At 31.1% G+C, this 72,089-nt stretch overlaps 2 protein-coding genes and 1 long non-coding RNA gene across 3 annotated transcripts in view; 2 read left to right on the top strand and 1 right to left on the bottom strand.

The window, feature by feature from the left end:
• LOC105338246 (lysyl oxidase homolog 2-like) overlaps positions 1–19,488 on the bottom strand; it is a 27,314-nt gene extending 7,826 nt beyond the window's left edge. The window contains exon 1 of the mRNA XM_066071438.1: positions 19,150–19,488. Within this exon, the coding sequence (XP_065927510.1) occupies positions 19,150–19,443 (294 nt within the window). The 5' untranslated portion in view covers positions 19,444–19,488. The remainder of the gene's footprint in view (positions 1–19,149) is intronic.
• Positions 19,489–36,710: 17,222 nt separating this feature from the next.
• Positions 36,711–40,711, top strand: LOC136271665 (uncharacterized). The gene is made up of 4 exons (XR_010709603.1): positions 36,711–36,849; positions 37,043–37,216; positions 38,821–38,962; positions 39,908–40,711. It is a non-coding gene; the product is annotated as an uncharacterized lncRNA (long non-coding RNA).
• A 16,049-nt stretch (positions 40,712–56,760) lies between these two features.
• LOC105328256 (uncharacterized) lies at positions 56,761–69,416 on the top strand. The gene is made up of 5 exons (XM_034477371.2): positions 56,761–57,157; positions 57,638–57,734; positions 61,119–61,274; positions 62,049–62,190; positions 68,951–69,416. The coding sequence occupies exons 1-5, from the start codon at positions 56,864–56,866 to the stop codon at positions 69,120–69,122; spliced, it is 861 nt and encodes a 286-aa protein (XP_034333262.2). The 5' UTR covers positions 56,761–56,863; the 3' UTR covers positions 69,123–69,416.
• The last annotated feature ends 2,673 nt before the right edge of the window (positions 69,417–72,089 follow it).

Raw genomic sequence — 72,089 nt, 5'->3', positions numbered from 1 at the left:
TGGTTAGACACGTGATGCTCAAGACTAATGCATCGAACATCGATGCGCTTTTATTGCAGGTGTATCAAACATTGACTATAAATAAATGGCTAAATCAATATTTTAAGCAACTATATCAAATATAAAAAATTGAAGCAGTGTTTCTTGCAAAAATCTTAAAATTTTTCGAATTAACGTAAACAACGAGCATTCTTATCTAAAGCTAGATTTGCTTAAGGGCATTGTGCTATTACGTACAATATTTTCTACAGCATGACATCAACATTTTCTATCTTATAGCTGTACCAAATCGTGACCATGCCCCTTTAACTCTTTGAAGAAAGGGGGAATGGGCAATTTTATTGAAATGACAGACTTATAAATGGCGTTTATACACTGATAAACAAACTTGGTTTGACAAAATATAAAGATACAATACTAGTATGATATTTTTGGAAAATTAATGCAACATGTATTAATGCATATGATGTTTTGGAAGGCAATATGTGGGTGTGTTTTTCAATTAATGAATTTAAATAATTTATTTTGATTTAAGTATATGTCCTTATTTTGGATAAATGAACATGGAAGATTTTACAACTTTGTACAAAAATAAGATGGCTGGTATGGGAATGATAGTGATCAAATCTAATTGATAGCTATTGCGGAAACGTGTAATTTTTTCATCGCATTGAAATGGTTGGACACGTGAAGCTCAAGACTAATGCATCGAACATCGATGCGCTTTTGCAGGTGTATCAAACATTGACTATAAATAAATGGCTAAATCAATATTTTAAGTAACTTTATCAAATATAAAAAATTGAAGCAGTGTTTTTTGCAAAAATCTTAAAAAAACTTCGAATTAACGTAAACAACGAGCATTCTTTTCTAAAGCTATATTTGCTTAAGGACATTGTGCTATTACGTAAAATATTTTCTACAGCATGAAATCAACATTTTCTATCCTATGGCTGTATATCAAATAAAAGTACACATATACAACAAGAAATATAGTTTTTAAGTAACAAAGAAGTCGTTCCAAATTTTTCTCTAAACTACAAACATTTCTATAAAATTGAACATTTTACGCGTTTTTTTTTCCAAATAACATTCTTTCACTTCGCAATTGTCAACTTGTACTGTGGTTTCCTTCCTAGTCTTTTAGCACAATTAAATATATTTCATTGTTAAGGAGATCAACGAATTAACGTGTTCATCGAAGAAATAAAATGTGATGAATTTATAGAGCAATTATCCTTATATATTTTAGTTTACCTCTGTTTAGCTCACATTTGTTCTCCAAATGGCGATTTTTGTGTGATGTAATATTCTTGTGTGGAATTTTTATTGAAATTGGTGAATAACTTTCAATGCAAAAAGGAAGAACCGGTTAACCCCCCCCCCCCCCCCCCCCTAAAAAAAAAACCCCCAAAAAACCCCCATATCATTTCTAAATGTATATTGTGCAAGGATAACACAAAAATACATTGACAAATATTTTCCTAACAGTGCATTGCAGGTACGTCCAAGTGCTGCATTTGGGAATGGAAGCGGGCCAATATTAATGGAGGACATGTTGATATTATATACGTTTGCAATTTCTTTCGTACAGCATTTAAAACATTTAAAAAAACATTAAAAAAAAAGATTTCAGCGCCTTTTAAAGATATAAAAGATACACATATATTACATAAAATTCAGTATTTACCAAGAGGCAAATATATTATTTCTATCCATTTTCTCGTATATCTTTTACTGTACTATCGTCATCTCAATGATGTAGTGACATCACTAGTCGTTAAGTACCTTTTATGGATTCCGCTGTTAAGCAGATCAACGAAATCATTTCTTTATCAAAGTAAAAACAATCACGAATTTGTATTGCTTATATCATTAACAGCTTGCATTTGTCCTCTAAAGCTCGTTTCAACTGTCTTTTCCGTGTGATGTAATATGCTTCGGTAAATGAAATGCTTAAATTTTGTTGATTAAGTAGTGCTGTAATCAATGTTTAAAGATATCTTTAGAAATTAATAACTCATAGTCGATAGTCAGAGGTTTAATAATGTTCATACTGAATTCCCGTGTCATTTTTATTGTAATTTGTGAATAACCCTTACTACAAAAAGAAATGACCAGGTAAAAAGCAAGTATTACATCTAAGTGTTCATTGCACATGTATAACACGAACATAATATATATGATACATATTCCCATTTCAGTGCACTGCAGGTATGTCCACGTGCTGCATTTGGAGCAGGTACCGGGCAAATATTGATGGATAAAGTGACAACGTGTATTAATAAACCTATAATAAATATTTATATTAACGGTAAGTTATTCTGTAATGTTGATGTTTACATATCCGTATCGGATGTAACTTTATTGTAAAAATAATGCTGCAGTCAGGCCATAAGCGCGTACTATAATCATTGTGAAATAAAAATAATGAGTATAAAACATTCCCACAGATTTGAATGTAAGGAAACATATTTGCTAATGTAAATATTGATAATTGTTAAGGGTGATGTGCGACAATCTTTTACATTTGAGAAGAAAAATGTCAACATTTCTTAAACTAGTTTGTTTCTATCCAAAACTTGCTATACCTTTTGTAAAATGATACAAGAGTATCATTTGAAAATTAAGATGTTGTTTCGTATGCAAATAACGCATACAAGGGCAGAACAGTGCATTTTCAAAACACTTTTAACTGCGCAGCTACAGACTAAAATTTAGGATTTAAAAAATATGAAAGGAAGTCATTAGCGTCCACTCTACAACCATTTGTTGAGAAAAAGGCCAAAGGTTGCTTATTTAAGTTGAGATTTTGTCTCGAATGAGGGTATCCTTTTCTTAAAATGAGTCTCAAAAACCATCTCACGAGATATTTTTGTCTGTGTCTATGAATTTTTAAGGTACATAAGTGTTATATTTTTATTGAAAAATAAATGTTTATATTTTCTTTAAAAGAATTATTTTTTGGACCCCTTTCCTACTTCTAAAGAATTTAGATTATTTCATACTTATAGAACTAAAACTATATAATTAGAACTGGTATAGAGATGTCTGTCACAGTCAATATTGTTTTAAATTCTTATCGATGAAAAGATAACGTCAATGTGCCTCCGTAGACATGGGAGTTCTAAGTATAGCCTGGAATTTTCTTGTTCTAAAAATAAATACCATGTACTAACTGATGAAAATATGGTGCCCTATTTTAAGGCAAAGTTTCTACATTAATGTACAAAATTCAATCTTTTTCCAAACAAATGGTTAGAGAGGACACCAATGAACCCCCTTATATTTTTTTCAGATTTATAAATCTTCAAATAAGTCATTAGCTGCGGAGTTCGACAGCTGTTTTCAGTGATTAAAAAGGCATTGGCCTTTTCTTGTATGCATAATTTGCATACAAAACAACATGTAGAATATTATATTCAGTGATTTTATAACTTTTGGCAACAGTTTTGGTCAGTTTTGGGCAGAAACAAGTCAGTTTAAGAAATGTTTACATTCTTATTCTCAAATATAAAAGATGGTCGCTCATCCTCCTTATCGAATAATTGAGTGCTTATTTTTCAGAATACATCACTTTCTACGAGGCTTATAGTTTACGCACAGGGGTCAAGCCCGTTTTAACATTAATTTCAATGTAACCATAAATAAGGAAAGGGTCGAACTCTAACCCAGATAAAAAAACTACCAGCTCGCTTCAAAAGCCTAATAAATGAATTATTTCTATAACACTTGCCATATGCATGCATTTTTCAGAAAAGTAATGTCTAAGAAACACTCATTAAGTGTATGACGATAACGTTCTCTATGTTGAAACAATCGTAATTTCATTGAATAAATCAACCAAAGAACATCAAAGCGACCAATTTCCTCTTAAAAGACAATGAGTGCGCCGACTATTATTATCAATCATGAAACCATATTCATTACAATCAGAAAAGTAAAGATTTTCAGTGAGTAACTTTGCTTATAGGGCAGTAAAGCGATTGTTTGTTATAGATAGTTCATACAAGTTCCACTGCTGAATAAAAACTTTTTAAATCTAATTATATAGAACAACTTGCATATCTGACTCTTTTTTAGAAAACGTGTGTAGACAAGAGATTTGCAACAATTACTCCATCTGCATAACTTTTCAGGGAATAGAAAAGGTTGCAAAGAAACATGTATCAAAATAGCAACAATTTACGCGGGTGAGTTTATAAAACAATTTGTTGACGAAGTATTAAATAATTTAAGTTAAAAACATGTTTTGTGTTTTTTATAATTTCGACAGTACGGCGTACCGACCAAAGACAATCTAACACAAAAGCAGACCCACAATGGTGACCCTGGGTCTGCTATGTGTCTTCTCGGGGTCTAGTCGGGGTCTGCCTTTTAAACATTTTCCTCTGGTTTGGTCTGTTCAGGATCTGTTCGGGGTCCGCTATGGATTTATCCAGCCCTTGGGGCCATCTTAACCCACTGAATTCAAGTGTGAAACTGATCCATTTGTTTTTCTTACGGCCTGAGAGTCCGTCCCGTGTACATTCAAAATACATGTGTAGAGACATTTGGTTATTTTTCAGTAGTGATATGGGTCTGCTTTTTAAATCGGTGTCTTCTTTAATTGTCCGCTACAGGTTAGCTCGCCATGGCAGACCTGAAATAGACCTCTATCCTGATTTGGATCTGCGTTCTGTTAAATTGGGTCAGGTCGGTACAGTATGTACAAGGCTAATTTTCCTCCAAAAAATACTTAGATTACAATCATCAATCCACAAATTCATTGTTAATTAGAAAAATATTTCACAAAATGTTCACTTAACTTTTTGAAAATTCTTTGACCTATGATACCACATATCTTTAAATCAATGTACCACACGTTGTTACTAAAGGTAAACATATTTTTTTTTCTCGATCATATTGTTATTTTTTTTTGTTCATTTTAAAAAATTGATTGTTATTTAACGTGTTTTAAGAAATGTAACGAACAAATGCAATCAGTTTGACAGTTAGTAAAATAAATATATTGGAAAAAAAAGAAAGAAATATTCGATAATAATAAATGAAGTGAATTATCCCACCCTCGCAAAGAAAATTGTACATGAATTGATTAATTAAATGGTTTTTTAAGGATTTTTAAAGGATTGCTTTTAATTGCTGCTTCCGCGCAAGTATATAAACTAGAGCGACACTAGTCACACTTATAAGATATTTTTAAATTGATGAATGCCTGTCCTGAATGAATATTTTGTTTTCAGTTAATGGTTTGTCCTGAATGAATATTTTGTTTTCAGTTAATGGTTTAGGTTGGAAATACTGCATCTCAGATACGTGTAAAAATTTCAACTTGGATCTTGGAAGTATTTCTATTCCAGATAGTGTTTAATACATGTTTACTTTTTAATGAATCAAACACTTTAAATATATAAGTAACATACATTTTTAGAATTTACTTTATCCTACGTCTGGCGTTGCCACAAAAGCGAAAAAAATCAAAACATTTTTATGAAAAAAGAAAGAAAAAAAATAATGTAAAAGAAAATGGGATCAATCTGCTTATTTATATTGACATATACGTATTAGTTAAATCCTTCTCCAAAACATGAAGCTGCAAGAAGCCGGTGCTTATCATCGGTTTCCGTGTTCCTATGCGGATGACAGTCTTCATTGAAATATTGTACGGAATGTTTTAGCTTTTAAAAATTTAATCTAAAAATACATTTATGAATATATGATTATTTGTTTGCAATAATTTTCACTTATAAATGGTCCTCGAGTATTTTTTAAAAGACACTGGAAAAGGTACAATGTCATCTATGATTAGTATGATATTTTAGCTTGATAGAAAGACGTGATAGAAAGAAGAAAACAATTAAACCGTGTCAAATTTGGTATAGATAATAAAATATTTTGATCCAGTACCTGTATCGGCATGGTCTTGCTTACTGAATTACTTTTCGTTGTAACCATGATACATTTTGGCAGGTTTAAAGTGATCATAAGTGAAGATTAACATTTTGTGTTATTATATTTTTGTTAACATCAATTCAAAATGTAAGATTGCAAAATGTTATAAATATCCATCGGGGAATGCATTTTTATTTCCCGGAAATCTAAAACACAAACATTTACAATAATATAATTTCAAAACGATATTGAAAGATCTATGATTGTCGTAAATATTTCCCGATACGCCATGGTTGATTTGATTATGTTAAATGTTATTACAATTGGTTATGAAAACTGGATGAGCCTTTGTTATCTATATATCCAACTGAATGAAACTGAAAGGTTGGACAATGTTAAGGATGACTAAATAGCACAGCTTCTTTCAACTGCAAGCACAAATTGCCTGTAAACATGCACGTAGACATAAAAGATCAATATCAAAATGTTCTAGTCCGTGGAAATTAACCAAAATAAATTGCAAACAATGTAGGATGAGGATTTCAACGAAAGAAGTCATTTGAAATATTCATTTCATAATGAACTTTTTCGTGTTAATGTGTACATCAATCATAACCAATTTCAAATTATTTTTCTTTATGAAATAATAATTTGGTAATGAACCGGCCTCCCATATGAATATAACATAATGTACCATTCCGTGAAAGTCAATTAAAATGGTTTAGGGATTGTGACAAAACAGGTCTCTGACTTTTAAGTTACACACAATATGTTTTTTCTGTATAAAATATTGATATCGTAATGTACTATTCCGTGTAGATCAATCAAAATTAATGAAAAGACTTCTCTGAATTTTGATTAAAACACAAAATGTTTTTCTTTATAAAATATTCATTTCATAAAATAGATGCCATTTGATGTTGATTAATCTATATAAATGCATGGAATTGAAATGAAAGAATTATCTAAACTATAAGCGAAACAAATAAGTGTTCTCTATATAAAATTTAAATTTATTACTCCGTGTAGATCAATCGAAATAAAACACAAATGATACGGATGACTGCAATGAAGAAAAAAATATCGGAATTTTAAACAAAAAAGCAATCTTTTCTGTTTATCAAATGACAGCAATTTAGAATAAGAATAAGAATATTTCCGGACGTTGTTCATTTTACATGTCTTCTTTTGATTTTGTGATTCCCTCCTTACAAATGATATCAATTTAAAAGCAGTGTTGACTGTTGCATTATACTTGAACGTTTCAAATCGAACAAAGTCAAATTTGATAAAGTCCAGTTAAACTTTATATGTACAAAATTCCACTGGCAACGAATGAATAAATATTGCTAAGGAGATATATGATTATAACCCCTGAAATGGTACCGATAACGACACCTTTCTTTTCATATACTTGAAATATTTCAATGTCATACATTGTTATATATAAGATTTCGAAAACTTGATGCCATAATGAAGCATTCCATATTCAAAGAAAGTCTTTCAACTTCAAGCTCATCGCTAGGCCTAGACGTTAAGATTTGCTCATTGCATATGGGAAAAATGATAGGAGTTAACATAGCACCCTTTTTCGTTCTTCGATTGTTTAAGAGATAATTCTAGTACTATGTATTTAGTATAATGATACGAACTTTATAGTCTGCAGAGTTTATTTTGGTGTGGTTCAAAACTTCATGAACTAAAATTATGTGGTTTTACTGAACCATTGTTGCAGAAATACATTCCCAACCACTATTGAAATAATTTATTTCAATAGTGGTTTTATTTCAATAGTGGTTGCAACAATTATACTTTATATACAACGAAAACACAAACAGTTGAAACTTTCACAGAAATATGAGGCCTAAACGAAGGCCACATTACTAAGAGGACTACACAGGACCTCATCTCTCACATGGCTTCACAAAGATTTAAATATGAAGTGAGAATACTTCTATTATTATTTTATATGTAAGATAATTCAACTTTTGAAACTTCCGATGTAAATGAATTTAGTAAAATAATAATGTTGTTGTTGATTTACAAGTGTGTACAAAAACTTATTAATGGTGGATCCGTTTTTATCTATTAAAGAGGTGTTGAATTTTATGCGTATGATATACGGGAAAAAGCCGAAAAAAAATTCTGTTACAAAAGACTCGCATTATTATGCACGAGAAAGGAATTACTTTGAATATACAAATCTCGGTCTATACAATGCATGCTGCATAGCGACAACATTTAAGCCATGAAGCCTACTACTTGTCCACTTGAATCTGGACTGCGCACCACAAGGGTGGTTTTTGCCAATTAGTTTTCTAGCAAGTTGTAATGAATGTTGAGCTTTAGACGAAGGTAAAATAAAACTCTCTCCAACATTCGTATAGAATGTTTGAGTACATGCAATTTAAAAAAGGAACCATATGTTTTTTTTTTAATAATATTCTTAACTTTCTAAAATTGGTTCCAGATACCGCATGTACGACGTACATTGCATTGTAAATAAGCCAGTTATTAAAATTGTTTATTTTTTACCACCACAATATTTCTGAAGTCGTATCTGGTAAATTCAGAAGCCAATTATGAATCATGACTTGAAAATCTGCATTGTTTATAGATCGCACAAATGACAGTTTATAGATATTTTCATTGACATTTTGTTTAGTTTTGAAGATTAAATTTTTTATCAATATATCCTCATATTATTCTTGACATGTTTCGTCATTGAAATGAATTGAATAATAATATCAACACCGATATCATCTTAAAAGATAAATAAGAATATATATTTACATTTTCCAGGGTCCTTGCCTGTGATAACACTACGTATCGATTTTGTACTATATAACTCATAAAGCCAAATTGAGGCGCCAGCGGGGTTTGCTGATCTATTTTAAATAATTGATCGTACGATGGTTTAAAATTATATAAATATAAGTAATAAGGAATCATTCTTTGAATATAATGAGGCGATAATTTCGGTCGGGGCGTGATCAAATCTATCATAAAGCCCTTTGGGCTTTATTGGATTTGACCACGCCCTGACCAAAATTATCACCTCATGATACTCAAAGAATGATTCCTTATTCCTTATTAAATATCAATTATCACGTTTAAACTCGGCTCAACCTCTCCCTACCGAAGTTGGCTGGGGGGGGGGGGAAGGGGGGGGGTCTATAAAATTAGAAAAAAATAGGGAAACGGCTTGGTGCAGGATGATGTAACCGTGAAAACGGAAATACGTGAACATTCCATCTCATATAAGTTTTAAAAATACATGTAATATTTCTTTAAATTTGTGTTCTAGTTTTGATAATCGTCTCTACATTTTGTTGCCGTTTTTTTATTTGATGTATTTTTTTGATACATATGATGAAGACACACGGGGAAAAAATAATTGCCATTTGGGCTAAGTAGATGCATATTTTCCCCTCGGAACCCATGAAATAAAACAAGATTCTTTGAAGAAATAAAAAAATTACGAAGATAATGTCATAAAAACATACATATATGTACTTTTATGCAGACAGCTTGATATAGAACAGATTAAAATAAGAATAGGCTTCTTCAAAAAATACAAATAAAAAAAATCAGAAAAGGCTCAGCTGATCCGGTGTAGTATAGTAATTTCTACCTATGTCATCTTTACCCCTATGAAAACAAGCTGTACAGTAACCCCCCCCCCCCCCGCGCTTCCGAAAATCTGGTTACATAGCAACTTTTAGTAATAATATGACAGTTTTCACCTCGTTTCATAACCAGTTTTCTTCGTGAGAAATGTTTTATATGTAGATTATAGATATATTTTCTCATATTTTCGAAGATGTGAATATTTATTTCTATCAATACATTTTATCGCAAATATGTGTGCATCTAGTATATCTGACGCAATAGCTTGTAGATTTCAGCTTTGTTTGCATGGCTAACATTAAAAATATTGGCGTTATTAATCAATATTACATTTACATGCTTGAACTACTGGAACCCCCATCATATGTAATATAAGTCCACTTTTAACACTGTTTAACCCTATCAATTAATTGTAAAATGTAAAATATCGCGAATCGTTACACGTACTGTCATCACAAGAAGAAACTAGACAATTATTCATTTTAAAGGAATGATCGGCAATAATGATATATTGATAGCTAGAAGCAATCACCATGATTAGTTTGATGTAAAATAATTAAAAAAGTACCGATTTTTACAAAATATAGAATATTTTGAATTTGTACGCCATCATTTCATCATTATAAACCGTCAACAAATTTAATTTTGAAATAAATTTGGGGAAAGTCGTTCGTAAACTCCTTGTTTAGTTTTATATTTTTAACGTAATTATTAAATTTTAATGTATGTTCTTATACTGTTACATTCTTCTTCAGAATAATGAGTAGGAATCTTCAAATAGCATTAACACGTATACAAAGAAAGAGTTGTTTTAAAATAATTTAATGCGAATGAAAAACATTGAATGCCATCATAACTTGCTATAGAGGTCGCATTATAACGTAACCTTGTTTATAAATCAAGCCATCTTCCTAGCTACTATTATGCAACATCAATAGATCGAGGTCAGTTCATGGAGCATCTTCTTATGATTGAGGTCAGTTCATCGTGGTCAACTGAATTACTGAATGAATCTTTTGATCGAAATTCTTACGCGTGAGACAAAATGTGCATTCTTGAATTAATAGGTCGAACTGTATTTTATGTATGTTTGCATCTCTTAAGGTAAATGAATTGAAATTAACCAACTAAACCATACCTAAGTTTTTATAAGAACTACATATGCAAGCGAAATGTGTGTGCACGTGGAAGCATTTGCCGGATGCCTCATATGGACACAACAGTGATCGGCCGAAGCCGATCACAAAAACATGGAGATTTCGTGCCCCGGGTTTCAGCAAATGCCAATTTTTGTCTTTGATATAGTGATTTAAATTCTTGCTTTTATTTGGAAAACCATCCCCGAAGTCTTAAAAAAAATGCATGCACATACAATCGTGCAGTTTCTTGTTATTAATTTTTTAAAAATACTTTTATTCTAATAACATATTGTCATTTTGTAAATTTTGAAATCAAAATTGATGTTTTGTTTTGTTTTGAACATATTCTATTGATTAAACAAAAGGATCAGAAACACGTTCTAACAACTTACAAGTTCCTCTCCTTAAATATAACAATAGTGGTCATGCATATGCATATAGAACAAAAGAAAATATAATATAGATATACACAAAGAAATATTATTTAAATCTCAAGGATTCGTCTATAAACTTTTGTACAGAAGCAAAAATGCTTTTGTTGATATGTAAAGGTAGGTTGTTGTTGCCATATAAAAGTAAATTAGTATCAATATTGACTAAATCTAACATAAACAATTGATCAAATATGTTGTTTCTCGCTCTAGAGTATTTTTTACAAGAAAAAAAGAAATGATACACATCTTCTGTTTGACCACAAAATTGATATGAAAGCCAAAAGCTGCTGTACCATTATTTTTAAAATCATATAAAGTTGATATTGTTTATATGGAGGGATATTCTAAATTTGTGAATATAGTATTTTCGTTCTGAAAAGATTGGATGAACATGTTGTTCTTTAACCACTTTATTGCTATTAAAGCTCTAATGCCCATAAGTACGTCAACATGTTTGATAATTAGTTCTTACAATAGATTTTTCTTGTTTTGTTTAAAGAAGATGGGTGGGTAAGTCCTGTTAATTGGCTTTATAAGAACGAAAAGGGATCTGAAAAATTAAAATATTAACAAATCTGAAATTTTTCGTTTAAAATCATTGCAAATAATGGAAGTGATGTGTTAACCGTAAATACCTTCGAAATATTTATTATCTGTATGATGCGAGGTAACTCTAATTAGATATTAGTCGATGGTTTGACTACTTTCGCAACCCTATGCACACATTGGCTCCCATCAAATATTATAAAAAGAAAGACAGCCCCCCCATCCACCCCCAACCCCCCAAAAAACAACCAAAAAAAACCCCCAACTCCCCCCCCCCAAAAAAAAACCAACAAAAAAAAACACCAAACAAACATACAAAACAAAACAAAAAGCAAACAAATATAATGTAATCTACAAGTTCCGGCAGAATGAAGAAGTACCGATATGGCATTTTCTTTTCTCTGTTTTTTTTTCCTTCTAAAATCATTTATTCATACAATATCAATAATAAAAAAATCAAAGAAATTCCACGAGTAGCATAATTTTCAATTAATTAAAACATGCTGCATTTCTGATTAATCAACGGAAAATTCTCACAGTTATGAATTGAATTAAAAGAATATTTGACATCTACAAAACTCAATTAAGGAGGCCGGGTGGTAAAAAAAAATACCCATTAGATCTATGTTAGATATTTTGATATGACAATGTTTTTTTTTTTAGCTATAAACTATAATGTTAAGAAAAATTCCATATTAAATTTGAATAATTTTCCGTATCTTTATGCATAGCTCTTCTCCATCGGAAGAACAATTTCAAAATGACCGCGACCATCAAGCACTTTAAATTGATACCATGAAATCACTAACTATATTATATCTTTTACATATTTTGTTTGTCTAAAATTAAACATAGCATGCTTGCTCTCTGAAACCATTTGGTGTCAACCAAGTAATCGTCACGCGAGCATCCAATATGGCGACGACCCAACAAGGCATAACATTAAAAATAAATCTTGTTTAAACTATTAGATATACCTTGTGAATTGCATGTCTCTTTGTTAAATTGTGTCAAGTATGTGCTGCTTTCCTTCCACATTCGCATCAAAATGATCAATTATTCGATGTATTTCACGCTATCCTACATGTATTTCCTTCTCATAAATAAAAAAAACCAGTGTTAGAAATTTTTAGAGAGTTTTATATTATTCTTCCAATATCTAGTAGTCTGGCCAGGGCGTACGTAAAAACCTGGCCTGGCCTCAAAGTTGGCCTGGCCTCACTTTTGGCCTCAAATCAGTCTGGCAGCAAAAATTGGCTTTCCTTCAAAATTAGCATATACCAAAATTTTTGGCCTCGATTTTATTTTTAGATTTTCTTTACATATTTGAGGATTTTATTGATTTTTAATTGATTTATTTAAAACACACATTAAACATCCCACTTGGTGGCTTAAGTGTCTTCTAGTGATAATCTATTGAAAATTTAAGTTACAATTGAAGATAAAGTACTAGCAATATATACTTAAAATTCTGATCCAGTCTGTTTGAAATCCTATAGAACCTTGGAAAGTGAATTTGCCTTGTCATTGTATAGCCATGGCGTGTTTTGACAGTTTGTTATTGTCATTCTTTATTCAATCGCTCAAACTGCTATCAGGATTGGACTTTATTAATGTAACTCTTTGTATTTTATTGACTTCTTTGAGAAAATGATAATTCTATTCTAATTTTATTCTAATCAACATCAAAGGTAACAGCATGTATCGCTTTGTTCAAATTCTGATAATGACAAGTCCCTACAGGAGAAAAATTGTTTCCTTGGTATACAAACAAAACATGCATGAAACCCTATTCTAATCAAAAGGTGATGCATGATGACCATTGCTGAATCAAATTATATCGGAGGATGCAATGTTGCAGTCATTCTCAAATGACATTAATTGAATTAAACGAGTAAAATGTAAAACAGCAGAGAGAGAGAGAGAGAGAGAGAGAGAGAGAGAGAGAGAGAGAGAGAGAGAGAGAGAGAGAGAGAGAGCTACAGTTTAACAGGATATATGTACGTATTCAATCATTTTACTTTACCTTAATAAGAAAAAACCAAACAACAATGGTTGCTTTGTTACGCTGATGTTTATTTTTAATTTTATCAATTGCATTGTTAAAATATGGCATAATCTAAAACCTGGCCTGGCCCCATTGGCCTGGCCTGGCCGGGTCAATGGGTCAAGCAAGGCCAGGTTTAAGAGTATGCCTTAAAATATTTCAACATCGCACATGTTGAATAATTAATGTAAAACACGAACTTTAAAAAAAAAAACAAACGAAAAATATGCAACAGTATATTGTATTTGTTTTTGTCGAAACGATGCATCGATGCCGTTAGTAAGTTTGTCAATGAATCGATGTTTTTCTGTAGTAAAAAAAAATCTCATCTCCCCTTATGAATATTTCATAGTTTTTCGTAAAATTTAATATGGGTTCTCAAAATTCTTAACTCAATTTGTCAAAAATTGTTACTTTTGTAGCAAAACTTGAGATGAGTAATGATTTAATTGGAGGAATGACACTTTGTATTGTTGCTTACATGTTTATTTCAACAAAGTTATCTGCATGGTTTTAATATTAAAAAAAAAACGGTCGATTTTAAATCCTCAATTGCAAATTCCCTCAGCATTACTTATTTCAACCAAAAATGGAAAAAAATACAAGTTCCATGTAAAACCAGTACAATGTTTGATATAAATGTTACATATAGCATTTTCGCAAATAACATAAAACACCAATGTTTCGCAGAAAAAAAAATGATATTAGTAATAATTGCAACGCAACGTGGACCCCTTCTAATGAAAGAAAAGAGAAACTCATTCAATGTTTGCAAATAACTCCGACATCTTCGGAATGGACACAGTTATGTGACGTTAAATAGCCACAGTGCAATATTGTTGCCTCATTCGATACACAACTTACGTTATCCATTAAAATATATAAATCAAACTGCTCTCAAGATTGAACTTTATCAATGTAAATCTTCCTATATTAATGACTTGTATAAGAAAATGACAATAAAAGAGGGTTATATTTATTCTAATCAACATCAAAGGTTACAAAATGTTTGACTTTGTTCAAATTCTGATAATTCCCCACAGGAGGAAAATTCTTTTCTTAGTATACAAACAAGACATGCATGAAAACCTACTCTGATCAAGAGGTGATCCATGATAGATGGCCATTCATTTGATGAATCAAATTATATCGAAGAATGCAATGTTGTAGTCATTCATTGTGTTACGTTGATGTTTATTTTAAATTGTATCAATTGCAATGTTAATATATAAAAAAACATCGCACATGTTATTTAATTAATGTGATAGAAAAACTTAACAAAATACAAAAAAAAAACAAAAACGAAAATGTGCAATAGTATATTGCAATTGTTTTTGTGTCGAAACGATTCCTTGATGCTGTGAGAAAGTTTGTCAACAAATCGATATTTTTCTATAGTAAAACAAAATCTCATCTCCCCTTATGAATATTTTATAGTTTCTCGTAAAATTTAATATGGATTCTCAAAATTCTTAAATCAATTTGTCAAAAATTGTAACTTATTTATAGCAGAAATTGAGATGAGCAGTGTTTTAATTGGAGAAATGACATTTTGTACTATTGATTACATATTAATATCTACAAAGTTAGCTGCATGTTACAGTATTGAATCACATATCGATTTTAAATCTTAAATAGCAAATCACCTAAACATTACTTATTTTCACCAAAAATGGAAAAAATACAAGTTCCATGTAAAATCAGTACAATGTTTGATATAAATGTTACATATAGCATTTTCGCGAATCGCATTAACATCAATGTTTCGCAGAAAAAAAAATGTTATTAGTAATAATTACAACGCAACGTGGACCCCCTCTCATGAAAGAAAAAAATCCTTCAATGATTGCAAATTACTCCGACATCTTCGGCATGTCTACAGTTATGTGACGTTATATAGCCACAGTCCAATATTGTTGTCTCATTAGATACACAACTCACGTCATCCATTAAAATAGACCCAGTACCGTTTCCATATGCTTGAATTACCTGTAATGCACTAGAAAGAAAATATAACGCATCATATACAGCATCATGTCGAAAATGATCATATATATTGACCAAATATGTCAAGTAGATAAGACACAATTAAGTTCTAAAAACTTATAATAGTTATCTTCTTAATAATTACATTATATATTACACTTTCTGCCGTACAAATCACAGTGTAAGGGACAAAGGAATAAAATGCTTATTTTGAATGTCTTTAATAATTGTTTGTATAAACAGAATTATAATTGAGTCTTATAAGAAAAAATGCCAATACAAATATTTCACAATGACATAAAATATTTCATTTTGTTTCTAAAAAAATTTGATTAAATATGAAAAGAAGGGAAGAGAAGAAAAGTTAAAGATAAAAAAGATTCAAGTTTCAAATGGAAACTTTTCTTTACTTTATAAAAGTTTATGCTTTAAAAATCATACATAGAATGGAAGATCTGACGGACAATTTAATTTGTTGACGATCCAGTCTTATTCAACAAACTTTACTTACCCTGGAAATCCCAAACTTCTACAAACGACATTGGCATCCGCTATTTCAAATTCATCATCACAGACAGTTCCCCAGGATCCATTTAAGTAGACTTCTACTCGTCCTTCAAAGGACACATTGGAACCAACTAGCCTGGTGTAACCTAAGGTAAGATAAACATGTAAGTTTTATAAATTTTTCTTTGAAAGTAATTTGGCAAGTGAAAGGAATTGTTTTAAATTATTGCAAATCGTTTTGCAATAATTTTTTGATTGATTGTTGCAAACAATAAAATGCTTGTTATTATAACTGTGTTTTTCAAGGAAACTTATCAATAAACACTTTGAAAATAGTCAGATTTTATATAATACGAACAACTAAGAAATGTTTATAGTCACATAGTTCGATATCAATAGTGCTTGGATCCATAAAACTTTTAGAATTGCTTCGATTACTTATACATAGTTTGAAATCTATCTTTAAATATTACACAACATGATTCATATGGGGTTTCTCGAAATTCTTGTCAGACTAGAAACTAATTGCCATGCAAGATAAGTTGATTTTAAGATAAATATGATAATCGATAAAATCAACTCCTGTCAGTACTTCAGTACTTTGATTTGTAATATGAATTTTGATTAGACTTTCTTCCGAGAAGAATTTAGAGAAACCCCATATGAATCATGTTATGTAATATTTAAAGATAGATTTCAAACTATGTTTTAGTAATCGAAACAATTCTTAAAATTGTATGGATCCAAGCACTATTGATATTGAACTCCAGTCTCGTTCAACCAGACGCTCAGCTGTCTCCATTAATCTCTGACAAGCAAGAGAGCGTCTCTGTTTGTCGGAGATTTACGGAGACAGCCGAGCTTTTGGTTGAACGAGATTATATTAAACTCTGGCGTAGGAATATATGAGACTACATAAATATCTAAATTGTTCGTATTATATAAAATCTAACTATTTTCAAAGTGTTTATAGATAAGTTTCCTTGAAAAACAATGCTTCAGCATACACTACATCGAATTTTTCTATTATATTCAAGAACTAAGACTTGTCAGCAGCAATGATTTGTGCTTAAGTCCAAACACTGTTTCACTTTCGGCTTGCCAGAGGGACTGCATAGGAGAGTTGATTAAAATCAACTCCCAAAAATCAATGAAATTTGAAAAACTGATTTTTTCCAGTTGAATAAACATGTAAGAATAGTTTTAACATTTTAACTTGTGAAATCAAAGTTTAAAATCCAAGGTTTTTATAAACAAAACTATGAAAAAAGCTAGCGATTTTTAAGTTTAGTTTTCCAAAACAATACTTCGTTTTAGTTTCAATATTGTTTTCCCCTGTAACTTCAACATGTTGCGTGGTCTTCTGTCATGCTTTTTATGACACATTGATAACAGGATATGACACATCGATAACAAGATATGACAAATAAAAGATTATTTGAGTCCCTTTAATATTTCATTAACAAAATTTGAGACTATGCTTAATGTCTAAGGCAATTTTAAACACGATCAAATTTTAATTACACAACAAGTAAATTAAAAAGTTGCGTACTATGTTCACATCGGTAATCAAGAAGTGACCATTTCCCGCCAATAGAACAATTAATGGTTTGGGTGGTACCATAACCGATGAAGTCCTTGTTACAACCATAAGTAATGGACGGCGGAGAATATGTCCGCTGAACAATGTTTCCGTTTTGTATTACTGGTGTTGTTTCAGAGCAATTTTCTTGAAAATAAAATGGTAGCAAGAAATACATATACAACTGTATAATCAATTATCAGAATAAAAGGTTAACTAATTTAAAAAAAATCAATAAAATTTGAAAAACTGATTTTTTTCAGTTGAATAAACATGTAAGAATAGTTTTTTACATTTTAACTTGTGAAATCAAAGTTTAAAATCCAAGGTTTTTAAAAACAAAACTATGAAAAAAGCTAGCGATTTTTTTGTTTAGTTTTCCAAAACAATACTTTGTTTTAGTTTCAATATTGTTCTCTCTCCCCCCCCCCCCCGTTACTTAAACAGGTTGCGTGGTCTTCTGTCATGCTTTTTAAGACACATTGATAACAGGATATGACATATTGATAACAAGATATGAGAAATAAAAGATTAGTTGAGTCCCTTAAATATTTCATTCACAAAATCTGAGACTATGCTTAATGTCTAAGGCAATTTTAAACACGATTTGAATTTAAATTACACAACAAGTAAATTAAAAAAGTTGCTTACTATGTTCACATTGGAAATCAAGAAGTGACCATTTCCCGCCAATAGAACAGTTAATGGTTTGGGTTGTACCATAACCGATGAAGTCCTTGTTACAACCATAAGTAATGGACGCCGGAGAATATGTCCGCTGAACAATATTTCCGTTTGGTACATGTATCTCTGGAGCTGATTCGGAACAATCTTTTGAATTGAGTAAAATTTTACACGTATTATATGTATAGCAAGATAAAGTCGATATGATCAAAGTTTTAAAAGAGAAAAAAACGTTTCACTGTTCATAAGGTATTTACATGTTTGAATATTTTGAATATACAGGCGTATTTTCGCTATTACCTTTGGTATTTATATCAATATTTATATTAATATTTTTAATAACAAATCAATTAAATAAATGTATTTAAATCATTTACCCCCTTTTTTTGGTTTGTATTTTATACAGTACAGCTCGCAGTTTATGATACCTGTTTCAATGCAAACTTTTCTATTCCCAGCCATTGTAACACATGTAGAGTAGTTGTTGCAAATCTTATCGCCACAAACGTTACTCTGGTGGTCTGTCCTCTATTGAAGAAATAAGACGGCACCGTCATTTGTTATGAATAGATAAATGAATTATAGGAAAATCAATTATGAAAATTTTTTTGGGGTCATATCTAAAACAAATTTTTTAAAAACGTTAATGACGTACTTAATGGAACAAACCGGATTTAAATCTATCAAATTTATGTTACTTACAACTGTTTCAGCATAAAAATAGCTATCGTCGTCCACTAGATCATTTGTGTCATTTTTCTTCCACTCATTGAGCTCACACTCCAACAAAACACGATTAAAGTTAATGGACAGGCAATAGGACATCGCCTCACATTTTCTGAGACACATTTGGAAACCAATGTTCTTCTCAACTCTAGGCCACTTGACAGGCAATCTCTTTCCTATTACTCTATCTTGGTTAACTGGGCAACTGCTAATTTCGGACATCACAGCACCAAATGCTCCTATTTGAATAAGAATTATAAAAGCTAGCATAATTAAGCTTGCCAAAATTCAGTTTGATAATAAGCGATGCGAAAGCTCGTGTAAGAATGACAGCCCGAGTTTAAAGCAAACGCATAGATAGTGAATCAAAGATGAATTATTAATACCCGCACAGGTGCAATAAATGGTTTGTGTTCTTTTCTGATATATTCCTAAATTTGACAAATAAATTGTGAAGTAATGAATCTTGAATATTTTTCGTTAAAGTTTTTAAAAAATTGGTATATTGGTATAATTGTACATATACAATGTGTGATGCTTATTAAAATTGCACTTAATTCAAATTGCACTACTAACAACAGAAAATGACAGAGATAAAAACTTAAAATTATAGTTTTAGTTCAAAAATTTTAAATAACCATTTAATTGTACATTTTGCTAGAGCATGTCCATCTATTGAAATAACCATGCAGTTTACAGCGAAAATATACAAATGTTTACGGTACATATGCTACAGAAAAGATTTAAAAAAAGAATCATTGCTCGTTAAACTATTCTATATGACACTGATATGATCAGGGCTAAAATCAGAACTAATTCAACATCACAAATTGTCCGACATTGACAGATCGATAAAAGTCGATAAAAAAGTTTTTTTTGCATCAATATGGATGAAATATTACCATATTTTTCTATTTCATTTTATTGAATATACCTACTGGAGACAATTTTGATTGTCCTCTTGTCTAGTTAAATTTATAATTCATTTATTGGACATTGAAAGCTGTCAAATATCAAGAAGCAGCTAGAAATATGGAGAGTCTTTTCGATGCATTGCCTCAACTGCCTTTTATAGATAATTTTCATAATATGATGATACTTTAACATTACATGTTCAATTCTTCAACATTAGTACATTATGGTACTTTAACATTGCATGCCGATACTTCAACATTACATGGTGGTACTTTAACATTACGTGCTGATACTTCACCATTACATGATGGTACTTTAATATTACATGCTGAAACTTTAACATTACGTACTGATACTTCTTCATTTTATGATACTCTATCATTACATGCTGATAGTTCAACATTACATGGAGTTTATGGATTTTTGAGATAGCTGACGGTTTGTTATTGTTATTTTTCATGCCGATACTTTAACATTACATGCTGATACTTTAACATTACATGCTGATATTTCATAAAATGATGGTATTTCAGTATTCAGTGGTTATGAATTAACTATAAGCATCGGGATCGTGAGTCCGTATAACGAGGAGAGCATAGGACTTGAGTCAAATTATACAACAATTCAAACAAGCTTCAGTTATAACTTCCTTTCTTTCCTTATATATCAATGGACACTTTTTAAACCCAATTGGTTATTATCTTAAATCTTTATTGCCAAAACTAGAGCTTGTGCCACTCAGGTGAAACTGGATTCTGCAGGGAGCAAAGGTCAATATTTATTGCTCGTACGTTAAGCCAATATAGCAACGTTAATATTTTCAATTAACAAAATAAATAAAATAAAACAAAACAACGTTGTTTATTTTACAAGAATGTTCTGAAGATCTTAATGAAAGCGCTTATGTTTTACTCGGACTTAGTTTTTTTATTCATTTAAGTTACATAAATATATAGATAGATAGATAGATAGATAGATAGATAGATAGATAGATAGATAGATAGATAGATATTGACCTTTGCTCCCTCCAGAATCCAGTTTCACCTGAATATATATAGGAATCAATTCTGTATTAATATTTCTAAGAAAAGATCAAATTAAGAATAATCCATTAAATAAAATCCTATCTGTTTAAAGTTTTTCATTCATATTTATTTTTCAATTTTTTATCTCTATTAATTCTTGTCAGTATTATTTGTAGGAAAGGTTAAAAATATCTCTTCTGTACAGAGAAAAATACTTCTGACTTAAAAAAAAAAGCTAAAATTAAAAAAAAAATTATATAAATTAAAACAACGTTGCTTATTTTGCAAGAATGTTCAAACATTTGTTATTGCCTTGCACTAAAATCATTATAACTTATCTTCAGCTGCATTTAAAGGCATGTACATCACACATTAGGAGGTTTCTTTATCATAGCGTAATGACAGAATATTTTAGATTCTAGCACCATACATTAAACAAAGGTCCATATGTATTACTCGTACGTTAAGTCCATCTAGCAACGTAAATATTTGCAATCAATCTTACTTTGCAAAATGTACAATAAACACAATGCTTTCTGAATACAGTAAAAACGGTTTTACTATATGCAATAATCAAAGCAAAATGGTTTTATTTTTAAAATGAAAGTTTCTGTTTATTGTATTGACATTCATTTGGTTTAACATTGACACATTGTTAAAGTACATAAGCTGATAATTGTTCTCCAAAAGTGCGCAAGTGTCAGCATTTTTTGTATTTTATATCATGCCAGGGTATAAATGAAATGTCTAAAGGCAATAGATATGAGAGTACTTTTATTTTTGTCGTCTATGGTTTTTATAATCAGCTGTTAAAGAAAAATCAGTCTTTTGTTTTCACCCTTGTGTTTGCTTACTTCATGTCGCAATTCGGACTTATGCGGTTCAAAGATATTGTTTATAACAACATTTTTACATGTATTCATTGTGACTGGTGCTTGGTTCTTAAAAATTTTGCTCTCCGAACTCATAGACGCATGTCTCTTTCTCTGGATCTGAAATCAGGCGGTAATGATTACCTACTACAAGTCCAAGCATATAAACAGGTCAACCCTTAGCAGAGACAGTCACTGTGTTACACCTTATGCAGGACGGACAATGTACTACCTCTAATCAAAGGCGTATGGCAACCCTAATACCATAGCGACGTATCAGCGACGACAACTCTAAGAGGACAGTCTCTACAATATCAAACACTAGTTATCGGCCTAACACGACTGGTCTAATATTACAGGTATTAACGCGGCAAGCCTCTCTTTCGAGGCAATCCACCTACCAGTTCGAAAGTCTCGCAATTACTCTCTCTTCTATTCTTCTTGAAAGCGGTAGAGGAATGAACGCTACAGCTCTGATGCGCTCATTTATATACCCTTTGTGGGTCACGTGACAATCTCCGCTAGTTGCTAAGTGACTATACAATCTCAATATTCATAGGCTGCATGGCATAATTACATAACATATACTCGTTACAATAACATCTTTCATCATGTTTCACATCAATAACAACTTTTACTATATCCCAAGTTCAGCACCAATTTTACCTTACAAAATAAACGCATTTTTTCAGTTGTTTGAACCAAAAATGATGACTGTCACACATTCTGTATTTTATGTTGGATAATGGACTAATAAGGCCGAAAATGATTTATTCATTTTATCACACTCAATCGTTAACACATTTTTTCATTTCTTTAATATAATCACATGATTTTACGCTTAAATAATCTAAATTGAAGGACTAATCGGCCTTCCTACGAGGAACCGATCCAAAACGAAATCATAGTTGGAGTGTGAGCTCAGTGACCACAGGAAAAATGACAAAATCAAGTGTATGACGATAACTATTTCTGAACTATGCTGAAACAATCGTAAATTCATTGAATAAACTAACCAAAGAACATCAAAAAAAGAAAAATAATATCATATGCTTATTTTAAATAAAAGGAAAAGCGACAAACAGTTGAGCAAATATCTTACAACAATCTTTTTGCTTTTAATAATTTTGTTCACCTCTAGTTTTAAAATTCTGCACCACATATTAATTTTATAATCATATTCTACAATGCTAAACTATTATCATCAAATTAATATTGTTTAGCAGCTGCATTTGCAGAATTCTAAGACGTCACGATTTTTATAATATAAAACCTTTTTCAACCAAAAGAACTGAGAAGGCAAAGTAGAAACTGATTAAGTATTCTATCTGATACTCCTTTTAGCCAACAGAGGAAAAGGCATAGGGGCATGAAAATGCATTTAAAACAAAACTATTTCACATACGATTTTGTCATTAATGGTTGAAGTTAATCAATTAATGCAATAAAATTTATATCAATAATTATGATCAATGGTAGACTTTTTGCGGATTTTTTAAAATCACTATTGGATATTTAGACTTTTGACCCTTAATGATATAATTTCGAAATTGTATCAGTAATGGAGGATTAGTAGCTCTTTAATTAAACAATAAAATCATTAATGGTTAAGATTGTGACCACTAATACAACAGTATATCATTAGTTGGTATTGTATCAATAGTAGTTGCTACAATGCATTCTATTATTCAGATGATGTCTTGTATCTCCACCCCGACTCCCCGGGATATTAATGTATTAATAAGCTTGATGAAACTGTAAACAACGCACTGTTTTCGTATAGCATTTTTTATGTCATGCAGAATTCAAAATTCCATGTAACTTAGCAAGACTTAGTGACAATTTTTCAAATTGTTATTTCTTTGTTCGTCACCACCACCACCAACACCACACATTTTTAAATTTCTTTTTATTTTTCTTTTAAATAAATAAAACAAAACCCTTATGAATTGTCATTTGAAGATACACACTGTATAACTGGTCGTATATGGATAAATGTTTTAAAAGATTACACTATATTTTTTTTTGATTTTTTTTGTTCGTGATCTCATATTAGATCCAAAAATGAAAAAAAAGGAATGATTACTTAGTACCGATCCGTTTTTTTCTTAAAATGAATAAAATTTGAATTATTAATCATCACTTCTTGTTGCACTTTTTATAAAAGTTTTATAAATGCATCTAGTTAACTTTCAATATTTCCACGGCTAAAATTAAAAAAAACCAATGCATACTTGATTTTATCTACAAAAACAAACATAATATCAATGTCCAATTTTAACCATTGGATTTGATCGTAAAATCTAAAAAAAAAATATGTTACAAGTCGGTATTTACAAAAAAGAAACAAGGGAAACCGGGGGGTTCTATAGATCTATTCTGTCTCTGTCATTTAACAAAACATGTAGTCTTATGTTATTATAATTTTATACAATCATTTTTACTTATATTATCATACTAATGAAAGCTAATACTCACGTAATAGTTTATTAATTATATAGGAAATCATAGTAAATAATAAAATTTTAGAATTGTTTTTAGCATGGACGTTGTTTTAAATTAATATATGCAATGTTTATTCTTTGAAATGTTAAAAATTTTATTTTTATCTGGATTAATCGTTATGATATAAATATTCAATGAACTAAATTTCAGTCATAATAGTCAGTGATGATTAAAAAAAAATACCGAATTTCTTCAAAGATTTATTTTCTGTACAATGCGAGATAACTCTAAAATCTGAAAAGCCTCCATCTACCTTACCTCTTAGACCCACTCACCTGCAAATCAGTTTTTGATCAAAATAAAACAGGAAGGAATCGACATTATATTATACTAAGATGACTTCTTTTCCTCTTTCAATGCATCTCCAGTGGTATGTAATCAATTTTTAATGAGATATTCTAATTAAAAACAAACATTTCTTTTGAAATTGTGTACATCTATTACCAAAGAAATTGATATGTCTTGTAAGGGTTTCTATATACTTTCATCGTGAAAGTTTAAAGTTCACTTAAGGAAAATATAGCATTTTAGTGAAAATGTACACAGAACAGTATTTCCCATTAGTATTTCAGTTCTTTGTATTCGAGTGAGTAACGTAATTCATATGCAGTTAGAAAAGACTGCCTATAATGATAATAAACTAATGTTTTACATGTAATGTGAATTCTCGACATTGAAAAGAGAATCAATGTTTAACCATGAAAAATGGTAAAATATGATAATACCAATAAAGAAAAAAAATCTTATATGAAAAGTATATAGTTTCCAAAAATCGAAAAATAACAATGTTAACTTTTATGAAATGGCATCAAAACTGAAACATCTAGTTTGCTAAGATTGAACATTGGAGGGTCACATATATGCATGTATTTGATAACATTTAAGGTATTATCGGATAAATCACAAGATATCACAGGGTATATTAGCCTAGGTCTGTACTTTGAATGTACTAATCCATACTAGATATACTTAGTTCTGAATATTAGAACTTACTGCTTTTGAAATTCATAGCAAAAAATGTTATTATTGGTCTCTAAATAAAGGTTAAAGCTCAAAGTGAAATTTGGATTATATTTTCCGAATACATGGTAAACTTGCAAGTGTGAAATGGTTATAACCAATTATTAAACCTTGAATTAATTGTGTTTTGCAGTGATAATAAGGCAAATACACAGTAACGACGTTTTACCATAGAAATATGATAACAATGTATATTTCATAAAGGCTTACGCTTTCTTTACAGTTTACGAAAGTAAAACCTGACATTAAATCCATTTATTGATAGCTGATATTGTGGTGCTCCGTTTGACACATGTGTAACACCACAACACATAGTTTGAGGAATTGAAGTGGTTATTTTTCAGCTAATAAATGACAATGTATTATGCCAAAAAAGGAAACAAAACAAAAAAAAAAAGAAAAAAAAAAGAAAGAAAAAACCCCGAAAAACAATACCCCCCCCCAAAAAAAAACCCCCCAAAACAAAACAAAACATACAAACAATGTCAAACAGTTTAGAATACAAGAGACAAAAGAGCACAATACCATAGTTCGTTAGAAAGGATTGTGAGTAATTAAACAACCAAAAGTTGTCACAATCCTAAAATACAATTTAAATAAAAAATCATAAACACAATATTGTAACTAGAATCGTCCTGCGTTTATAAGTCCTGAAAATTTGGCATATCATTTATACACAAAGTGTCAAAAATGGGATATGTATTTTAGATCTATATGGTCACAAAAAAGTAAACTTGTGTCTTAATTCATTTTCATCAACTGAAATATGTTGTTTATAGTTGTAACAAAAGAAATTGAAATTTTATTAATCTTAACTTATCTGTAGTTCAAATAAGTTTTTAACATTTAAATAAAAAACCTCATCACGCCCAGTTACAAAATCGGGTAAAAAACTTAATTTAGTGTATGCTAAAGCCATCAGTAACTACTTTTATTATCTGTACATGTACTATCATTCATAATTGTAAAAACGATAAATGTACTTTCAAATAGTAATACACTTTTATTAACTTTTAGAATTCAAAATGAAATAGCACCTTCAAACAAGAATCATTGCATGTCAATAGATGTGAGTTTAACTCTGCACACAAACAGTATTTATAACTTTTGTACGCAATCGTCTAACTGAAGAGGCTGTTCAACACGTTTGGATAGTTGCAGTGTAGCGAAATGTTGATGTCTCAATGTTGAAAACAAAGTTGATCTTCCCTTTCTTGTTACTGTACGTAGCTGATCATCAAACTCTCTCTTAATAAATATAAACAGCCATTTCTTACTTTCACTTTGTGCGAACGGTCACATAAGTAGTAAATCCCGTCGGGTTTATGAATCAGCTGTAACCACTCGGCCATATCTGTATGCGCAGAACTTTAAAAAGAGGAAGTGTACTAAAACGCGGCAATTTTCATAACAAGAAAAATGTCTCCTATAACATATAGAAGAGAAGAAACAATATTCACGTTTGCTGCCTCAATGATGAGAATTAAGAAGCGTAAGTCAATATTTTCATATTTCTGTTTTTCTACTTAAATGTTTAGAATTCTTAAATAACCAAAGTATTTTTAGAATATTCAACAAAAATTTAAATGCCATTTGTCGTGTTATAAGTGACACACAGAAGTCACAATTATTTGTTATGTTCTATATACATTAAAAGAATGGGGTAATTTGAACAGTTAACTTCGATGAATAAAATTATGAAGTCGGGTAGGTAATTATCATTGACAAAATAACATTGTGTGCACATGTTACTGCCCTTTAAAGCTATATAATTACCTGACCACATGGATTGCGCTCTTTATTGAATTTGGTAATGTATGAATATTCTATTTTTCAATTATTTTTTCATATATTTGCATACCTTTTACAATTAAGTTAAGATAATGAATGATTTATAACATTTTACAACTTGTAAGTCATTTACACAGAACTACTTTCGTTTTGAGTCACAAAGAAAAAAAACCTCCCACAGTTTCTTATTACTGTAGTACTATCATTTGATGTCCTTTAATAATGCTCTCTCAAATAAAGTAAATTGATATTTTCTGTTGTAAATGGATCATTTTAATGGACCAATTTAAGTTTACCCTTTTCTTCATCGTGAACAGATTTATGGAAGAAGCCTAAAATCAGATCCAAGATTGAGGGGAATGCCATCAGTGGACGTGTATATGAGGATGTAATATCCTTTTTCCTACAAAGTTGGAACGATATATCATGCCGAAAAGGCAAGAAGAAACAAATAAGGAAGGAGGAGCAGAGAGCAGACAAAAACGTTTGTTCGAAGGTAAATTGGAATGCAGCGGTTAAGTTTGTTCATGTCAATACCATAAACAAAGTACATGTGACAAAAATTCTCACTTAAAAGAGTTCAAAGACGATATATTTTGTTAACATGTGTCGTTCTCTTAAAAAATAATTGTCGGTATCGGAGATCCAATGTACAGGTCGCATATACAATTACGTATGATATATATGACATCTCTTTACCTTACAATAGATTCACTTTAGTGAATAGGTAGATCTGGCCCCTAGGCCATAAAACGTAGACAAGCGCACTTTTGATATCGATCCCACTTTTCCATTACATGTTCCTTTTGTAAAAGTGAGATTTAGATCAAAAGTAAGCTTGTCTTAGTTTTATGACCCCTAGGCCAGACAAATTGCAGATTCCTTTATACAAAGATAATGCCATTTTATTTGAAAAGTTTTGTGTCGTTTTGAGATAAAAAGGAGGAAAGTTCTCGAGAATAAGTCAGTAGAAAGCACATTTAACATTTGTAAGATCAAAACCGAACAAATAATTATTGTTGGTACATGTATATGGAAAACTAATGCATTACCAACCAGTATTATCAGATTTTGATCAGGATCTATACGTTTAGATTGGCTCATATACATAAATCAGGGAGTTTTATAATCCTGTACATTCAACAGTATAACTTATCATTATGGCCTGGAGTTTGTTTACAAAATATAAAGTACACATAATGTAATATATTATTCAAGTACGCTATATTTACAGAGAAAGACTTTCAAAAAACAACCTGTAAAAAGGGTGAAGAGAAATGCTTCTGGTCATGGGATTCCCGTCCACATTTCCAGAAAGGACACCGGAAATCAAATCAGGAGAAAAGACTTCGTGCATTTGCAGAAGCACGGGTGTAAACATGTAAGTCTTTGTTCGATATTTATAAAATACATTAAGGGATGACAAATTTGAATAAGGACTGGTGATTTTTATAGGAAGGCCCAATCTATCTTTATTTCCAAATGAAACAAACCTTAATTTGTTTAAATTTGCAATTTAAACGCTCAATTAATGTATTCGAATGGTATTTTTGAATTAGTTGTTTAAGTTTGAGTCTCCAACAAAATTCTTACTTTTTCGAGAAAGGGAAGAATGGAAAAAACTGAATTTTGCAAATACAATTAAAATATAAATGTAAAAACGTTTTCTGTAAAAATTCTATCCTAGAAAGCCCTATTTCTGTTATTATAACTACATTAAACATCATAAATGTTGAGCTGCGTTTTCAATAACGTGATTTCTGATTTGTATTGCAGCCTCAGCTCGAAAACTTCAACAGTGACGCTCTTCCAGATTTTTTGACCGCGAAGTATCACCCTACACCTTCCCTTGAAGATGTAGGTCTGACAAGCTATATGGACAGTCCCCCATCAACACCGACATATCTGTTACCAGCTCTGAAGTCTGAGCTGTCTTTGTCAACAGCCCATGACTAGCAGTCAATATCTTATTAACTTGGAAATACGAAACAAAACAAAAACAATAACTCCAACAATCAAAGTACCGAAGAACTGACGGGAATTGATTTTATCGATGTTTATTTGTTTTAAAATCAATGATATGTCTTTTTTGTATTTCTGTAAAATTTATGGATCTAAGCAATATTGAACTCAAGTCTCGTTCAATCTCCGACAAGCAAGGGAGACTCTCTCCTTGTCGGAGATTTACGGAGACAGCCGAGCGTCGAGTTGAACGAGACTATAATGAACTCTGGCGTAAGAATACATACGACTACAAAAAATATCTTAATTTTTCGTACTATTTAAAATCTGACTATTTTCAATGTTCATGTATTTATAAATAAGTTTCCTTGACAAACAATGCTTTAGCGTACATTTTATCGAATTTATAAGTTATTTTCAAGAACTAAGTCTTGTCATCGGCGATGATTTGTGCTTTGGTCCAAACACTGTTTCACTTTCGGTTTGTCAGAGAAGCTGCATAGGAGAGTTGATTAAAATAAACTCCCAAAAACTACAAAGATATCGTTTTAAATTTACGTAAAAAACTGTAGGATCTCAATTAAATGTTCTATCATGTTATACTAGCTCTGAGAGTTGATCTTTTGTAACATAATATAAATAGTGCCTGTTTGTGAGGGCAACTGTTGAAATTGACTCCCCGAGAAAACTAATGTCAACCGACGCGAAGCGGAGGTTGACAGTGGTTTTCGAGGGGTGTCAATTTCAACAGTAACCCTCACAAACAGGCACTATTTATTTTATTATACTGAATGTCCTTTTTTAAAGCAAATTTTACTGCTTTTATATAGAAATGAAGTGAATTCTACGGCGAACCGTACACACACAATTTACGCGCATGTAACAATTCGTTGTGTTACCCGTTACCAAGAGTTTTGCTAACGCTTGGGGTAATAGAACGGATTGCCAACTGCGTCTAAACCAATCAGATTTCAGTATTTAAAGGACATATCGCATGTTTTTCAATTTTCGGAATTTTTTTTTTAATAAAATCAGTCTAAACTCATTAAAAATGAAGTTTATTATCGTTTTCATTAAATAATCTGGCTAATTCTTGAGTTTGAAAGCGATGAAATTCAAATGTTGCGATTCGATATTTTCTCTCTCGATCTACCCGCCATGATGTGTGACGTCATATGCGACATCGAGCGAGAAGGTGCTGTTAGCCATCTTTGTAATTGGATTAGATTTAAACGACAATTAATCTAATTATCACCCATTAAATTGCCAATAACGGGACATGATGGGCTTTTGTGCCTCCTGCGGGTGTTCTAGCCGTCAAAAATGGGGATCTGGACTGTTGTTTTTTAAAGTTTCCCTTACGAAAGTATGCGGAAATTTTGCGACAAATAGGGGTCAATCTGTCAACGAGAGTATTTATAAATAAACATTCAATACGTATATTATTATTTATATGGTATATTTTTGTAATTATAGTTTCATAAATAAATCGTATTTATTTTTCAAAGAGAAAAAGTTTATGCACAGGGGCCTGTGTACAAAACGCAAGTTCATCGGAGAAAAAATATAACAAGAGAGGACGCCATCTTGCAATGGATACCACGTCGCTTCATTAGCTGTTTTCTTATTTTTATTGTTAACTGAATGTTTACGAGAGATATCGAGTATCGACAAAGTTTTATGATATACATTTATACGTAAATGGATTAAAAAATACGGAGATTTGATCTTACAGAAAAAACAATAATAAAGGAAAACGTTCTTGCCTGCTTTTATATATATTTATACAGTGTAATTTGAAGTAAACAACCTTAGAAATTTGTGACCAGTTAAGGCCGAAGAAAAAACTCCTTATGCACCACAGGTTTACAATGATAAACATCCCGAGTCGTTAGGAACGCCAAAAAGCAAGACTGTTGTAGATTTTAATATAATAAACACCTTTATGCGATTTAATTGAGCTAAAATCCTTACTAAGTCGTGTTTATAATGTTTACACGTCGATCAATTTGATCGTTATTGCCGACTTCATCGTCGCTTCTTCGGCTATATCATCGTTTTTTATCAGTACTGGTGGCTCAAACATGTACGACTGAATAATCAGATTCTTTTAATTTAGTAAGCATGTAAAAAAAACCCAACGTACATGGTGAATAAATGTCAAAGATTTAAAGAAGATAATGCTAATCCTACAATTTGTTTACAATCAGCTGTTCGAAGAAGGTCGCATGTGACGTCACTGTACCACGTGACCCGCTATCTAATAAACGATCAGGGTTATAGTTTAAATTGATATTATGGCTTATTGCCGCTTTTCTACTGTTAACAAACTGTTTGAAGTAATTAATAGATACACAAGGAAGCCCAAAAATGTAAAATGTCCCATACTTTAGAAACATACGATATGTCCTTTAACATGAAAGTATAATAAAACCTAATATATTCAAGTTGAGCACGTATATGTAACTCATATCATGCCGACTTTATGTTTTCTCCTTACTATTAACCTGTGTAGCATATCAAATAACACGACTGACCCAGTTCAAAACCAACGAATGAAAATACATAATTGTACATGTTGTTCGATATGGTAAGTTTATTTTAAACTTAAAATTCAGTCTATTTCAGAAGATTGTAAACAATCACGTATAATTTCATCTGGTTTTAATTTTTATTATTATACATATATGATTGCTTGTTTTTAAGTTAGCAACTAAGTATCCACAATCACTATTGCTTTTGGTTCATTTATTGTACTGCTACTCGCTGACTTCTTTTAAAGCGCAAAGAGGAGCTTCTTTTGAAAAGAAAAGTAGGTAGAAAGTGGAATTAAAATAGTCATTATTATTCAATCAAATGATATGCTCGGAAAACGCTAAATTTCCCACTCTATATCATTTATCAAATGGACTTTTCAAGTCAACTGTAAAACACAATGACGGACTAGACATTTACTAGCATTTCTTTAAGGCATATGTACAAAAAATATTTTGCATCTACCTACATGCAACTTCATATAGGGTCGGGCTAGAGGAAATAATATTTTATATATGAATTACAATTTAGGTTAAAGCAATGTATAGAAATCTTAGAATAAGTTTATATTTGCATCAGTATTTAAAAATACTAAATCAACGGTGCTCTGACAGAAAGCGATTTTTTAGAGGCTATAAAAGAACGACGCTCTATTCAATGTAGTTCAATTGGCAGATAGCTGCAGAGACGAAAGGAACTCTACGGGTAAGAATTATAGGTCTCATTTGCGGTGTCTCAAATTAATGCAGACGGACCATTTAAGATTTATATAATCTTCGGTACTGTACTAGTAATGAATACAAAGCCAAGAGTGTGAATTTAGGCAATATGTTTCGGACTGCGGCCTGGGAGGCTTTTGATCAGCATACTTGCTGGAACGTAGAGTTTCAGACAAAAAAAGTTCCCAAGCACAGAGGGTTAGAGTGAAAATTTATTAATTATATCATTCAATCTTATTTGTGATCAATTAAGTGAAGTGATTATTTTGTTAACTATAATAATCAAAGCAAACGTAAAGTAACGTTAAGAAAAATTAATATCATTCGTGGTTAGAACCCACAAAACACATTACAATTGTAAAGATCAATTTAACGCAGTTGTGTTTTTGCTTCTTAACATCACGGGTTACTACCAAGTGTTTTATTTCAAATAAAAATATCATGATAATCAACATTTAAATCTGCTGCAACTACAAAATATGAACAAGAATGCATGTTTGTGTGAAAAAATATACATATAATTATCTGCTAAACATAGTATATTTTGGGATTCTTCTTGAAATAAAAAAAAATACATCATAAACTATTCTTCACAGTTATAGTATTTGTGTTGGATTCCCGCTTCTTTAAATTTACTTGATGTTCCTCAAATTTAAGATAGTAAATATTCAAATGGAATGATGGAATCGCAACCATGGAATAAAAATGATTAGGAATAAAAAATGTCTTCGATAGTTTATGCAGAAACGGATATTTGTTTTGATTAAAATGGTTGTTATTTATACATTTAACTAACATTATCACATTTGATAACGTCGATGAATCTTCATTTTAAATGGTTTTCAAAACGATGGAAGTGTGAAACCCAACGCAAAATAATATTCACTTAACGCAAGCTCTTGACCTGAGAATTTTATAATCATTTTTTCGGATGTCGCAATGTTGGATGACGGCTACATCAGAAAAGTTGGTGAATGCCATATAAGTTTCTTCTATGGCAATTTCGTCGAACCCATCTGTCTTTTAAGACCAGACAAATACAACTTTCTATTAGAAAAGTTCAACTGTATTGAACGCGAAATCCCTTTTGTCAACCAAACTTTTCCATATACACAGAACATGTATATCAGAATGTCCAAGAGAAACACCTTATCTATTCCAATGAGTCCAAGTTCATTTGCAATGAAATAGAATAAAAGATTGTGTTAAAGGTCGTTTATTCAATGAACCAAATTTGTACTGTTTAAATTGAAAACAATAAATTAAACAAGAAAAAATCATTGAATGAATGACAAATTAACTTGCAAAAGGTACCTCACAATAATTCAAACATGCACACATTTATTATTTTACAAGCTTGACTTACGAAGAGATATTAATAAAACACACACAAGTATATTATTACAAAATTAATAAACGAGAAAAGGGTTACGTTGTGTATACTAAAACTTTTTTCATTATTTTGCTAAAAGTTTAAGCCACAAACTTTTCCTTAAAAAAACCCCCCACAATCTGAAGATTTTGCTTTTTTTTTAAAGATCAACTAAACTGATGCTATTGTTAAATAACAGCCCATAGAAATATGTGGGTGAAGAAGGTTGACTGTGACAGGAAACGTTTCATGCATGGATTACATAAAGCACCAACAATAGTAAATTGCAAATGCACCGAAAGACAGTAAAGATATGATCGAATTTCCTGAGAAGTTCAAAACATGATTATTGTCAAGATTATTATGAGAGTTGGTTTAGATTGAATTTTCTAATCACACTATTATACGTCTACTGCAATTAAAGTGAAAGGTATGCATTTTTAAAATGTCTATAATCACATATCAAGTGAAAAAAACCCCACATTGAAAGTTTTAATTAGTATCAGATACAATAAACAAATCAAAATAGAATCTTTAAACGATGACTATTTTTGATTTATCGGTGCAGTTTCAAATCGATTCTTTTAATATTATCATATATACTATTGAGTATTCTTTCTAAAACGGAGCAAAATATGATATCTGTAAATAAATATTTCAAATTGCTGTCAAAGTGTAATATTAGCTTATCAAAAACCTTATGTAATTTGATTCAAAAGAGTATCGATTTTTTTAGGGTAATAAATGTCATTCTGATTTTATTATATGATAAACTGACATGGTATGAAGAAATACATAAATGTTCATTTTTTATCTTAAATGAATGGAAACCAGATACACGTACTAAATATGAATGTTTTCTATAAATACCTGTGAATACCAACCTCCAACGTATACAAAAGATCTGTCCAAACAATTATTATGCATCATATCTCGATTATACTCTGAGAAAAAAAAACATTATCGTTAATAACATGTGCAAGAGTTGTGACAGAATTTTTACGAAGATAACACTTTTGTTTACATCATTTTATAAGATACTGTTATTTTCAAAACTGATGGCGAAGTTATTTGAAGCAACTTAGGCCTCTTACTGCCAAACTGAGAAAATAGGAAAATGAAATTATCAAGTTATCAAAGAGTGTTCTTAAATTGAAACAAATATACCCCATATATACAAAGTATTGAAATATTGAAGGTGTGTTAATAAACAAGAAATAATTGTGTTGGTATTTATTTCGATAAAAACTTTAGAACTTCATATCATACTAATAGACAAGAATGGAGTATTCTTTTTTGATATATTTTAAATCATGACAAAAATGAATCGGGATGCCTTCATATATTTAAAAACAAACTGTGATTGAAAACAACATAAAGCAATAATCGCATCATTTCACTGAATTTCTACTAAACTAAACCCCCGGTATGAAAATGCTGGAACTGTCTTTGCTGAATAAAGTGAATTTTACTTTTAAGGCGATAGGAGAGAGAGAGAGAGAGAGAGAGAGAGAGAGAGAGAGAGAGAGAGAGAGAGAGAGAGAGAGAGAGAGAGAGAGAGAGATACATGAGATGTGTATTGGTCTGATCGATCTTAAGAGAATAAATGTGCGCGCACCGATACGGCATTTTAATGTGTTAATTATGTGTTTAAATCAAATTCGGATTACCACTCGTCATTACAAACATACATTGTATAATTTGTGCAACAAATTATAAATTAAAAATGTTACCTCTTCTGACTCTTTGTCTAGGAGCAGCAGTTGCTGGCGTGATGTCCGAAACAAACAGCTGTACTGATATAAAAGATAAAATAATAGGAAAAAGATTACCGGTACCTATTAGCTGGCCAAGAATTGAGAAGAATATTGGATTCCAGATGTGTCTCAGAAAATGTGAGGCGATGTCCGCTTGTTTGTCCATCAACTTTAATCGTTTTCTGTTTGAATGCGAGTTAAATGATAGGAAGAAACAGAATTTGAATGAGTTGACAGACGACGATAACTATATGTATGCAGAAACAACCGTAAGTAGGATAAATACAGAATTATTCGAAAATGCTTTTTTTCTTATTAAGAACATGAACTTGATAACAAAAATCTTCAAAGAACCGGTATATTCGAAAACAATATTTTTTAGTGAGATTGAAAGTTCAACATTAAATTGATAATTGCAGCTTCAATAATATTCAATAATAATAATATTCAATTTTTTTTTTTTTTTACATGAATGTGTTTCTTTCTTTGAATGTTTTTGTTATAGATGAATATAAATTTTGTTCGACAATGATATTTAGTGCATGCATAATCATATGTATAATAAACCTTTCACCTTTAACCTAATATAAATATATCAAAGATAATAGTACTATTTAAAAATCAAAATTATTTTCTTGGTACATGTAATTCATGCGGAATATAAAGGTGGCGACAATGCACTAAAAATATATAACCCGCAATAGCGGGTTATTCAATTTTTTCTGTAATGATCGCTACCTTCATAACCCGCATGAATCATCAAAGAGAGCATTTTATTGTTTATTTTTACATCATCTTTTTAACAAATTAGTAAATTTTTAAAAAGTAAAAAAAATAACAAATTATTGTTAATGTAAATCAGTTTGTTTGATAAAAGATCTAGAAACAGCCAAATTGGTTTCGATGGGAATTTGAGTCTGACATCATGATTATTTCGTGCAGTTCGTGATTGTTCTTCGATTTCTGAAGGTTTTGACCAATCGACAAACGGACCCTTTAGATTTCAGTCCTGTCAGTTTCTACAGAGCTATAAATTACAATCGATTTTCGTGGAGAAATCATGGTGAATGTATATATATTGCGATGCATTTCTATTTCTGTAGCGGACAGATCATTTCAATAATGTCTGTGGAAGGGAAATCTGCAACAATTACTCCACATGCATTACTTTGCAAGGGAACACCAAAGTCTGCATTAAAACAGGTACTTGTTAAATAAAAATGATGTTTGTTACTTGTAAAAGACAAAAAATACATAACCAAATTCTATATCTTAACTAAAAGTAAAAAAAAATCATTTGCATTCGTTGTCTTTAGGAAACAAAATTTTGAACATATCAATTGATTTATGATTAAAAAAAACTATTCGACATTTAAATAATAATTATCAAATATAGATTGCTCCGAATTGGCTCCAGAAATAATAAATGGACAGATTGTTCATCGAACCTACTCTCCAGCATCCACTACTTACGATTGTAAACCAGGCTACATTGGCATTGGTTCTATTACAACCACCAATTGTTCTTCTGGCGGGAAATGGTCATCTCTAGATTACCGATGTGGACTGAGTAAGTAACAACTTTTTGTAAATGATCAGTGAATAATACTAATAGTATTGTTTTTAAAATGATCGAATACAGCGTTATAGTAAACATTAATTATGTACTTCTAAGATTATGATTTTAATAATTTGTTTTTATAACTATTTCAAAGATTCGGTTTATTAATATTTGCTATGTCCATTAATTAAACTTATTTCAGATGTAGCCCCATTTACAATTTATTATACAATAAAATCCTTTTACTTAAATCTCTGTCTTTCAATGTACATGGCTTATTTGTGAATTTTTAATAAAATGTGAAAATGCTTTACCATTTTAAGATATAACATCTAAAAGAACTGGTTTAGTCATAAACATTCTACATGAACCTGAGTAAAGATTCTCCACTTTTTGAAAGCTTGCCCAGTTAGTCATTCTTTCATTTTATACATTGATGGGCTGATAGAATTTCTGGACTGGGCTGTTTTTCTCAATCATTATGGCGAGCGTAATAGGAATCCCCCATTGGAGGATAAAAAAATCAACCGTTTAAAAAAGTATCTGTTTGATTGAATGAATACAGATGTCAATTTTTCTCTTTCGGTGGTTACACTCAATAAAGATTCTGAACAGAGATATTCAAATATTATCCGCATTTTCTCATAAAACGAATTTTTTTAGCTGAAAAATTTTCCGGGCGAAAAATTTATGGTTAATCAATGTTTTCTTGATTATTTATTAACGATCTTTTCAATAATTCTACACGGAGGTATGGTTACTGAAATCAAATCCATAAACGAGATATTTCGATATGTAAAATTGTTTTTAACAATTAACGATTAAAATAAATTGAGTTAAAATGAAATGCTTATAATTGCTTTTTATTGTGAGTTGATTTTAATCAACTCTCCTATGCCGTTACTCTGGCAAACTTGGAAGTGAAACAGTGTTTGGACCTAAGCACAAATCATCACCGCTAACAAGACCTAGTACTTAAAAATACTCTAAAATAATCAATAATTTTGATGTAAATGTATTCAGAAGCATTGTTTCTCAAGGAAATTATATATAAATACATTGGCAATAGTCAGATTTTAAATGGAACAAACAATTCAGATATTTCTGGTAGTCGTATGTATTCCTACACCAAAGTTCACGATTGCTTTGATACAGTTTTTCAGAAATGTTTCATAATGCTTCTTTGTACGAAAAAATATGCGTAATTATTTAAATATACATAATTATATAAGAAACTTATTGCCATGCAAAATTACATGTATTTGATTTTAAAATGAGCAATATTCAATAAAACCAACTCCCGTCAGTACTTCAATACTAGTAGTTGAATGTGTCGGTTTGATCTACCAATTAAGTTAAATATTGGTAAAGTACTTTAGACGATAGTGTGAAGCAATCATTTTTTGGGATACATCAGGATGTACTGAAAATTGTAATATTTACAACAGTGAAACAAAAAACTTATATAAACAATAATAAAAATTTATATAGTAGCTTAAGTTATCATTAATTTATTCTGCCCGAGAAAAAATGTATTACTTCCAGTTTGTGTGTTAATACAGCAAAACCAGTCTTACAATGAACAATTCACATCAGATAGAAATATATTGTAGATACCACGAGGCTAGTTGGTTCCAATGTGTCTTTCGAGGGACGAGTGGAAGTCTTCTTAAATGGATCCTGGGGAACCGTTTGTGATGATTATTTTAAAATACAGGCTGCGCATGTCGTTTGTAGGAGTTTGGGATACCAAGGGTACGCATACAATAGTGTTAAGTTATCCTTTTTTCAAATCCTCTCAATCAATCAAGTTTAAAAATAATAACGGCTACATACACTTGTATTTTTCTGAGAACAAATACATATTACCATCAAGTAAATAAATGAATCAATAAATGATAAATAAATAAATATATAGATAAAGTAACTACACCAAATAGAACAAAGAAGCTGTGAATTCTTACAATAATCTTTTATTAAAAATCCAAATTAACTTACGCAAAAGGAGCAAACCTATCTAAAGCTGCGTTTGCTTAGGACATGTTGATATTATATACGTTTGCTATTTCTTTCGTACAGCATTTAAAACATTTAAAAAAAACATTTAAAAAAAAGATTTCAGCGCCTTTTAAAGATATATAAGATACACATATATTACATAAAATTCAGTATTTACCAAGAGGCAAGTATATTATTTCTATCCATTTTCTCGTATAAAATGTACTATCTTTTACTGTACTATCGTCATCTCAATGATGTTGTAACATCACTAGTCGTTAAGTACCTTTTATGGATTCCGCTGTCAAGCAGATCAACGAAATCATTTCTTTATCAAAGTAAAAGCAATCATGAATTTGTATTGCTTATATCATTAACAGCTTGCATTTGTCCTCTAAAGCTCGTTTCAACTGTCTTTTCCGTGTGATGTAATATGCTTCGGTAAATGAAATGCTTAAATTTTGTTGATTAAGTAGTGCTCTAATCAATTTTTAAAGATATCTTTATAAATTAATAACTCATAGTCGATAGTCAGAGGTTTAATAATGTTCATACTGAATTCCCGTGTCATTTTTATTGTAATTTGTGAATAACCCTTACTACAAAAAGAAATGACCAGGTAAAAAGCAAGTATTACATCTAAGTGTCCATTGCACATGTATAACACGAACATAATATATATGATACATATTCTCATTTCAGTGCACTGCAGGTACGTCCACGTGCTGCATTTGGAGCAGGTAGCGGGCAAATATTGATGGATGATGTGACTTGTTTGTCCAGCGAGATATCAATACTGGAGTGTGCTTATGTTAACTCTAATTCACATAACTGCGGCCATTACGAAGATTTTGGAGTAATTTGCGAACATTAGTTTGACGAAATTAGTCAAAAATTTTCACCTTTAGCGTAATTCTTTGCTCGTTGCAAATGAATACTGATATTGCAAACAACGTTGTTTTAAGGATCAACGATGTCGATTGAAATTGCAACGAACCTTTTTTTGCGGTATCATTGCATTTATTTCATAAACTTATGCTTGTAAACAGTGTCTTTAATGACAAATATAATTTCGAACTCTCGAGTGGTGCGACTATTTCTCTTCAAGGATTGTATTATGTAGATCTTAAATTTACTGGCGGGACAAATTCTTTAAAGTTATCATCATTATAATTCTTCCTTTCTCCAGAGAGACATCAATACCGGAGTGTGCTTATCGTAATTCTAAATCACATAATTGTCTTCATTCAGAAGACGTTGGAGTTGTTTGCGAACATTAAGACGATTAATTCTTTCCCTTTGTTCTCGGGAGAACCCAAAGCATGACATCACTGCAATGAATTTTTATTTGAGAATACTATCTTTTGCGAGAAAGGGGTTAGTGACAACAATCTTTCGCGATTGAGGTTTCATTACAATTATCAATTTCTTCATACGTATAGTGGTTCGTTGTTTTAGATCACATTGACTTACATTCGTAATTCCTTAATTTGTTGTAAATATATATATACGATATAAATCTAAAAGAAACGCATCATAAATTCTCCTTTTTTGCATTTACTTATTTCTATGATTGTTACAATTTACAATATACATAGTTTGAATTATCGAAACAACATATAATTCCAATCAATTATTAATTTCTTTTAAAAGGTTCATGTGTAGGATTCCATAAGAACATTTTCAAATGCTACTAGTATTGTCTTTACTTGATATATGTATATAATAAAAAATTATGACTTTTCACATTGTCATCCAAATTTTAAGTTTTAAGTTTTAAGCGATATCCAGAAGCATATTAATACTTTAAAAAAAAAAAAAAAGGTTCGTGTCGTGTTTTTGTTTACATTTATACCGACGATTAAAAAATAACATATAGTAAACAAAATAAGGAGAATAACTGTAAAATTATGTCTTTAATTTTTGTAAAAAAAAAATCAGTAGAACGAAGCTTGGATCTGTATATACAACAAAAGTAAACAAATCATAGCATTATCCGTAACTTACTAGTTAATTGTCGTATGAGAAATATCAACAGTTGGCCCATGGTCATCTTGAAATTGACATCTGGCATTCTAAAACTGGAACATAAAGGTCTCTGTGCATACATACATGTATTAATAAATATTTTAGGAATTTTGAAAAAAGGTTGTGGGGATATCTGGATGGATAAAGAGAATGAAAATAAATTTTGGACTGTATCCATAATACTGCAATTAATTGTGACCAGTTAGAACATCTCCAAGCTATTTGCGAAAGTTAGGCAGTGAAAAACTGGATGGATAATCATTCTGAAATTTGTTGTACATTTTTAAACTGCGACATTGTCAACGTGTTTTTGATTAAGCGTCGTGATTGTAACAGTAATGGTGATATAATAAATTGATTTAACGCAAAATAATCTTAGTTGAAAACTGATAATTGATAAATTATTGAATATTGCAAGAAAAATGAAGTGAAGCAGAAAGATCGTAAACGATTTTCATCGGTAATTAACAGATAAATTTTTAAGTGAGTTTTAAGCCTAAAAGTGTATATTTTATTACATAAGCTCTTACATCATATTTATGATAAGATACGTTAAGTTTCAAATTTTAGGAATTTCTTAAATTTTACAACTGGGGGCCCCCTGTTTATGATATGTTGTGATTACGTGTTTTGTTCACATTAATGAGATAGGTTGTTTATGAGCGGCCTCCCAGTAATTTGTAAGTACAGTTTGTCATTTTAAAACACATGACATTTTTGGTGTATAAAACTCATGTTCAGATGATTTTGGGCTTATGTTAAAAAATAGAAAAAAATACAAGCTTCATCGACGGCAGTAGTTAAGTTTTAAGATATATACATGTTTGAGATATCACATATATTGGTGCTCCATTTTTCTATAAAACAAATATTTTATAAAACGAAGAGTTTTACTTTGAACTTTTGCATGGGATGACATCTAGACACAGCTTATTACCAGTATATTCGTGTACAAAACAATTATCATTATTTTGAGTATAATAGTCGTTATATTTTCATTTAGGGCTTAATAAGAATAGTTATAATAGAATAATCATATATTTGACTAAGGTTGGCTTCACCATCAAGGACCAATATCGTATATCCATTTTTTTCCGTGTCACAAAAATTTGCAAATATCAGGAAAATGTATAATTAGCTTTATTTGTATTGGTCAGTTTTTGGCAATTTTGAAGTTCGTTATCGCAAACAATATCAGATATATTTTCTGCGTGTTGGATAATTTGCGATGTAAAAATGATTGCAAAAATACAAAAAGTTGGATAATCGCGAAAATTACCGGATATACGTTATTACGTTACTGCTTAAACAAAGGCTATAAATAGTTATAATGGACCTTTTTTATTTTTGTGAACTCTGATTTAAATGGACTTTGAGCGCGTATTATTTGAAACAAACAATGTTGTTCCTGGATGCACTTTTCTAATTGTCATATTTGTCGGCATATTACTTTTAGATTTGCTGTGCATTTTGCAAAATACAAATAAACGAGATTTTAAAAAATCACCTCAGATTTTGTCATGCTTGTTTCTATAATAATGATATCATTCATTATAATGCAATAGGTGGTTTATTTGCTTTTTCATAACAATTTTGTTTGCTTAAACTAAATCAAGTTATTGCCCTTAGAGTGTACATTAGCTACTCCCTCTGTGTGTTAATATTTGGGTTTTTATGCATAATTTGTGACAAACAAGAATGGCGTAGTTCATGGATAGCACTTGCCTTTATATAACATTTCTTTTTGTTATACTTTCATGTTAAACACTGAAATCTGATTGGTTTAGACGCAGTTCATAATTTTTTCTATTACCCTCAGCGTAAGCAACGCACTTGGCAACGGGTAACATTAAAAATTGTTACATGCGCGAAAATTATGCGCGTACGGTTCGCCGTTGAATTCACGTTATTCCTATGTAAAAGCAGTTGAGTTTTCTTTAAAATTAAGACATTCAGTATAACAAAATAAATAGTGCCTGTTTGGGAGGATAACAGTTGAAATATGTGTTATAATATGTAATCTTCGTAGCAGAGTGAGTCACTTAACACTTTCATATGGTTCGACCATATTTTGAAATGAGAATTCTTACTTGTACGCATTCGTAATTCTAATGTTGTTTATTTATAATCACTAGACTTTGACCCGTGCGTTCACGGGTTGACATTGCATATGATTATCGGACATATACATACATCGACAAACCGTATTGTTGACATTTACAAAACCAAACTTTAAGTCTACAATAATGCTACATGTATTAGTTTCACTACACTCTGCTTAGAATAATATGTGCCTCGGGACAGGCCTTCACCTCAGTTAAAGTGCCTCCCATATACCCGTAATGTAGCAGAAATTTCAGAATCGCTCCGAAACGATTTTAGAGAAAATTAATGAAGTTGCATTGAAAATAACAATCAAATTATTTATGACAAACAATTTTGAGTCTGTGAATACCTTCCATCTAAAAATTATTCTATTACTGTAGAATTCAACACTTTTTCACCCACGTTCATTTACCCCCTTCAAATTTATACACCATGTTGACATTCATGATTTTTCATAGTAAATCCACTGTGTTAGAGTTATCTCATAGCAAATTTACAATGAAAATTTAGTCATATTTGTATTATCGTTTTTTTAACTGTGCAAAATGTGATTTTGTTGAAACATAAACTAAAGAGCCTTCAGTGATTTAGCATGAAAGTAATGCGCATGCGCAAGATTGTAAAATCCAAAAAATCTAAATGATTTCCGGATTTTTTAAAGGAAGTTTTGTTAATTTAGCAAAGCTTGATTGAGAAAAAAACCAAATTGTTAATCTTCAAGTACCAATGTTGTTTAAAATTTATAAAACAAAAGACAGCACTCTTCTGATTTATCGGTATTAAAACCCAAAAATTCGAGTCTATTATTTTAATATAGTAGTATAGTTAGATTTAAATATTGAGTAGAGTATATCTTTCAATAAATTACTTTGAATATGTACGGAATCCATGCTTTACCTTGAATTTCAAAACCAATAACAGGATTTTAACATGTGATATAGTAAAAAGCTAAATAAAATATTAAGTTGTCAAATACATAGTCACTTCACGTCTTGATGTCGTTTTGAGTCGTGAAACACTGAAAAAATGTCTCCACCTAGCTAACAGGGATGTGTTTAAGATTTTCATTTAAGAGCTGCTGAAACAGACAATCCAAGATTGATTGGCGAGTTTATAAGTCATTGATCTGCTTTGGTTGGTTTTTTTTAAAATCCGAAACCTCATATCATACAGTTACACGAAGATAAAGTGTTCTTCTTTATTCTCTTTTTTTTACTCTTCTCTATTAGGACATTTATAAATCGGCAAGGTAACTGTTGTTTGTAAAAGAATAAAAGTAGACTTGAGCAAACGCTGTTACAAACACAGGGCGAAAAACCATCTTTAAGCAAGTCCTTAAAGGTGGCTTAAAGGTGACTTAAAGGAGCTTAAAGGCTATACAACCTTTAAGCCGCCTTTAAGTCACCTTTAAGCAAGTGCTTATAGGTCCTTAATGTCCAAACTTCTTTAAGCCACCTTTAAGCCACCTTTAAGCATCTTTAAGTGGCATTTACGCTCTCTTTACACTGCCTTTACACTGTCTTTAAGTGGCCTTTAAGTCAATATTGATCAAGCTGAGCAATAAAAACATATATTAAATGCAACAGCTCTTTTATAGAGATGGGAGGGGGTCATCCGAGTGATAATATAATTTCCAAGGAAGAGGGGGGGGGTGTTCCATGCGGTTTTAATCGTCGCTCCATTAAACGCAGATCGCTATCATCAGCACCGCTCCGATGGACACAGATTGCCGTTATAAAATTCTTTATAATTTTTTGGGGGTTTCAAAATTATTGTAGGGATGAGCGCAGTCTCTGTATCTTAATATGTGCATAAAACTAATTAAAGTATGTTTGTTTTATATTATAAATTAATCGGTGAAAAAAATCTCTCTCTCTCTCTCTCTCTCTCTCTCTCTCTCTCTCTCTCTCTCTCTCTCTCTCAGTTCATCCGGTTATTAAACAAAATAAAGATAATGAACCAAAAATGCATGATTTAATTTGTTAATCGGTTGAAGGTTTGTATTTTTTTTTCAATTTTCATTATTTCTAACTCTAGATCTGCTAGATACATGTTAAAGATGAAAAGACTCTCAACTGCCTTTGTTATATCGGGCAGGATATTACTGCTTTGTTTGTCTAGACATAGTTTTGTTCGTTTGTGTATATCTAATTAGAGTCTATTGTTTGTCCAACTTAAGAAAACCCCTGGAACTAACACAGAATATACAAGATATACACAACAGTTGTGTCGTGTGCCCAGGTGCATGTTTGTGTATATCTAATTAAAGTCTATTGTTTGTCCAACTTAAGAAAACCCCTGGAACTAACACAGAATATACAAGATATACACAACAGTTGTGTCGTGTGCCCAGGTGCATGTTTGTGTATATCTAATTAAAGTCTATTGTTTGTCCAACTTAAGAAAACCCCTGGAACTAACACAGAATATACAAGATATACACAACAGGTGTGTCGTGTGCCCAGGTGCACGTCAGGGTTTCTAAAGGCGTTGAATCTTAGTGTGTACGAGTATACGATAAGTCTAGTGAATAAAAGTTAATTTACATTTGTAATTCATTTTCAAAGTATTATTTCCTAGCTCTGGGTTTCAAAGATGTTACGTCTACAAATTAACGATACATGTATGTAAGAGTAAAATCTTGAGGCTCATTAATTAATGTACCGGTGATCATAAATAGGGGTTGATTATTTAAATATATGTATAAGGGTAAATATGTCAAATATACCCGGCCTGGCACATCATACAATTGTATGTACAAGTCATTTGCAATTGCCACATGCAGTAAATACGTCACCGGTAATTGGTAATTTTGTTTGTTATAGAATTGATAGTTTATAAATCATGTACATACAATTACATGTAAATATTTAAACATATTGGAACGGCGCCGCGATCATGAAAACCGGGAAATTGCGGGAAATTGAACAAATACCCTAATAGTATCAATGCATTTAATAAAAGAAATGATTTCATTTTCTTTCTTACATTTTTATAGCTATAAATAAGATGAACGTATATCTACTCGGTTTAAATTTATTAACTACATGTAAGAAAGCCTACTATAGTGAACCTAACGGTTTCCATTTAGGTATAATATATTTTTGTTCACTGAAGACCAAGTTCCGTATTTCATTCTAAATACATGCATGCATGTAATTTATAAATTAGATATAATTGATTGTTTCAAACTGAATGGTTTGTCAAAATCTTTTCAAGTAAACACATTCAATACAGTGATTCAATATCCACTGATATATAGGATATAAAAACGCTCGTATATATGTAAGTTGCCGTGGCGCTTAGGATGTGTGGTGATGCTAGTAAACTAAGGGTCCCGGGTTCAATTCTCGCCGTGGCCGGTTTTTTTTGTGTTTTTTTTTTCATTTTTCTTTCTAGAACAAAAACCGTTTTAACACCTTTTCTTTCATAAAGTTAATACATTTTGTTGGAAATTAAGCACAATATTGAATTAATTTTTTTTTAATGGCTTAAAGGTGGCTTAAAGGTGGCTTAAAGAAGTTTGGACATTAAGGACCTATAAGTTGTCCTTAAAGGTGGCTTAAAGGTGGCTTAAAGATAGTCTTTAAGCTGCCTTTAAGCCATCTTTACGCTTTCTTTAAGCCACCTTTAAGCAATACATATAGCTTAAAGGTAGCTTATAGGTGGCTTAAAGATCTCTTTAAGCTACCTTTAAACACCTTTAAGCTATCTTTAAGGAGGACTTAAAGATGTTCATTCATCCTGTGAAACTAACGTTTTGGTTTAAAAATTGTTGTTAAAACGACTGATGTTTTTAAACAAAATATATATAAATTAATGTTATGTAGTGATTGTGCAAGATTTATAACATCAACAGAAAGGCGATAATGATAAAAATAAGTTATGCGACTTAACATAAATAGTCCCCACTATTGATTCTAAGCGTCTATATCTTTTTAGCAAGATGTTTCGTTATAAACTGCAACAGACAAAGTGCTTTTATTATAAATTGTTAATCTATCATTTTTAAACTAGAATTTAAATTTTCAAATCTAATTGTATATTAAAGGTTTATTTCCATATTTTAACCTAATTTGTTTGTGTTTTTATAACCAAGAATAAACTTTATCACGATCTAATACATAATGCAATTTATTTACCATTCTACTGCCAAGATCAAAGAGATGCCGCAGACATTATTCTCCAATATACCACGAACGTCATCAGTAAATTTTCAGATCAGAAATACCTATTTGTCTCGCACTGATCATGAAAGTACAACTTCAAACCGTACAAAGTTTTAAAACCATATCAATTTCATTTCATATTAGGAATATAATTCAAAGATATTTTATAAATAAGTGAAGAGTATTAAAAATCCAAAGAAAAATTCTGTCTTCTGCAAGTGATTCCTTTGTTCGATACACATGTAAACATTACTAAATAAACCGTTGGGGTTACACGGAACAGCTGTCAAAATGACCTAGATCATCTCTCTTTAGGAGAAACGATCTGTAGAAATACTGGGCTGTTAGCAGAATAGAAATAAAGTTCATGTTTTCGTGAATACTCGGTATGTACTCGAAATGTTGTTTGAAATATAAAAGCCTCGGCTAACGCCTCGGCTTTTATATTTCAAAGCAACATTTCTCGACCTCGGAGGTTATTCTGCAACATTCACGAAAACTCGTACTTTATTTCTTAATTACATATAGATTGCAATAAGCTTGTATTCTTTCATATATCGGCCTAACGTCCACATTCACATATCAAAAGTTAATGTAGAAAAAAATTGTATAGGCAATTGGAAAAAAAAATAAATAAGAGAATAAAACAATGATTTTGATAAGAAAATGAAAATTAGTATTTTATTGTACTTTTTTTTTTATCGGAACGGTGCTATGATGTTACCAAATTCGTCATTTAGACAATTTTACCCAAATTATGAAGCACTATTTTATCTTATCTCTGAATATTTTGTAGTTACTCTTAGATTTAATCTGATTTTGTCAAATATCTTTATATAACTAGATTTACAACAGTCATTGACATAAAAAATGATTTATTTGTGAAAACCACATCGTACTATTGATTTGTTTATTTTTTAAATTCAAGGACAGCTATATACACATATACAACTCTGATGTATTTATATGAAAGACAGATTATATATATATATATATACTTTTTTACATAGGCCAGTGGATAACGCTCTTTGTTACAACGAGCTTTTTTCCCAAAATGCGTTAAATTTTGAACCAAGTCAACCAACTTTGATCTTTTCAAATAGTGTTTAAGTCGATAATTACGCAGTTTGAAAAACAATCGTACACGGTTCAGTCAAAATTGTAAAGACTCTCAAATATGACAGGTAATTGCTTTAACCTAGTTTAGCTAAATTAGACACTGATATGAAAACCGATGAGATTTTGCGACTTCCGGTTTGCTAATGGACATGTTAGCAAGGTGTATTTTGATTGTTCGAATACAACCAACAGCGTCTATTGTTTATAGTGAACCAATTAACTGTGTCTTCCACGTGAAGACTCTATGTATATACTTTTGTTTGTTTTGCTAATTTGTATATATTGTGCTGAAAAAAAGACAGTGTAAATAGTAAATCAAGTGTGAATGGCTGCCACGTCAGGTGGTCGCCATTTTGGCGGATCAAAGAATTTGTTTGCTGGCAGAAAATACTGTCGAGAAAACACGTTATTCGTTAATGTTAAAGACAATTCCTTTGTCAAACCTGAGGAAGTAATCACATTTATTCACGAGACTTGTGGAGTTGGTAGTTTATTAGCATGTGTACCGAAATCTGGGAATCTTTACGAAATTACATTAGACGGAAAAGCCCCCATACAGTACCTCCTTGAAGGGATAAAAATAGGTGACAACACTTTCGAGTGTAATGAAGTTGTACCAAGCTCGTTAGTGGTTAGTTTTATGCACCTCCCTGCATACGTCGATGACAATGAAATCGAAGCAACGTTAAAATCAATGGGTGTTGAACTATTGTCACCAATCAACAGAAGGTTTTATCCAGGTACTACGATAGCCGACGGCACACGATATGCAAAAGGCAGACTACCAGAACATATGACCTCGTTTCTTTACACATTAAAGTTTCAAAAAGATTACTACCGATGTATTCACAACGGACAATTAAAAGTGTGTTCGCTGTGTTACTCTAGTGAACACCTTTTTAGGGCATGTCCAGAATTCCGATGCTTTAAGTGCAAAGAACAAGGACACTATGCAAGGGCATGTAAATCTACCAGATGTAAACAGTGTGAGGAATGGGAACACAGATGTTCGTGCAGGGTGAGTGAACACGGAGACGAAGGCGAAATCGATGAATGGGACCATGAGGTGAATAACGAGGATGACATGGATGTACACAGTGTCGGTGACGAGGAGGCACCAAAAGGGACCAGGAAACCGGTGATCAAGAGATCGGTGACCAAGAAAAATCGGACACAAAAGAACAAGATATAGAGGGAAAAGACACGGAGGAGACCGAAACTAGTGAACAAAACGGAAAAAGTGATAATGATAAAACGAAGGAAACACAATCCGAGAAAATACCACCTGATGTTATAGATTCCGAAATACGCGAAAGTGAAAAAGAATCATCAACCGTGGAATCAGACCTCGACACGGAAGTTACCGTTAAAAACACAAAGAAGAGAAAAGGTAAAGAGAAAAACAAAGGCAAAGCAAAGAAGAACAAATAAAATGAAAGGAATACTAAGTACTTACCTTATTTTCACAATGGTTTTTATAACATCGTGGAATTGTAACGGTTTGTGCAATGTTAATAAAATGAAAATGGTATTTCATTTATTTGAAGATAGAAAATAGGACATTGTAGCTTTACAGGAAACCCACTGGAAAGACAATTTTATTGAAAATTATAAACATCTATGGAACGGTGATATATATTATGATAGCACAAGTGTGTCATCTAAAGGTGTAGCATTTTTAGTGAAGAATAGCATCAAAACAAAAGTTGAAAATATAAATGGGTTTGATGGTAGATATTTACATATAACATACAAAGAAAATGACACCAAATATGACATTATAAATGTATATGCACCAAATGATGTAAAAGAAAGAGCATTGTTTTTTAAAAATATTATTGAAATAATGCCACGTTCTACAAGTTTAATTATTATGGGAGATTTTAACAATACTCTCGCAGACATAGATAGATATGGAAAAACTGTACATAAGTATGATCATAGTTACAAAGCGTTGATAGATATGATGATTGAACATAATGTGGTTGATGTTTGGAGACAAAGAAATGAAAAGAAAAAAGTTTTTTCAAGAAAAGTTGTAAGAGGAGATATGATTGTACAAAGTAGAATTGATTTTTTCTTGATCACAAAAATTTTATGTGCCTATGTTAGAAATATTTTTTATGTAGAAACAACAATGAGTGATCACTCTATGGTTGTTATGAATTTTGATACAGATGTGTCTGAAAGAGGTCCAGGTGTTTGGATACATAACAATTTACTTTTACATGATGAATATTACGTAAACAAAGTTCAAGAACTCATTGAAAATGAAAAACAATGTATATTATTTGAGCAATCAATTTTGGTGTGGTGGGATAATTTAAAGTATAAAATCAAAAAATGTTCACGAAATTATAGTCAGAATAGAGCAAGAGAAAAAAATAAAGAATATTATAGAATTCAAAACAGTTTACAAAGATTGTCAGAAAGAATAGCTGATGGTGAAAATATAAACATTGAAAATTTTGAAAAGCTTAAAACAGATCTTAGTGAATTTGAAAATGAAAAATGTAGAGGAGCTATACTAAGATCTAAAGCACAATGGGCTAATGAATCGGATAAGTGTACGAAATATTTTTTGAATTTAGAAAAGAGTAGACAAGAATCAAATACCATAAAAGAGTTGGTGGATGAGAATGGTGAAGTTACAGAAAATGCAGATTCTATATTAAATCTGCAGTATGACTTTTATTCTAAATTATATTCATGTGTAACAATTGATTATGATAGTAAAACCCGGTTGTTATCATTAATTAATACAAAGATTGATGACAATGATGCCGCATCATGTGATAAATGTATTGATGTTAATGAAATACAACAAGCTGTGAAAGAAATGGCCAGCAATAAAAGTCCTGGTCCTGATGGGTTGACTATTGAATTTTATAGAAAATTTTTACCCCATTTAAAAAAACATATTGTATAGACTATTTTTAGAAATTGAAAATCAAGAAACACTGTCACATTCTATGAAGATGGGTGTCATTACATTATTATAAAAGAAAAAAGGTGATAAGAGATTGTTAAAAAACTGGCGACCAATTAGTCTTTTAAATGTTGATTACAAAATAATAGCAAGAATAATGTCAAATAGACTCAAACATGTGTTACCTAATGTAATTTCTAATGATCAAACATGTTGTATTATTGGAAAAGATATAGCTGATACGTTAGTAAGTATTAGAGATATAATAGAAATGGTTGAAATGGATCAAGTAGAAGGTTATATTGTAAAAATTGATCAAGAGAAAGCGTTTGATAGAGTAAGTCATGAATATTTACTAGATGTGTTACAAGCATATGGTTTTGGAGATTATTTTAGAAAATGGGTAAAAATATTTTATACAGATATTTATAGCAGTGTAAAAAGCAATGGACATTTAACAAAATATTTTCCAATTAGAAACTCTGTTAGACAAGGTTGTCCAATATCTGCATTGTTGTATGTGTTATGTTCAGAACCTTTAAATTGTGCAATTAAATGTAACCAATGTATTAAAGGAATAGATATTCCTATGTGTGATAAAACTGCATTAGTTTTTCAGCATGCAGATGATACAACGATAACAGTGTCTGATAAAAAGTCTATTTTTCAAATATTGAATGTTTTTGAATTATATGGAAAAGCATCTGGTGCCAAAATTAATGCACAAAAATCTGAAGTTATGTGTATTGGAACAGGGCAATTGTTATCAGATGATAAACAACTTATCAATATTACAGAAACAAATGTCATGAAAATTCTTGGAGTTTATTTTGGTAAAAACCTTTTAGAATGTGAAAATTTGAATTGGAGAAGCAAAGTTCAAAATATCAAACAAGTTCTTAATCTGTGGAGACAAAGATTGTTGACAATACATGGAAGAGTTAGTGTAATAAATACATTACTTATGTCTAAACTATGGTATTCATTGTCTGTAATTTGTAATTTCCATTTTGGGCTAGAAATACAATTCAGAAGGAATGTATTAATTTTTTATGGAATTATGGTACACACTTAGTGTCATATAAGACAATTGTCGGAGAAAAAGAAAATGGTGGTTTAAAAATGGATGATATCTATCTTTCTTTTCGATTAAAATTTTTAGCAAAATATTTTTGCACAAGAAAAGAGCTTGTATGGAAATACACTTTTAGTTATTTTATATCAAGAATTTGTGACTTGAAAGGAGGGGTGGAAATGTTTCTTCTACAGTTGAACAAAAAAGATTTACAATGTTTACCTTGTTTTTATAAAGAAATGTTTAGTGCTTGGTATGCTGTGAAGGACAATATTGAATACAATGAACGTTTAAATGATGTGTTTAATTACTGTTTGTTTTTTAATCCAAAAATTGTCAATCAAAACAAGACATTGTTATGGAAACATTTTATAAAAGCGGGGATCACACATATCAGAGACATTTCTTATGAAGTGATACCTGGATTTTTACCTGCATCTTTTATTGTAGAAATGATACATGAATGTGATTCTGAAATTAATGCAAAACATATCAAAGAAGATTACAAAACATTATTTTCTATTATTCCAGAAGAATGGAAAAGTGTTGTTCAAAACAATGATTATAGGAAAGAAGTATGGTTACCTACTTTTTTACTTTGTGTTGAAAATACTAATTATGTTTTTCCTTCATGCACTGTAAAAGTCTTGTATAGATTGTTGATTCAAAAATTGTTTAATCCTCCAAAGTCAAATGAATATTGGTTAGAAAAACTTAGAACACACGATACAAAGATGCTCGATAATAGATGGATTGTACTTAAAGAAAGTGGAAAGCCTCCTGATGTTGTGGAGCTTGATTTTAAAGTTTATCATAATGCAATTTTTACGTATGAGAAATTGTACAAAATTGGTAAATCGGATTCCAACAGATGTCCACTGTGTTTATCAGAAAGTGAAGATTTACTTCATATGTTTGTAAAATGCAAAGAAATACAAGATTTTAAAAGTAATTTTATGATATACCATTTAGAGTCATTATTGAAAGATTGTGAAAATAGTGTATACAATGTCTTAGATATCGATGAGATATTCATCACAGCTTTTCCCAATGTTATGAAAAATGTTAACACTTTTTTTGTTAATTTTTTTATGTCCTTATGTAGATTCACAATTTATAGAAGGAGACAGCTTATGTTGCAAAATAACAAAACTGTGCATTTGACAAGTTTTTGCAAATATTTGCTAAGACATTATATCTATTACAATTATCATTATATGTGTATTGTGAACAACAACAGAAAAGTATTCTTTAAAAAGTTTTTGAAAAAAATCCACTGCTGAAAGAAACAGAAGGAGTATTATTGTTCATTTTTTAACGAATTTTTATTGTAAACTGTCAAACTATATATAATGCTGTGATACTCATTATGATGATTGTTGATGTGCAATTTGTATGATTGATCAATAAAAGATAAAAAAAAAAAAAAAAAAAAATGTGTGGTGATGCTAGTAAACTAAGGGTCCCGGGTTCAATTCTCGCCGTGGCCGGTTTTTTTTGTGTTTTTTTTTTCATTTTTCTTTCTAGAACAAAAACCGTTTTAACACCTTTTCTTTCATAAAGTTAATACATTTTGTTGGAAATTAAGCACAATATTGAATTAATTTTTTTTTAATGGCTTAAAGGTGGCTTAAAGGTGGCTTAAAGAAGTTTGGACATTAAGGACCTATAAGTTGTCCTTAAAGGTGGCTTAAAGGTGGCTTAAAGATAGTCTTTAAGCTGCCTTTAAGCCATCTTTACGCTTTCTTTAAGCCACCTTTAAGCAATACATATAGCTTAAAGGTAGCTTATAGGTGGCTTAAAGATCGTCTTTAAGCTACCTTTAAACACCTTTAAGCTATCTTTAAGGAGGACTTAAAGATGTTCATTCATCCTGTGAAACTAACGTTTTGGTTTAAAAATTGTTGTTAAAACGACTGATGTTTTTAAACAAAATATATAAAAATTAATGTTATGTAGTGATTGTGCAAGATTTATAACATCAACAGAAAGGCGATAATGATAAAAATAAGTTATGCGACTTAACATAAATAGTCCCCACTATTGATTCTAAGCGTCTATATCTTTTTAGCAAGATGTTTCGTTATAAACTGCAACAGACAAAGTGCTTTTATTATAAATTGTTAATCTATCATTTTTAAACTAGAATTTAAATTTTCAAATCTAATTGTATATTAAAGGTTTATTTCCATATTTTAACCTAATTTGTTTGTGTTTTTATAACCAAGAATAAACTTTATCACGATCTAATACATAATGCAATTTATTTACCATTCTACTGCCAAGATCAAAGAGATGCCGCAGACATTATTCTCCAATATACCACGAACGTCATCAGTAAATTTTCAGATCAGAAATACCTATTTGTCTCGCACTGATCATGAAAGTACAACTTCAAACCGTACAAAGTTTTAAAACCATATCAATTTCATTTCATATTAGGAATATAATTCAAAGATATTTTATAAATAAGTGAAGAGTATTAAAAATCCAAAGAAAAATTCTGTCGTCTGCAAGTGATTCCTTTGTTCGATACACATGTAAACATTACTAAATAAACCGTTGGGGTTACACGGAACAGCTGTCAAAATGACCTAGATCATCTCTCTTTAGGAGAAACGATCTGTAGAAATACTGGGCTGTTAGCAGAATAGAAATAAAGTTCATGTTTTCGTGAATACTCGGTATGTACTCGAAATGTTGTTTGAAATATAAAAGCCTCGGCTAACGCCTCGGCTTTTATATTTCAAAGCAACATTTCTCGACCTCGGAGGTTATTCTGCAACATTCACGAAAACTCGTACTTTATTTCTTAATTACATATAGATTGCAATAAGCTTGTATTCTTTCATATATCGGCCTAACGTCCACATTCACATATCAAAAGTTAATGTAGAAAAAAATTGTATAGGCAATTGGAAAAAAAAAATAAATAAGAGAATAAAACAATGATTTTGATAAGAAAATAAAAATTAGTATTTTATTGTACTTTTTTTTTTATCGGAACGGTGCTATGATGTTACCAAATTCGTCATTTAGACAATTTTATCCAAATTATGAAGCACTATTTTATCTTATCTCTGAATATTTTGTAGTTACTCTTAGATTTAATCTGATTTTGTCAAATATCTTTATATAACTAGATTTACAACAGTCATTGACATAAAAAATGATTTATTTGTGAAAACCACATCGTACTTGTGATTTGTTTATTTTTTAAATTCAAGGACAGCTATATACACATATACAACTCTGATGTATTTATATGAAAGACAGATTATATATATATATATATATACTTTTTTACATAGGCCAGTGGATAACGCTCTTTGTGTCAACGAGCTTTTTTCCCAAAATGCGTTAAATTTTGAACCAAGTCAACCAACTTTGATCTTTTCAAATAGTGTTTTAGTCGATAATTACGCAGTTTGAAAAACAATCGTACACGGTTCAGTCAAAATTGTAAAGACTCTCAAATATGAAAGGTAATTGCTTTAACCTAGTTTAGCTCAATTAGACACTGATATGAAAACCGATGAGATTTTTACCTATCCGGAATAGCAAATTCGCAATAAAAAAACCATGTCGATAAGATCATTTAGTTTAATAATTTACGCATTAAGAACCACATTTCAAATGTTGATTGAACGTTGTATAGTAAAATATCACATGAGCTGCACCAATTAGCCGTTAGTCGTCCTTTCAATTGTTTAAGAATCGTTTTTTATTTGGTGAATATCAACTCTTTGAAGAAAAGGGAGAATGTTCAATTTTAAGGGAATGACTGACCAATAAATGGCGTTTATAAACTGACGAACAAACATTATGAAAAAGCATGTTATATACAATACTAGTATGGTATTTTTGGAAAATTTATGCAATATGCATATGATGTTTAGGAAGGCAATATATGGGTGTTTTTTTAATTAATTTGAATAATTAATTTGTTGAGTAAATGTCATTATCTTGGATCAATGAACATGGAAGATTTTTGAACTTTGTAGAAAAATAAGATGGCTGGTATGCAAATTACAGTGATCAAATCTTATTGATAACTAATGCGGAAACGTGTAATTTTTTTCGCATTGAAAAGGTAAAACACGCGATGCGCAAGACTAATGCATCGAACATCGATGCGCTTTTATTGCAAATGAATCAAATATTGACTACCATCTATTTCAGTCGCATTCCATCCAAAGTATGAAATAGAACTGAGTTTTGTAACCACCAAGATGTTAGGTGTTTTAGTTTTTTGTCATCTAACAGCACTGGGTGGTGTGATTTCCGAAATGAACAACTCTACAGGTGTCCTAAATAAGGTTATGGGAAAAAGGTTGCCCATCAGCTGGCCAAGAATTGAAAAGAACATTGGTTTCCAAATGTGTCTCAGAAAATGTGAGGCGATGTCCTATTGCCTGTCCATTAACTTTAATCGTGTTTTGTTGGAGTGTGAGCTCAATGATCGGAAGAAAAATGACACAAATGATCTAGTGGATGACGGAAACTACTTTTATACCGAAATTGTCGTAAGTAGAATGAATACTATTACTGTAGTTTGCTTAAAAATTGTTCTTTTTATGTTAAAATATCTCTTTAATAAAACTGTGAACCAAGAGCAATATCACATATCAAAAAAAAAAATACCTGAACTTTATTTTACATCGTTTGATAAACAAGTTCTACAGCCGGAGTACCCAGAGAGAACCCACGTGTCCAAGCGGGCGACCACCATACCCTATCACATACAACCACCGTCGATCATGGGGATCGAACTCGGTTCTCAGCGGTGAAAAGCGAGTGCATTGTCCACTACGCTACATGGACACATATATCCATAAAAAGATTTTCAGATTTTGTAATGTGTTGTTTAAATATATTTCGTCATGAACACAATAACAGATTTTCGATAGATGCTCTTTCTAGATAATTGGGATTTTGTAAGGCGCTTTGAAAAAAAAAATCCTTAATATATACGGGCTAGAACAGTATGTTTAATTCTTTTATAGAGGACAGACCACAGTAACCTTTGCGGAGAAGAGATTTGCAACAATATCTCCACATGTATAACAATGCCCGGGAATAAGAAAGTTTGCATTGAAACAGGTACTGTAAACGTTTTACATTTCGCTGTGTTTCTATTTAGTGATGTTGGCTTTCGCATAATCTAGTACTCTGCTAAATGTCAAACATGAAAATAAATACATGTAAATAAACAAATAAAGAAATCCAGATATAAAATTCCGAGCTAATTCGTTGCAAGATCATTTCTCTCCCAGTATTGTAAACGCTAAATATAATACGTGTACAGAATCTAGAAATACATGCATAATAAAATAAATATTGTTAAAAAAATAAATAAAATGAAGTCAGTCCAATTTTTTATTCTTCAAGGAAGTGGATCTTAAAACAAAATGTGCAAAGGTATATAATAAATAAAAGGAATAAAACGAAGTTATTCCAATTTATCATTCACAATTACAGTGAACAATTAGCGACAGTTTAAAAAGGAAGAGGATCTTAAAACGAAAAATGCAAAGGTACACATATACGATCAGGAATACACATGCATCACAGTTTGAAAGATTTTACAAACGTACCTTTTGATTTAAGAAATGAAGATAATAATTTTTCTATTGATCGACGTATCAAAGAAAAAATTGACCGGAAAACTTCATCAATGCGCGTAGCGCATTGATGAAAAAGTTTTCCGGTCAATTTTTTCTTTGATACGTCGATCAATAGAAAAATTATTATCTTCATTTCTTATCATTTAATAAAACATTTTCAAATCAAAAAATGTGAAGTGTCATTGATCAAAAATGTAAATAATGTCAATGAAGCGGCGCGTATGAATACAAAATAACAACAGCAACAATATTCAAAATGGATGCGCCTTCAGCTGATGCAGAGCTATTGAACTGAATTTAATGGATTAAATACAAATAGTGAGTTAAAATCTGAACCGGTTGAATTGAAAACGAAAGGAAAATACACGCGATTGCTTGTGATATTATTCATTGTGCAGAAAAATTCGTAATAACACTAGTTTTCATGTGAGATCGATGGAAAATGCAACTGGACGTAACCATCCAAGGAGAGGCGATCGTGGACGAAAATAGTTGATATGTCGACAAAGAATAGTATGTATAAGCGGTTTTTGTAAACATTGTGGTAACTATATAGCCAGTAATGTACTTAAATGGTATACTATAGTATCTGCCGCTTGGAATGCGCCGAAGGAGTTGATGCATTGTACTCAAAACGATGCTTATTCTGAATTTCTGATGACCGATCATGTAGGGTACTGTGTCAGTTTAAAAATCATCGTTACCAAGTTTGAACAGCAGTGTTTCCGTGAAAGTGTATGGGCCTATATGTTCGTTATGATTATTCTGGAAAAGGAACAGCCAGCCTCGCAGTAATGTTGATTGATCTGTTCAAGCAGACGAAATCGTGAGAAGACGCTTAATTTTCTATTTCGTGAATAAGATATTGTGTTTTGTTTATTTTTGAAGGTTAGACTTTCAAGTTTTTATGTTTATAAAGTTGTATTTTGTTTGCTGACAATAAAACAGACACAACTTTACACTTTGTTGACAGTGTTTATTTTGGAAATTCCCGTTCTATAAATAGTGTTAGATCAGAACAGTTGAGAAAAGTAGATCCGGCGAAAATTTTATTGATGCAGGTATCAAAGAAATTTTTCGACCAATCAGAAGCGCCGATATCTCATCAAACGAATAAATATTAAATGATTGTTAGATCATGAGTGAAATTTAATTTTGCTATCAATAAATTTTAAATGACATTGACGTTATACATGTATATTGATAAAACTGTAAAGAAATGTATATACAAAAGATATATTTCTATGGACTGTGTAATGTTTTATTTCTGTTAGAATTAATATTGAATTGAACTGTATTTTATCTCTCTATCTCAAAGACCGTGTCGCGTGTGACAGTGTTCATATTAAGCAAGTGTTTCTTTTTGTGATCGGCTTCGGCCGATCACTGTTGTGTCCATATGAGGCATCCGGCAAATGCTTCCACTAGCGCACACATTCCGCTTGCATAAGTAGTTCTTATAAAAACTTGAAATTGGTTTAGTGTTTATAATATAACATTTTACTCAGTTTTATTTCAATTCATTTACCTTAAGAGATGCAAACATACATAAAATACAGTTTGACCTCTTAATTCAGGAATGCACATTTTGTCTCACGCGTAAGAATTTCGATCAAAAGATTCATTCAGTAATGCAGTTGACGATGACCTCAATCATAAGAAGATGCTCCATGAACTGACCTCGACCTATTGATGTTGCAAAAAATCAGCTAGGAAGACGGCTTGATTTGTAAACAAGGTTACGTTATAATGCGACCTCAATAGCAAGTTATGATGGCATTAAATGTTTTTCAGTCGCATTAAATTATTTTAATACAACTCTTTCTTTGTATACGTGTTAATACTCTTTGAAGAGCCCTACCTGGTATTCTGAAGATACATTAACGTTTAATAATTACGTTAAAAATATAAAACTAGACAAGTTTACAAACGGCTTTTCCCAAATTTATTGCAAAATTAAATTTGTTGACGGTTTATAATGATGAAAATATGGTGTACAGATTCAAAATATTCTATATATTTTGTAAAAATACACATCTTCGCTAGCCAAGGGTTTTCGGTCCACTTTGCTCCCCATTTATGGGGAGCAAAGTGGACCGAACACCCTTGGCTAGCGAAGATGAAAAATACAGTACTTTTTAAATTATTTTACATCAAACTGATAATGTTGATTGCTTCTAGCTATCAATATATCATTATTGCCGATTATTCCTTTAAAAGGAATACTTGTTTTTTTATTTGCTTTCATACAAGACCGGAAGATTAGCATGCTGTCCGCACACTGCTTAGAAGAGTGAGTTCATCATATCGTCCTTAGCTAAAGATTTCTGATCTCCCCCTTCCTCACAAACCCCTTGCTTATCGCGCTATTAAAAGTCTGGATATTTTTGATTGAAACTGTTCGAGCAATTAAAAATGCAAAACATATTTAATTCAATCGATAATGTTTCGTACTGTTTATTTACAATCGCTCTAATCCATTTTCCCCCAGTCGATCCTTCTGTTTGCGTCTTTATGATACTGTAGAAGGCAATGGCGCAATTACAAGTGCATGTGATTGTGTATCACTAGGGACATGCACTCATACATTAAGGATTTGCTGCTCATAGTCTTTGAATAGATTTGATCTGTAAGGAACATTCGCATTATTCCCATTTATTGAACACATTTGGCATAAAATTTTACTTTCAATTTGTCGACTTATAAATTGGCTGGGAAATAACGTGACGAAAAAAACCAAACCCTCATGACTTTTAATAGCACGGTATTCCAGTAGTTCGTGAGGAGCGGTACAGATCAGAAACCCTTGGCTAGCAGCTCAAAAATGATTAATATTTCGCATTATTTTATATCCATAAAGATTGTTCCCAATCAGCGCCAGGTATACCAAACGGAAAAATTGTCCAGCGAACTTACTCTCCAGATATAGTTACCTACAGATGTAATGGTTTTATCCAAACCACGTGTTGCCCTCCTGGCGGGAAATGGACATCTCTTGATTACCAATGCGAATGGCGTAAGCAAAAATTAATCTTTTGCTAATGAACAAATTACATATGTACAAAATTACTATTGAGGAAAATGTATGATAAAAAATCCAATAATTTAATTATTTAAATTTTTATAGACTGTTCAAAAAGATACACTGTATAGTGAATTAAACCAGCGATTTTATAGTTTGTGTTTTTTCCATATCAAATAACCCCCCTCCCCCCCCCCCTAAGATATTGAAAAGCAGTTATTGTTTTACCGTATTATATACGGAATGCAAAAGTTTTGCGATATAACACGACATTTTCCGCGATAGTTACACGTTTATTCGCAAACATTTTGCGTTGATTAGCGAAGGTATGGCGATTGTTCGCGAGAATTGTCGCGTTTATTTGCAAAAGTAAGCGTTTATTTGAAAATGTTTTTAGCATTGAAATTGAGCTCAAGGGACAGGAGATTAAATCGATAGCAACTAATTTTTAATAACCTTCGCAAAGGAATTAAATTGTATTGCTATTGACTTTAAACTTTTTGTTTTTCTTCTGACATAAAAACTGTTTAGATGAATACAAACTACTGCTGAAATACACTTTACCTAAGAATCCCAAGATGTTCTAAGATATAAGCATTTAAAGATAATGCTGATCATAATCCTTTAGAAACCAGCAATTGACTTTAACTATTTGTTTGTCTTCTGTCAACAAATCTGTTTAGACGAATACAACCTACTGCTGAATTGCACTTGACCTAAGAATTCCAAGATGTTAATTTAAAGATGATGCTAATCATAATCCTTTAGAAACCACCAGGCTAGTTGGTTCCAATGTATCCTTCGAGGGACGAGTTGAAGTATACCTAAATGGATTCTGGGGAACTGTTTGTGATGATGAGTTTGAAATGGCGGATGCCAATGTCGTTTGTTCGAGTTTGGGATACCCCGGGTACGTGTTCTTTAGCGTTTATTTGTCTTGAATGCGTGGTTTTGTTAATGTCCTGATCGATTCACAATATTTACCAAACTGCACTTTCTTTTTTAAAACAGTGTTTGTTTGCAAAGCAAGTTTTTCAAATGACAACAGCTACAAATAACTGATATATCTTTTGAACGATTAAAACAACACAATAAATAAATGAATAAATCAATATTTTAAGTAACTACATCAAATAAAAAAAAATCGAAGCTGTGATTTTTTGCAAAAATCTGTTAAAATTCCTAATTAACGTAAGCAAAATGAGCATTTTTATCTATAGCCACATTTGCCTAAGGGCATTGTGCTATCACGTACAATTGATTTTTATTTTTTGAAAGCATGACATTAAAATTTTCTATCCTATACCTGTATATCAAATAAAAGTACACATATATGGCATGAAATTCAGTTTTTAGCTCACCTGAGCTGAAAGCTCAAGTGAGCTATTCTGATCACATTTTGTCTGTCGTCCGTCCGTCCGTCTGTCTGTCTGTCCGTCTGTCCGTCTGTCCGTAAACTTTTCACATTTTCAACATCTTCTCAAGAACTACTGGGCCAATTTCAACCAAACTTGGCACAAATCATCCTTAGGCAAAGAGGATTCAAAGTCGTGAAAATTAAGGGCCACACATGTTTTCAAGGGGAGATAATTAGAAATTAATGAAAAATTTCAAGATATTTTCAAAAATCTTCTTCTCAAGAACCAGAAAGCAAGGAAAGCTGAAACTTGTGTGGAAGCACCCTCGGGTAGTGTAGATTCTAAGTTGTGAAATTCATGCCCTCTGGGGGTAGGGTGGGGTCACAAGGGGGGGGGTCAAAGTTTTACATAGGAATATATAGAGTAAATCTTTAAAAATCTTCTTCTTAGAAACTAATCAGCCAGGAGAGCTAAAACTTGTGTGGAAGCATCCTCAGAATGTGTAAATTCAAAGTTGTGAAAATCATGACCCCCGAGGGTAGGGTGGGGCCACAATTAGGGGTCAAAGTTTTACATAAGAATATATAGAGTAAATTTTTAAAAATCTTCTTCTCAGAAACTAATCAGCCATGAAAGCTGAAACTTGTATGGAAGCATCCTCAGAATGTGTAAATTCAAAGTTGTGAAATTCATGACCCCCAGGGGCAGGGTGGAGCCACAATGGGGGGTCAATGTTTTATATAGGAATATATAGAGTAAATCTTTAAAAATCTTCTTCTCAGAAACTAATCAGCCAGTAAAGCTGAAACTTGTGTGGAAGCATATTCAGGTAGTGTAGATTCTAAGTTGTGAAATTCATGACCCCCGAGGGTAGGGTGGGGCCACAATTTGGGGTCAAAGTTTTACATAGGAATATATAGAGTAAATTTTTAAAAATCTTCTTCTCAAAAACTAATCAGCCAGGAAAGCTGAAACTTGTGTGGAAGCATCCTCAGGTAGTGTAGATTCTAAGTTGTGAAATTCATGACCCCCGGGGGTAGGCTGGGGTAACAATTAGGGGTCGAAGTTTTACATAGGAATATATAGAGTAAATCTTCTTCTCAGAAATTAATCAGCCAGATGATTCTTTATAATTGTTAAGACTTTGGCTCCAATACAATTCTTCGGCCTCACAAGAAGGTTCTGAGTTTGATGTAGCTTTATATCCCATATATAAACAATTGTTAAGAGTAAAAATCAACAAGCATCAAGCATTCCATGGAAAGTGGAAAAATTATTTTTTAAGAAGCTGCTTGTATATTATTGATTTTAATCTACTTCACACAAAATCCCTGATAAACAATGATTTTTGTCATTCTATGGGACTGGTATCCAAGGAAATTTATTTCCTTAGTTACGGGTGCACAAATCTTTGAAAATATAACAATGATTTTAGCTAAACATCTACGTAAATTATTCCTTTACATGATATTATATAGTATTTTGCTTTTTGTATTTATCATAAGATTGAGTTTTCCCATTTTTAGGAAAAAATAAAATTTTAAAATATTTCATTGTAATTGTTGCCATGACAACAGGAAGAGAACATGCATTTAGACACTTATCAATTTTCAAAAATTGCACATCTTTATCACTTTATATGCAAAATCTACAACCACTCCTGGAAAAATGAATTATGTATTTCTGTTAGTGATCATCTGTACTATATATATGCAAAATAAAATCCATAGGCAACTTTGAGGGGGAAAAGTTGTACAAGGTTTAAAAGTATATCAAATTTGCATTTTAAGCTATTACAAAGGGGTAAAGGTAACATAAAAACCAAGTATTATTAAATTGAATAGATCATATTGTACCTTATTTTTAAAATATTCCCTTGTTTAAGATGCACAATAAGTCAAATTTTCTATTTTATAAAGTTTTTTTTAAAAATGACATTTTAAAGATCAATCATTTTCATCTAAAATTAGAAAACATGTACACACGGACGTAAGGGCAAATATAAGGTAAAATACTTATTTCATTTATAAATGAGGTATTTTACTCCTCAATGTGGTTGAATCATAGATTTAGTGAAAATCTGCATACAAAACAATCATTTAAAATATTTAATGATGTACCAAGAAAAACAAGGGAAGGAGGTCAGGTTTTACCATCTGAGTTCATTTGATTTGACCTTTTTGTACTTAAAGTGCAATTCTCAACATAATGAAATATGACTTAGATATTCTTGACAAAAAATGTGAACAGTAACATCATATACCAATATTGTTTTTCATTATATAAGTACTATAATGATGGTCAGAATGAATATATAAAATAAATATATATATATATATATATATATATATATATATATATATATATATATATATATATATATATATATATATATATATATATATATATATAATATATATTTTGTTTAAGTTGCATCTTTCCTGACCTTTTTGTACTTAAAATTAGCCAACTTTTAATAATAAGTGTGATTTGGAATAAAAGCTTTCTAAATGTTTAGATTTCTTATGATTTCAATGCAGTTTTCTGGATATTTTTGTTTTCCATTTCATAAATAAGATATCATATATATAAATGTTTAGAAAGAGGGCTTTAAATGTAAAATTCTTACAAAAATGGCTTAAAATATTCGAGGTTTTTTCTTTGTATTTGAAGCAGTTTACACTAAAAGTCTATCACCTATAAAGCTCTCTGAAGGGCGCGTAATTATCTAAAATGACCTCAGCTTAGAAGAAAGATATGCTCTTCATCTTTATATGTAATACTGAATCTCCAGTCTACTCTAACATGTCTAAGAGATTTCAAGTTGTTCTGATAAAATCAAACACCAATAAGATTATTGGGGGGGGGGGGTGGGTGGGTGGGTGGAAGTCCAGCATAATTCATTTTTCAATATGTATATTTAAGAAAAAAACATCGCTGCATGAAAAAGTATGTGCAGAGATGTTATTTAAAAAGTGAAGGTCAGAAAAAGAAATCAAGGAGGTAACTTATTCCTCAGAAGGCGAAATATCCAATTTAGATGTTCATTTGATTATCATATATTATTTTATAGTTGAACACAGTCACCAATAGTTTCTTTCTTTCACTGATATCAGCCCGAATCGTTTTTGGATGTAACTATAACAAATAAATGACAATAATTATTTCAGTTAAATTGGTCATATCCGCACCCTCCCAGCACCCATGCATGCAGGAATTTCACATAAGAAAAATTTTCTCAACAATATATGTATATGCTTACTTTGAGAATTGATCTACAACTAAGCCACATTTAAAAAGTGTTCTTTTCTGTCCATCTCCCTACTCGATCAGTAATTAAACTTTTTGTCATTAAGATGGGGAAATATTTTTTCTTCAAAATCAAATTATCAATTATTTTACATAAAATTGAATTGGTCTGCAAAAATTCAGAGAAATATTTTGACAGTCAGCTGATATAGATAGTACAGTAGCCTGAATATCAATATATGAATTGTTGGTTTATATTCTTATGCATGAATTTATTTCCTTTTTAGTCTTGGTTTTGTCAATGTGATCAGGGCGGTTCAAATAGCTTGACATAAACCTGTATTACTGCTTTTACTGCAGAACTTGCTGAATGCTCTATCTAACATGGATTTTATTCTTTATTTAACAATGTAAACTAAACACAAATAAAACAATCTTATGAATATCAACTTTAATTTTTACCATCATTAACTGTAATAATTTTCACTGAAAATAATTCAGCAACTCAAATGATCAAGTGGTAATAAATCATTATGCATCAGCATTGACATATGAACACATCTTATTTTCAAAAATAGACAGAGTATAAGTCAGGCACACATTTGCTTTGAAATAGTTCAGAATATACTTGTTTGTACCATTGTATTTAACCCAAATATCCCTATATATAATTATATATAATTTTGAATTCTATTTGATAAGATTTTCAGTTTTAGTTGAAAGCCAGCTCTTCTTTTCTGTGGAACAAAGTGGCTAACATAGCTGTTTATCTTCAAGGATGAAAGAAATTCTGCTAAAGAAAATCATCCCTTGTCAACTATAGTATTTGTTGGTCTGGGGTGTTTTTCAAGTGCACTTTCACCTTCTTCTTTTGCAAAATTTAAATATTTCAAGCATTGTCTCTGATCTGTCTGGTATGGACATTTTAATTTGTGTGTAGACATGGTTGATTTTAGTGTCCATCCTCATTTAAGTTGATTAATTTGGCTTGCATGTGACACATTTTCTGTTTACAACTCAATAAGTTATCTGTAATAAAACAAAGAACCCGTTATAACTAATACACCTTTCCATCCCCTATTTAATTAAACTGTCTTGAAAACTCATACAGTAAAATATTTTACTGTTATAAGTCATTTAATATATGTGTAAAATCTTGACTTTTTCTAGCAATATGGTACAAATAGTTGGTTTTATGAGAATACAACATTAAATAACAACATATAGAATAATAAGTAGACTGATCAATTATTCACACAAGATACATTTAAACATGGATTTGTATACATGTAGCTACCATATAGGGTCTATACATGTATGTTAATACATTTTTCATTAAAAGTTTGTTATTGTCCTTGATGCACAAACACTATGTACAATAAACAATCACATATACATTTTCTTTGTCATGTTTAAACTTTTATTTATAATGTTGTGTGCATTGACATGCTAATCCGAATTTTCACGAAGATCTACAGCATCAACTATTTCTCCCGTTAAAGAAATGTTTGCTCGTAGAAAATAAAAAACCAGTAAAAGTTGTCACTTACCATGATAATGAACTAAATAAACACTTCTATAATCCAGAAACTAAAATCCATAGTCGTCTCACTTCAGCTCCGTATAAATATTGGATGTAAACAATGTAAACAAAATACCGCTTTTACCTCCTTTCGTAAGAGAGTCATATCAAAGGGAGGTAATTAGAGTAAAACTTGCACGTTTCCAGGTGTATAAAATCAGTATTTATTTATAAACGGGTGACTTGCCTAAAATTTTTTTAATTGATTCTTCTAGAACAAATGTCATAATATAAATATGTAGTGTTAGTTAACCTTGATATGGTTGTAGAATTTTATAAAAGTGCACTGAATTGACTGGTGTTTGCATGCAAAATTAACAAGATAAAACGGGTATAAATATCAAAGGATGAAGTAAATGTAAATTCTTAATGATGGTTAAATTACAGCAAAGTGTTTTGTAGTATAAAAAATTATTGATAGTGTTTAGAAATGATTTAACAGAATATTGTATTTGTATGTACAAAAATTTTCATGTTAAAATGAAGTACAAATCAGTAAGTCTAAAAGCACGTGGTTTCCATAGTAACAGCACGAATAAAAAAAATTTACCCAAATATTTTTAATACAATCTTCATTCTGATTATCTTTATATGTGTTTTTATCATTATTGTTTTTATGTCACTTTCCATATTTTTCACAAAATGCTCGATGCTTGCTGATTTTGACTCTTAAGGATCTTTTTGAGAACTGCAATACTCAACAATGATATGACGATAAAATCATCCTGTTAGAAAAGAGACTAATGATTATAAACATAAGAATATCCAGGGGGGGGGGGGAATGGATTTTATTTATACAGGATCTACATGTATTATTGTACATTGTCCAGATTGTTTGTATTATGACTCCATTAAGCTGATTTTATCATACCTATTGTTCTTCAGGTGAGCGATGTGGCCCATTGGCCTCTTGTTTAAAATAACAAAGACACAGTTTCAATTTCTTCTCTAAACTACAAAACTTTCTACAAAATTGAACATTTTACGCGCTGATATCCAAATTACATACTTTCACTTCGCTATTGTTAATTTGTACTATGGTTTCATTCCTAGTCCTTTAGCATCATAAAATATATTTCGTTTTTAATGAGATCAACGAATTAACGTGTCCATCGAAGAAATAGCATGTGATGAATTTATAGAGCAATTATCCTTATATGTTTTAGTTTACCTTTGTTTTCGCTCACATTTGTTCTCCAAATGGCGTCTTTTTTGTGTGATGTTATATTTTTGTGTGAAAGAAATGTCTAAAGCCAGTGCTAGATATAATAGTGCTCCAACCCTTGTTGATAGATAGCTACAGAGTGTAACTGATAATTGATAGTCAAATGCTAATAATGATACATAAATATGAATTTGTGAATAACTTTCAATGCAAAAAAGAAAAACCGTTTGAAAAAAACCCTAAGAAAATTATCATTTCTAAATGTATATCGTGCAAGCATAACACAAAAATACATTGACAAATATTTTCCTATCAGTGCATTGCAGGTACTTCCAAGTGCTGCATTTGGGAATGGAAGCGGGCAAATATTGATGGATAATGTGGCTTGTTTGTCCAGCGAGATATCAATACTGGAGTGTGATTATGTTGACTTTAATTCACAAAACTGCGGCCATTACGAAGATGTTGGTGTAATTTGCGAACATTAGTTTGACGAAATTAGTCAAACAATTTTCACCTTTAGCGTAATTCTTTGCTCGTTGCAAATAAATACTGATATTGCAAACAACGTTGTTTTAAGGGGGCAACGATGTCGATTGAACTTACAACGAACCTTTTTTGCAATTGCATTTATTTCCTAAACTTATGCTTGTAAACAGTGTCGTTAATGACAAATATAATTTCGAACTCTCGAGTGGTGCGACTATTTCTCTTCGTGGATTGTATTATGTAGATCTTAAATTTACTGGCGGGCAAATTCTTTAATAAATAACTTTCATAGATGCTTACTTAATGTTGTTATTTCTATGTATTTAGTATAAATGTGAAAATACAGGTAAAATTTAAGTTTCTCATCAAATCTCATACATTAAAAACTCACTCTTACAAAATGAAACCTTTCTTCTCTGTAAGTTGAAATGGCATTGTGTTTTGTATTCACATTGGTTTATTTTATATCATAATGCAAACTGAAAAGGCCCAAAGAAATATTTTAACTAAATATGTTTATATTTTTTGACAGGTTTTGATTTTGTGATGATTCGACGCAAAAATAATCTAAGTACATGTTTCACACCACAAACAATGAAATATTGCTGATTCCAAATGAATTCCTAATGATTATAAGAAGCAAAACTTTTCTCGAACATCATGCTAATATTTGAACGATTCTTCCATATCTTATATATTCTGGTCCAAACAATGTGAACTTGAAAATGACCAAATCTGAAAAAAAGGTATTGTACTTAGGATTTGAATACAACCCACTTCAGTTAACTGTTTTGGAGAAGTTTGTCATATGGAATGCATTAACACTCAACAATACCAGAATAGGTTGTGGAGACAATTGTCCTTTTTAAATTAAATAATATAATCATGAACAAATTATAACTAACAAAGACTAATTGAGAATTACTTTGCACTAAATCTCATGGTACTCGGGAAATGTTTTCAAACATATACTTAGATTATTGTTTTTGGTAACGTTGTAAAAGTGCAAGGTAACTGAAAAGAAGCAGAACGACCGAAAAAATATTCACGAGAAAAAAACCCATAAAAAATGTTTAAAGTAAAACTAGACTTTGACCAGTGCGTGCATGGGTTGACATTACATATGAAATCGGACATTTACGATATAGATACATCGATACACCGTATTGTTGACATTAACATAACCAAGCTTTAAGCCTATAATACTGCTATTAATTTCACTATACTATGCCTGGTTAGAATAATCTAATTGTGTCTCGGGACAGGCATTCACCACAGTTTAACTGCCTCCCATATACCCTTAAAGTAGCAAAAAATTGCAGAATCGCTCCGAAACGATTTTGGAGAAAATTAATGAAGCTGCATTAAAAATAACAGTCAAATTATTCACAACAAACCATTTTGAGGCCGTAAATACCTTTCATCTAAAAATTTAATTCATATTGATGAGGAATTCTACACTTTTTCACCAACTATTCTTACTCGCTTCGAATTGACATTCGGAACTCTCGGAATTTTTTTTATCAAATGCACTGAATTATAGTTATCTTCCGTATTTCTATTGATGAACAGATTATATGACACATTTTCAATGAAAATTTACACGTATTTGTAATAAAGTTTCTGAGTTTAACAATGCAAATGTGATGTTGTGGAAACATAAACTAAAGAGTTTCCCGTGATTTAGCGTGAATATAATGGACCCTCCTCCAAGCATCCTTTGGGATGTAAAAGGATGAGGGTCATTCTATGTAATGAGCCTGAGGCTTAAGAGGGTATCATGTAGCATTATCTCCGAGTGCAGCGAGGCGTTACTCAATTCAATAAAGTTAAAAATGACCTGTGTGACGTAAACACACCTGTGGTCAGTGGTATATAAAGCACAGCTCCACTTGCCGAAATCATTCTTGAAATCTTGTTTGTGACAACCAAGAATATAAATTGTGAGGGTAATTTTCCTCAAAGTTTTATCAATTCGGGTTGGGTACATGATACCATCTTGAGCCGCAGGCTCATTACATAGAATGACCCTCATCCTTTACATCCTAAAGAATGCTTGGAGGAGGGTCCATTCTATTACATATCGCCTTTCGGCTCTACAAGGGTATCATGTAGCATATTTAAAGAGTTGGTCACAAACAAAAAATTTAGAATAAAGACATTATTTAAAAAAGTTCAATAATTTTTTAAACATAAAATAAAAGTCGAAAGAAACCACATTTTATTCAATATCAAAATTCATATATATCATAACCTTACAATGAGTAATTTTTTTATTACAATTCTAATTAATTTTATCAACAATGTAAAAAGAGTACACTATCATCAAGCAGTCAGTTGTTTATCACTGTATTCACAAAATGTCCATCAGTATCACATCCAGCTATATTCACTTCTTTATAGTAAAACTTAAAGAATGTCTTTGATGAGGACCAATTTGCTGCATCCATAATTTCTTTTATCGATACACCTGACGAATAAGCCACCGAAGCGGAAGTTCCACGGAAGGAATGTGCAGTAAAGTTCCTAATTCCCGACAGTTCTAGGACATTATTCAGCCATCTTGCTAACGTACATGTACATGTTGAAACAGGATTGAATGTTTTGTAGAAAACAAATATTGTAGATGATTTTCTATTGTTTTTGGTTCTTTTTAGATATTCATGTAACGTGGAAACCACACAGAGTCTGTTATCAGAAAATTTATGTAAAACAACTCTATGTACAGGAGTCCCAGGTTTACATGTCTTCAATAACTTCTGAATTTGAAAAATAACCTTATCGGCAAACACTGACATATATCTCAAATCAAGAGCCAAAAGTGTCTGGGCCCTTGAAGCTGTTGTAAGCGCAATATTTTTTAATAAGAGCTATTAATTTAAAAGTTAACAAACGTAAAGATATTTCATGTACTGGCATTAAATTGCGCAAAAACCCCCACAAATGCTTTGATACATCCCATGATG

The sequence above is a fragment of the Magallana gigas genome, chromosome 9 (genome assembly GCF_963853765.1).
Source record: "Magallana gigas chromosome 9, xbMagGiga1.1, whole genome shotgun sequence".
NCBI lineage: Eukaryota > Metazoa > Mollusca > Bivalvia > Ostreida > Ostreidae > Magallana > Magallana gigas.
The sequence above is the reverse complement of the archived record's forward strand: the minus strand, read 5'-3'. Positions and strand labels throughout refer to the sequence as shown.

Bases quoted from the DNA above. Each gene is read 5' to 3' on its own strand.
- LOC105328256 (XM_034477371.2), top strand. From the start codon at position 56,864: ATGTTAGGTGTTTTAGTTTTTTGTCATCTAACAGCACTGGGTGGTGTG. The intron at 57,158-57,637 runs GTAAGTAGAATG...ATTCTTTTATAG, and splicing joins ACTTTTATACCGAAATTGTC to AGGACAGACCACAGTAACCT. The intron at 62,191-68,950 runs GTACGTGTTCTT...TTTTCCTATCAG, and splicing joins TCGAGTTTGGGATACCCCGG to TGCATTGCAGGTACTTCCAA.